General features: G+C 38.8%; 2 protein-coding genes and 1 long non-coding RNA gene across 3 annotated transcripts; 2 read left to right on the forward strand and 1 right to left on the reverse strand.

Moving 5' to 3' along the window:
• Positions 1-23,789: 23,789 nt before the first annotated feature.
• Positions 23,790-28,164, reverse strand: LOC129808473 (uncharacterized). Its single transcript, XM_055858253.1, has 3 exons — positions 27,234-28,164; positions 25,553-27,117; positions 23,790-23,816 (listed from the first exon to the last, which is right to left on the reverse strand). The coding sequence occupies exons 1-3, from the start codon at positions 28,162-28,164 to the stop codon at positions 23,790-23,792; spliced, it is 2,523 nt and encodes an 840-aa protein (XP_055714228.1).
• Positions 28,165-41,300: 13,136 nt separating this feature from the next.
• Positions 41,301-42,325, forward strand: LOC129808629 (uncharacterized). Its single transcript, XR_008752432.1, has 2 exons — positions 41,301-41,530; positions 41,611-42,325. It is a non-coding gene; the product is annotated as an uncharacterized LOC129808629 (long non-coding RNA).
• A 2,094-nt stretch (positions 42,326-44,419) lies between these two features.
• LOC129808474 (protein FAM200C-like) lies at positions 44,420-52,995 on the forward strand. Its single transcript, XM_055858254.1, has 2 exons — positions 44,420-44,893; positions 52,333-52,995. Exons 1-2 carry the CDS (start codon positions 44,420-44,422, stop codon positions 52,993-52,995), a joined length of 1,137 nt encoding a protein of 378 aa, XP_055714229.1.
• The last annotated feature ends 19,094 nt before the right edge of the window (positions 52,996-72,089 follow it).

A 72,089-nucleotide genomic window follows, 5' to 3' on the forward strand; every position in this document is an offset into this window, starting at 1 on the left:
AGGCATATACAGATTCCAAAGTGCCCGTAAATTTTCTCCTTTCCATCCATCTTGCAATCCATGGAGTACGAGGCCACTTTACTGTGGAACACCTCAAGAACACACAGATGGATTAACTTCCGGCAATTTCTAGAGGAAAATCACAGGAAATGTTCCTTCAAAGGCTGGGTTGGATTCCACCAGGAACGACATCTCCAGAAAAACACTATTCCCTTGCATATTTAGAAGATTTTCTTCACAAATTCACTAAATACTATCCCAAGGAACTTCACCAAACGTTTTTCTCACTTTTTCCAGCGATGAAACAACAAATTTTCGTGAAAAACAGTCAGAAGAGCAAAAGACTTGGAAATGATGGCAATCTGTCAAAAAATTTTTGATGGAAAATAAAAAATCCAATGTGGAGGCATGTTTCTTCAAGAATTCCTTCAAAAATATGAATTTTTCTTTGAAAAATTCTTGAAATAATTCTTGATGAAATCAGCTCCAATGTGTAGACACCTTTACAGAAAAAACCGTGAAAGATAACAACTTTCTCTGTAGGGTGATCCTCTATATTTAAAAAAAAAACAATATCTCCAGAAGATTTTTTTCATTTTCTGCCCACACCCCTCCAACCCTTCCAAAACCACGTTTTTCTTTTATTTTTGGACGTGTTTTGGAGGTGGTCCAGATGAACATTTCGTCCACATCAAAATTGCTATCTTGGATTTTGAAGGTCAAAAGTCAAGGTTATGGAGGGCCTATTTTTCAACCGATTTGGTTAAATTAGAATTATTTGGAAAAATCTTGTGATTTCCAACGCGATTGCGTCGTTTGCAATCGGTCATGAACCGCTTAAGTACCCGTGAATTACCTATATTTTTGTAATATTCATTTTTTTTTTGTCCGTAGATTTCGGAGGACCCCACCCCCATAAGTCAACCCAAGGATCATTATTATGATTTTTTCCCTCTAACCCCTCAAAAACCATGTTTTTTGTTTTTCTCGAAAACAGCTCATACGATTTCTTTTAGTTTTGAATATATTTTGAAGGTGGCCCAGGTGAACATTTCATTCAAACATGCTTATGACCTAAAACAATCACCATCTCGAATTTCCGAACAAACTTTAACTGGACTGGAAATCAGTATACCGAATCGATTGAATTTCCGTGAAACACCTATTTTTCCCATATTTTTGTTTGTTGTTTGTCTATATGTTAGGAACTTACGCCAGAACGTTCTTAAATGATCATTTATTTATCAATTTTTGATAATAAAATGCTTTTGTGGTTCTCAGTTTTCCGGTAAGATGATTCATTACTAAAAGGGGTGACAAAACGTCCGAGGCTTTGCGAGCTGCTCGAACTCCCGAGAAAGACCTCTGCCCTATATTATTTTTCAGAAATTTTTTCTGTTGCATATAAAATTATTACCGAATTTAATTTGTTTAATAATTCACCACAAACCATCTTGAAGTTAAAAATTGTTCAAGAAGAGGGTTGTAAAAACATCATCAACATTTTAATTAATTAATCGACCACATCGGATGAAAATGAGGCTTTTGACCTTCAATAATTCAATATGGCGATTTTTCCGGTGATAGGTGTCTAAGGACGAAATGTTCAGCTGGACTACCTCCAAAACATTTCCAAAAATGAACGAAATTGCCAGGGCCAAGTTTTTGCAAAGTTAGAAAAACCTCATTTCTGACCTATTTTTGGGGTATAGGAAACGCATGAAAGAGGAAGTGAAAAACTAATGAGGTTGGATTTGAGATTATGTCATTTGAGGAAAGGTCACCGAAGACCAGAAGTCGATATCTCTTACCGTTTGAATTTTACATGGGTCAAAAACCAGAAAAAGTGCGAAAACAGTATTTCTAAAATTAAGCTATTACCGTTACTTTCCCGATCCATGACCGATTGTGACCGATGCAGTCGGGTTCAGAATTAAAAGAACTTTCAAAAATGTCCAAATTTAACAAAATCCCTTAAAAAGTTAGGCCCTCCAGGGTGGATGACCTTTGACCTTGAATAATTCAAGATGAAGATTTTTCCAGTGATAGGTGTTGAAGGACAAAATGTTCGGTCGGACTACGTATCCAAAAAAGAACGAAGTCGCCAGGGTCAGGTTTGTGCAAATTAAAAAAAAAAACATGTTTTTGGTGGGGTTAGAAGGGCTGGGGGGGGGGTAATTCAGTTAGGTTATTCAGATACAGAATGTTGACTTGTGGGGGCGGAGGTCACTGAAAACCGGAATTCAGTATCTGTTACCGTTTGGCAGCCAGGATGGTGAGAAGTTGAAAAAATAACACGATTCCTAAAACTGTTCTCTCTTGGAGTTCGGGAAGTAAAAATTGATTGAAATTATAAATAGATTGAAAAACAAAACCAATAGAAATACTAAAATAACACTCATTACGAAAAGTTTATAAATCTAATACGACAAAATCCTAAGCGGAAGCTAGAAACATGTTTAAACAAATTAAACATCTATTTTGCAGACCAATCTGGAAAATTTTCAAGATATAAAGAAGCCAATTTTTGAAAACAAAGAGGCATGATATAAAATTTTGGAATGAGAGATTTTTAAAGCTTATCATATGAAGATAGGTTGCAGTAAAGGTAGGTTATCAAACCGTAGAATAACAATGGCAATTATTACAAAAAAGCACAATAGATAAAACTTAAAACAAAAGTCATAGGTTATAAAAAAATTTTGATTAATAATTGAAATGTTTGAAATAAAATAATTTAATTATAATTGTCTCAAAATCCAAGAAGATCACGAATTGCTTAAAAAATATTCCAAATTAACCGATATGGAAAACAAATTTTAAAAATTTTGATATTATTCTTGTATTATCTTTACAAAAAAATCGCTTTGCTTTCAGAGAGGTCAGTTCTAAAATTAAAAAAAAAAACTTACCGATCTCGTTGGTATTTTATCACACTTCCTCACTATTCACATCAAATTCACAAGAAATGCAACTAGAGTTCAAAACTATCAGAAAGTGTGACCTATTATTGCGCAATCTTTCAACATACTTAACTTTTGGAGAAAATTTGCAAGCTCTCAAAAAAAGGAGAGTGCGAAATGTGGAGCCTAGTGAGTCCCAAAAATAAAAATTTTACATTGGTGCATAAAATACGACGGGAGGGAGTAAAATGCATAGAGCCAATTGCCATTTTTCTATGTAGTAGTACACGCAGAATATGCAACGCGACGTATCGCACACACATTCTCTCTCCGCTGAAGTGCAAATTTTCACGAACTCTAAAAAAAATCGAAATGCGTCAAAGAGAATTTTTTTAACATCCCTTTTTATACGGCGGGAAAACAATTTTGAAAATCTAAGATTGTCTTCTCAGAGATACCTCTAATATTGTAAAAAGCTAAGAAATTACGATTTGATCACAATATTCTGTATTTTTATTCATTTAAGACTTTCCTAATACTAAACCAAGTTGAGAAATAAAGATTTGATTAGACAATTCCCAGAGATTTCATCCTCAGAGACTGCTCTAATTCTGGAGGAATCAAAGTAATAAAGATTTGGTCAGATAAATCCGTGAGATTTTTATGATGGAAAAAAGTGTTGAGTTGTGAGAAGATAATTTTTGCTCATGAAATCCAGTATGGTTTCGTTACCTTTTTACGGTGCACTTTTTGGTATCACTTTTTTACGGTACAGCTTTTTACGTTACTTTTTTGCTATGGGCGCCTCAATTAAGGACCTGAGTGAATGTATCTGGAGTGTGTGAATTTCCAGATGCAAGTTGTTTGATTTTTTATTAAGAATTTTAAGATTAAATTGGAATTATATGAATTTTTGAGTTCCTGGATGAAATATTGGTTAAATTTCGGTGAATATCGTATCTTCAGTTCCAGAGTGTATCTAAGGCAGTGAGCAATGTCAAATTTTGCTCTGTGATTTTGTAACCTTTTCGTGGTTTTCTTTTGCGAATTTTTTCATTTTATTTATAAATTATAGTGTATTAGTATTGTGGTACTATCGGGGTGGTTAAATTAGTTTAGTTCATAAGTTTCTTTTGGAAATATTCTTAGTTTTAGTGGTTCTCGTGTGGTATTTCGATTGGGTTTTTTTTTCTTTTCTCTTATCTTTTATCATCGTGTTTGTGTGTATATTAATTAGCTGGAGAGTGCAGTAACGGGAACTCTCTCGATGGGTACTGAGAACGGCGGTACAATGAATGGTGGGGCAGAATCCAATGCGAAAAGAGTGAGGCTTTATCCACCCAATTTCAAGGGGCCTTATACTGTGTATATTAGAGCGCAAGAGGGCAAATCCATTAATCGTCTATCGATATGGAATATTCTTTTTAAAAAATTTAAAACTGCGGTGGAAGTTAAAAAAAATGTTTTCGGATAAAGTGAGGTTGATATTTTCTGATATAAACGAAGCGAATAGTTGTGTGCAGGATAAGGATTTTTCTGCTTTTCGAGTGTATATACAGGCGAACATCGTAGAAGTTGATGGTGTGGTAATTATGGATCTTGATGAAAATGAAAAAAATGCTGGAAATGGGTGTAGGCAAGTTGGAAAAATCGCCTGAAACAAATATAAAAATTCTCGAAGTGTACAGGATGAAAAGGAAAAGTATTCGTGAGTCTGTGGTGTCTACGATGAAGGAGAGTGGGCCGGAAGTGCACGTAAAGAATAAAATTGAGTGGGTCCCAGCTAAAGCGGTTAGGGTCACTTTTCAGGGGTCGATTTTGCCCGATTTTATTAAAGTATATGGTGTTGTTGTTCAGGTTCTTGCGTTTAACCCCAAAGTTATGTATTGCGAAAAATGTTTAAGATATGGGCATACAAAAACGTATTGTAATAATAAGCATGGATGCCAGAAGTGCGGCCTGGTTCATGACCTGAGTGCTGTTTGTGAAGTTTCCGAATATTCTTGCCCGAATTGTAAAAAAAAGTTCTCTACAAAGGATCATAAATGCGAGGCCAGGGAAGTTTTTGTTGATAGCTTAATAAAGAAGGCCCAAACCCGCCATAATTTGTCTTACGCTGGGGTTGTACGAGGGGACCAGGGTGTCAAAAGACAGCGTAAGGATGACAATATCTATGAAATCCTTTCAGGGTTAGATACAGATGTAGACCTTTGCTCGGATAGTGATTTCCCGGAGGTTTCTGAGACGTTAGGAAAGCGCACCAAAAAAAAGGCTAAGTCTGCGTTCGAGAAAGCTAGACTTACTCAGAAGCAATATCACAGAAACAAAATTGCTGATAAAGAGTCAGAAAATGTGGAGAGTCAAAACAAGATATCTGAGAGTGAAGAAGGTGTGTTCGGGGAAAGTGGGACGAATGAGAAATTGCCAGATGTATAGAATTTCCATTCTATAAGACCTCTTAACAATAAGAGACAAAAGACGGTTGGATTTTGAACATGCATGGAGGGAGAGAGAAAGAGGAAAAAAGTGGTGAATGAGATCAGCTGGAAAAAAAGTAGGGGAATAAGCGGGAACGAGTATGGGAATTACGTAAGACTTGATTTTGACAAAGAGACGTGAGGAGAAAAGTGTATAAATTTATTTGTGAATTATAAATTAAATATTAGTTCAAACTACAGAAAAATTTACGTGACGTAGAGTTAAACGTGTTCAGTTCAATCTAAGAGGAGAATATTTGTAAATAAAATAATTGGTGAAGGTGAAAAGTGTGTTTCACTGCCTCAGTGGATTTGGTGAAGGGCATTTGGCGGTCATCGAGGAAACGTCTTCTGGAAAATCCAGCCGCCTACGTTCCGGATCACTGTTGAAGATATTTAATAAAGGAATATATATTTCCAGGTACGTGAATATCACAAACGGTAGAAGGAAGCCCAAGAAACACACAGTCCCTGACAGATTTATAACACCACAATATATTTATAGGTAAACTGGGCAGGAAGAAGAGGGTATTAGATATCACAGAATCCTATCACAGAGAAATTATTGTTTACCACAGGTAATTCTCCACATCAGTGGTCCTACGTTCCGGATCACTGTTGAAGATATTTAATAAAGGAATATATATTTCCAGGTACGTGAATATCACAAACGGTAGAAGGAAGCCCAAGAAACACACAGTCCCTGACAGATTTATAACACCACAATATATTTATAGGTAAACTGGGCAGGAAGAAGAGGGTATTAGATATCACAGAATCCTATCACAAAGAAATTATTGTTTACCACAGGTAATTCTCCACATCAGTGGTCCTTCGAAGGAAAAGAGACCCCAACGAGGAGGCTTCAGTCACACGGCATCAGCCACGAGAACCTCGCAGTTTCGCCTGTTGACATTCGCACTCTGAAGACAATTGCCTTGGAGAAAAATCTTGGATATCTGCAGAAAATCTTTGGCCATTCACTGGGTATCCAGCAGAATTGAAAAGGAACTCCACGAAGAAGAGGACAAAGAAGCAGCTCCAAAGATGGCGAATATCAAGAGTCGAAGCGCATATAAAGGGCAACTTACCAGTGTAAAGACAGCCATATCCCGCTACCATGAAGATGAAAGTCTGTTGAGTAGAGACGGTGCGCGAGCGTACCTTGAGACGAATTTGGAGATTTGTGACAGAATCAGGGTTCGATACAATAGGGTACAGGATGACATCATTAACCAAGCTGAATCAGAAGAAGAGCGCGAAAGGGAAATTGAGGAGCAAAATAATTTCCTATTGGAAATTGATGAAGCGGAAGAGAAACTGACTGAACTGATTGTCAATATCAAAGTCAATGAATCTGCAAAGAAAGATCTTTTCCATTCAACCGTCATTGAAGATGAACGAATTGACAAACTTCTCGATGGCTTCTCAAAACTCGTAGAGCGTATGGATGGTAGTGAGAATTCCAAGTATTCGAAACTCGAACCAGTGAAAATCCCCACATTCAACGGAGAGCATGCGCAGTGGCGTTCATTCAAAGAGATGTTCATCAATCTGGTGGACAGCAACAAGAAACTGTCAAAGACGCAAAAGCTGCACCATCTCAAGACGAAGTTGACAGGAAAGGCCTTTGACGCCATTGATCATCTCGACATGTGTGATGAAAGCTACGACATAGCGTGGGAAACCATCACAAACCGATTTGAGTGCAAGAAAAAGGTCATAAACGGTCACATCGAACGCATCAAGAGCCTACCTACTCTGAAGAATCCTATCGTCGATGATCTCAGGAATATCTACGATGTCTCCACGACGACTATCAACGCAATGGACGCTTTGAAGGTCAACACTCGAGATCCGTGGATCATCTACGAAGTCCTGAGCAAACTCGATCACGAGACACAGACGCTATGGTCGCAGGAGCAGTCAGACGTGCCAACATGGGACGAGTTTAAAGTATTTCTAAATAAACGTTGTAAAGCTTTAGATTTATGTCCATCCACGTACACTAGTAATGTAAACAGTTCAGGTTCAAAAGTTCAAATTCAGAAACAAAAAATTGTAAAGTCCCTTATGATCTCTAAAGAAAATTCAAGTCAAAAGCATGAGTCATGTAGCGTTTGCAAGAAATCCGCACATAAGTTGTGGAAATGCGGTAAATTCAAGTCATTTCCTGCAGCCAAAAGGCTCGAAACTGTTAACAATTTAAATCTTTGCATGAATTGTATATCAGAAAGTAGATCCCAGCATGCTGTAGACAAATGCCCTTATCCTCCTTGCAAGCATTGCAATAAGTCTCATAATTATTGGGTTCACGATGCTCTCTCCAACCCCCCGTCAAAGGTTACTCAAGACAATCCTCAATCAGTTTCCGAGGATCAGAAGAAGCCAGCCGTGCTGAGTAGCTTTCTTCCGTCAAACAAGAGTGCCAATGGTGAGATTCATCGCTCTATTTTGAAGACAGCATGTGTAAGAATTCTGGATTCCCAACAAAATGTCCATGTGTGTCGCGCCCTTTTGGATTTTGGATCCGAGATTTCTGTGATGACAACCGAATTGTGCCAGAGATTGAGATTGAAGTTGCAAAAGTCCCCTTACACTCAAGTTGAAGGATTTCAAGGACAAGTAAGCAGCCTCAAGCATCAAGTGAATGCAATCCTCATTCCTCAGGAAGGAACGCAAATTTCTTTGCAATGTCAGGTTTCACAAAAGATCTCCACCAATTTGCCTACATCTCAGATAAACCCTCGGGATGTAAGGGTTCTTACGGGATTCGTGCTCGCTGACTCAGAGTGTCATGTGTCTAGGCCAATTGACCTACTCATCGGAGCAGCACACGAAGACGAAATTATGCTGGACGAAGTTTACAAAATGGGCCCAGGAATTCCATCACTCAGAAATACCGTCTTCGGTTGGGTAGTTTGCGGAAAATGGCAGCCTAATGGCGCACAATCAGCAGACACTCCCCCCGTTTGCCACACAATATCCCTGAAAACCATTGATGAGACCCTCAGGAAATTCTGGGAACTCGAAGAACTCTCAGAAGAATGTCCACAAACGGTCGAGTATAGGGAAGTGGAAGAATTATATTCAAGTACGACAAAAAGATCGGAAAACGGTCAGTACAATGTTCGTCTACCTTTGAAGGGAAACTTCGGTGAACTCGGATCTAACCGAAAGCGAGCTTCAAGGCAACTGAACTTCCTAGAGAGAAGGCTCTCACAGAATCCTCAACTATACAAGGAGTACTCTAATATCTTTGAAGAGTATCTGAGTTTGGGAATCATAGAGAGAGTGCCTCTGATCGAGCTTCAAGCTAAGTCATATTACATGACGCATCACTGTGTTGTTCGAGAAAACGCGTCATCTACCAAAGTCAGGATCGTTTTCAACTGCGGATCTGTTTCTGAGACCGGCATAAGTCTCAACGATGTTATCAAAGTGGGGCCTGTCGTTCAACCGGAGTTGATAGAGATCTTGTGGAGATTTAGACGATTCCCGATTGCACTATCCTGTGACATTGTCAAAATGTATTTGCAGGTACAACTCAATGAGGATCACAGAGATTTGCAACGTTTTCTTTGGCGAACATCACCAAGTGAACCAATCATGGACTACAGGTTCAAGACCTTGTGTTTTGGCAATGCTGCGTCACCCTATCTTGCCACAAAGACGTTGATCAAACTTGCAGAAGATGAAGGAGAAAATTACTCACGAGCAGCAGAAGTTCTTCGGAACAATTTTTACGTGGATGACTGTCTATTGTCAGTGGAGACCACAAAGGAAGCGATCGAGGTGCAGAAAGATCTCATTAGTCTTCTCGGCAAAGCTCAAATGAAGCTATCCAAGTGGCAATCCAACTCTCCGACAGTACTTCAAACATTGCAAGAAGGCAACACAGAGGCAAAGGAAGTCTCAATCTCTGATGGCTGCGTGAAAGCGCTAGGATTGATGTGGAATCCGTCAAACGACACCTTTTCATTTCAAGTCGATACAATGGTCGAGAATTTAGTTCCAACCAAGAGAAATATCCTGAGAGTGGTGGCAAGGATTTATGATCCGCTAGGACTACTAGCCCCCATCACAATCAACGCGAAATTAATCTTGCAGAATCTTTGGAAGAATGAGATTGACTGGGATACCGAGGTTGAGGGAGATATTTTGCGAGAGTGGAAAAAATTTATTGCCTCACTACAACACATTCCGTCTATGAGAATATCTCGATGGACATCGAAAAACGAAAATGTTTGTGAAGAGCAGCTCCACATGTTCTCGGATGCCTCCAACCTAGCCTACGGAGCCGCAGTGTACCATGTCACCAAGGATGTCTCAGGACGAATTTCAAGTCAAATGTTGACGGCGAAGTCGAAAGTTGCGCCAATCAAAACTAAGACAATCCCGAAGCTAGAACTTTGTGCAGCAACACTTGGGGCCAAACTGTTAGCAAAGGTCGCAAAAAGTCTGAAAATCAGCAAGGTTTATTGTTGGGTAGACGCCAAGGTAGTTCTTGCGCAAATTGCATCCGCTCAAACCATTCAAGACCAAACAATCAACCAGAACATCACCTGGCACTTTCAACCGGCTCGTTCTGCGCACTTCAACGGATTAGTCGAAGCAGCAGTGAAGTCAGCAAAGACTCATCTCAAGAAAGTTATTGGCGAGCAACGACTAAATTATGAGGAATTTTATACAATTCTCACACAGGTCGAAGCCGTGTTGAATAGTAGGCCGATCACCATTCTGTCGGACGATCCCAGAGATCCACACCCATTGACTCCGGGTCATTTTTTGCTTTTGGCACCACCGACTCAGTTGCCAGATGAAAATCTTGCATCCGTGAGGATGAACCACTTGACAAGATGGCAATTGTGTCAGCGGATTGTACAAGATTTTGTGAGAAAGTGGAGGCTATCCTACTTGCACACACTTCAAGAGCGCTCAAAATGGCACACGGAGAAAGAGAACCTGAAGGTGGATGACATAGTGATCTTACACGATGCTTCCATAGGAACCACCAAATGGACAACAGGAAGAGTTGTTGGAGTTCACACTGGAGGAGACGGGAAGGTGAGAGTCATCGACATAAAAACCCCGACAGGAACCTATACCAGGTCAGTGACTAAAGTTGCCAAATTTCTAACATGTGAGAGTCACAATCTCCCCCGGAAGCATGTATAGAATTTCCATTCTATAAGACCTCTTAACAATAAGAGACAAAAGACGGTTGGATTTTGAACATGCATGGAGGGAGAGAGAAAGAGGAAAAAAGTGGTGAATGAGATCAGCTGGAAAAAAAGTAGGGGAATAAGCGGGAACGAGTATGGGAATTACGTAAGACTTGATTTTGACAAAGAGACGTGAGGAGAAAAGTGTATAAATTTATTTGTGAATTATAAATTAAATATTAGTTCAAACTACAGAAAAATTTACGTGACGTAGAGTTAAACGTGTTCAGTTCAATCTAAGAGGAGAATATTTGTAAATAAAATAATTGGTGAAGGTGAAAAGTGTGTTTCACTGCCTCAGTGGATTTGGTGAAGGGCATTTGGCGGTCATCGAGGAAACGTCTTCTGGAAAATCCAGCCGCCTACGTTCCGGATCACTGTTGAAGATATTTAATAAAGGAATATATATTTCCAGGTACGTGAATATCACAAACGGTAGAAGGAAGCCCAAGAAACACACAGTCCCTGACAGATTTATAACACCACAATATATTTATAGGTAAACTGGGCAGGAAGAAGAGGGTATTAGATATCACAGAATCCTATCACAGAGAAATTATTGTTTACCACAGGTAATTCTCCACAGCCAGAAAAGGGTGAAAATGTAGGATATGTCAGTTGGGATTTTTCTTCTTGGCAGTCTATTATTAGGGTGTTCCTTGTAAAAATTGGTGTTACACAAGAAATTTTAAAGCTTATTGAAACATGGATTTTTCCTTTTGTTGAAACTGTTGTAATTCCCAAGGTCGTGCCCATGCTTTCGCAAATTTTGTCTCAAATTTAAGATGGATAATGTCAGAGAATTAAAGATTCTTCAATGGAATTGCAACAGTGTCAGGTCTGAACTGCAAGATTTATTAATTGTGTGCGATCAGCTTAATGTGGATGTAATCGCTTTGCAAGAGACTAAACTTAGTTCCGGTTCTCAACTTAGAATTCAAGGTTATTCGATTCTGCGTAAGGATCGCAGTGGTAGGGGTGGGGCTGTTTTATTAGCGATTAAAAATAGTATCAGGTACGACGTAGTAAGACATATTGTCAGTCACGGGGAGTGTATTGCTGCCGATCTTGATGTTGGAGATAAGAAGATTAGAATCATGTCTGTGTACTCCACAAACGGTAACCGTTTGGATGCGTCCGATTTCGATAGATTAACAGAAGGGGTTGGAGGACGTGAATTGGTTGTATTGGGAGACTTTAACGCTCATAGCACCTTACGGGGAAGTGAATCTTCCAATAGGTTTGGTCAGATGGTAGAATCCTGGGTTGAAAACAATAATTTGGTGGTACTTAACGACGGGAGATATACGAGATTAGCATGTCCCCCTAATTCCCCCAGTGTAATTGATTTATCTATAGTTTCTAATAGATTAGCTGTTGATTGTTCATGGGATTTGTATGATAATACATTAGGGAGTGATCATATTCCCATTATTTTAAATATAAATATAAACAGAAGAAGTGACACTATTGATATTGAGCAGAATGAAGAACTAGTTCAAAACAGTCCTACGAAGATAGACTGGGGGAAATATCAAGGGATGGTGGAAACAGAGCTCGCTTTTGTGAGGAATTCAGAAGATTGTCAAGATAGATATAACACCTTTGTTCAAATTATCTTAAATGCTGCTAGAACTTCAGAAATTAGGTGTAATAGAAATGGTAGAGAGGGTGGCGGTCAAGACAAACCTTGGTTTGACGAAACATGTAGACGTCTGTGGGAGTGTAGGCGGCAGATCCACCGTCAGTTCGTTAGGAGAGGCACTCGTGATAGGTATCTCGCTTATAAAAGGACAGATGCTGTATTGAAGAGAACGATGAGACAAAAAAGGATACAATTTTGGCGCGACAGGTGTTCAGAATTTAGTAACCATACTTCTCTTGGAGAAATGTGGAATCTGACCAGGTCGTTTAGAGGTCTCCCCAGGCAAAGAATTAATTGTTTTAGAGAAGAATGGGCTGAAAATTGCGCCGACCAATTGGCTCCTCTGTTCGTGTCTGGAACAGTCGCTTTTGATATACCTACATCCCATGGCGAAGGAATTGACCCTTTAACGGGAGAATTCTCAATGGACGAATTGAATGAAGGAATAAAATCTCTCAAAAACAGAACTCCAGGATTGGACGGAGTTAGGTCTAGTTTTGTGAAGAAACTTCCAGAGGTCGCTAAATTAGTTTTGCTTGATATTTTTAACATTATTTGGAAAACAGGCAATATTCCAGATGATTGGAATAGAGCGAAAGTTGTACCCATTCCTAAGCCTAATAAAGACAGGAATATCATGAAAAATTATAGACCTATAAGTCTTCTATCCGTTCTCCGAAAACTTTTAGAAAAAATGATTTTAGTGAGACTGATTGCTTGGGCAGATGAGAATAGAGTGATCCCGGAGTCGCAATTTGGTTTTAGTAGAGGAAGGGGTACTCAAAATTGTATAGCCGCCCTTCACTGTAAGATTCAAGTGGCGTTTAGCAGGAAGAATTCCTTGGGTTGTGTTTTTTTCGATATAACCGCAGCATATGATAATGTTCTTATAGATGTTCTGTGTGAGTCTTTAAAGGCTTTGGGTCTTCCTATTGGTTTCACGGCGATACTGTTTGGTCTCCTAAATTATAGGGAAATTTCATTAGTGTCTGGTACTAGGATAATAGCAAGAAGAACCAGTCGTATCGGTCTTCCTCAAGGATCCTCTTTGTCACCGATCTTGTATAATATTGTGACGAACGATATTGAGGTAAGGAAACTTAATTGAGTTTTGTAGCATTAAAAGTGCTAACAGTTTGATCACTCATTAATTGATTATTAAATCAATTAGGCTCTATTTGGTCTAATTGATATTTCTAATATTTACGTCAATTAAGTTTGAATAATTTCTAATATTAAAATCTTAAGAATGCTGCGAATGAGAAAATAAATACAATTTTTACATGTAAATTTATACTTCATGCGCGCAACACTTTTTGTTCGCCCCTAAAGTCTCATAGGCTAAGTGTGTTGGATATACTCGCTTGGGCTATCATTCAGTTGGTCCATGGTGTGATTTCTTCCGCCTGCCAAACGATTCCCAGGTTTTGTGAGTAACTCTGGTATTTTATGCCTCTGGTCCATGGTGGTATCTCGCCTGTCAGAGAGCCTCTCATAGACTCTGTTGCAAGACGGAGTTATTTGGTTTCAGAGTGGTTCACGGTGAGCATCTCGCCTGCCATCTCTCTCCCCCATCTTGGTGGTTCACGGTGAGCATCTCGCCTGCCATCTCTCTCCCCCATCTTGGTGGTTCACGGTGAGCATCTCGCCTGCCATCTCTCTCCCCCATCTTGGTGGTTCACGGTGAGCATCTCGCCTGCCACCTCTCTCCCTCATATTGGTGGTTCACGGTGAGCATCTCGCCTGCCATCTCTCTCCCTCATATTGGTGGTTTACGGCGAGCATCTCGCCTGCCGTCTTATTCTCCCTATCGGAGACAGACCTGTCGCATTGATCGGGTTGTTGGTGTCCCGTTGGAGACTTGGTGGGGCATTTATTCTTCTCCTGTGCTGAAGCCGCGTTAGTGGTAATTGAAATTTAGCGGTGCACAGTGCATTTGCATCTGGCACCGAGAGGAGTTGCTATCGGAACGTATGCGATCACCTAAAGGATCTTGGAAAGCCAGAAGGCAGCAGAGGGGGAGAGGTCGCGCTCAGAGGAAGGGTGAAGAGGAAGCTGTCAGACGGACAACGAGCTTGGACTTAAGTAAGCCTACCGGAAGAGACGGTCCACGGAGCCCTTCCCCCATCAGCATCCCAGTGGTTTCCGGTAATATTCCAGGGAGGGCACCAACGGTAATTGTTGGCAGAAAGCGAGAGAGAGAGAGGAGAGAAGCCGCACAAGCAAGAAGAGAGGTAATTCTCCGCAGCCCCCCAATTACTGCCACTTTTGCACCACCTCGGCGAGTAAGTCAACTGCGAACGCCCTCTCCTGAGCAGGGTGAAGAGGAAGAGTCATATACCCCACCTCTCAAACGTTTACCTTCAGTGGTGGTTAAGGTACAACAATCACCTCTGAGCCCTACTGCGGATTTGAGGGATTCTGGGAATATACCGCGCAGTCCATCCACTGCTACTGGGACCCCAGATAGCCCCTGGGGGTCAACATCTTCGTCGTTGGAGGAGTGTTGGAGGCAGGCCGAGGAGGGCATTGAGGGACTGGGACGTGAGACGGGGGACTCAACAGAGAAGGGAGATCCCTCTCCTTCCAGCACGGGAGCTTCCCCAGCAAGTCCAGTTAGAGGGACATCATCACTTCAGAGAGATTCACCACCAGGATTGTCCCCGTGGTCCCGTGCGATCTATTCTAGTTATCGACTGGCAGGTCGGGTGGCTGGCTACGGTGGCAGACCGCCGAAGTTGTCCTTGTGGCAGGACTTTGCCCTGCCTGTCCAGGGACCGGCCAGGAGGGTCCCAGTTAGGGAGCAATTCGGCAGGGACAGACGCGACGGACTCCACTCGAGAGTCTTGCTCGAGACCTCCCCGGTCCTCCAACGTTCGCCGGGTGGTCCTCCCCGCTTCCCAACTTCCCCTCCGGCTTCCTCAACATCAAACCCGTGGACGCTCGGGGCGGGTCAATCGACAATCTTCGGCGGCCGTTTCGCCTCCCCAACGCGGGCAGACTCCGACAGGCTCCGAACTCTCGGTTCGATTCGCCCGTCGTGTAGTAATTCTAGAGGAACCACTTCGAGGCAACGCGAATAGAGGTTTGGCTGGACGTAGGAGACGCCGAAGAAGGAAGCGGGGGAGGAAAAGATCTCCCTTATTTGTTGTGAGACTTCAGTAGGGCATAATAAAAATAAATCATTAAATAAGAGTTCTCCCAAAGCATTTCTTTTATTTGGGGTCGTTTAGTCCACTTTCGTCAGGGTGTAGAAATAACGTGGGGTCTCCATTGCCACCCACGTAACAATTGGCGCAGCCGGCAGGATCCAGCAGGCACCCAGCGATGGCGAACGAGGACCAGTTTGCGGCCCTGCGGGAAACCCTGTTCAAGCGAATGGATGAGCTGTCTCTTTCCGTGGTAAGCGCCACCGAGGATGAAATCCGACAGCTTAAGGAAATCACACGACAGCAGGCGAGACAAATAGAACTATTACGGAAACAAAATCAGTCGCCAATGTCCGAGGAGGCCGCAGAGGATGGAGCTTATGCGCTTCCTCAATCTGACAGAAATATATCTGGGAGAAAAGGTGGTATGGCTGAAGGCATTCCACACCCCTTAGGGGCTATTCCTAAGACCAAAGCGACTTTTATGGATCCTCGAACCAACCCCTTCGCTGGTGGAGCGAATGTTTGCGTGTCGGAACCTGAGGACCACCTGGAGAGAGGATGGAACACGCACAGGCCATACCAAGGAGTTCCTACGACTACCAATGGGTCTTTTGTGGTCTCCCCGTATGACCCGACGCCGCCTCCCGGATTTCCCCCGCTTAAGAATGCCCGACAGGTCGAGAATTCTCCATTTGTCCCGCCAGGAAAATTTACTACATCTACACCAATCTTGGGTACAGATTTTGGGAATATGGCTACGAATAACCGGGGAGAGCGTCCAGGGGGAGTTCCACTGGGGGTAACCTGGACTCAGTCCGCTCCCCTCCTGACTACTACGAGTACGCACCAGGCGGCCTCTCGGGCATGGACACATTCAGCTCCCCTAATGTCCACTTCTAGTGGAGCGCCTTGGTCATCAGTGCCCTCGAGCACAATTCCTGTCGGAGTTCATACCTCCGTGGGCATTCCATGGGGTCTTGGGGAATCGTGCCCTACTTCCCGAGGAGCAGGGCTGGGCGACTGGCGGGAGTGTTGGGGTCGTTCTGGTGAGTCGCCCACCTTCAGAAATATCCAAGCACCAGTTAAGAGTAAAGCAAAGCTCAAAGTGGATCATTATGATGGATCACAGCCTCTGGAGGAGTATTTACTCCACTTTCAGTGGGTAGCCTCCGCGTCGGGCTGGGATGAAGCAGAGAGAGCAGTTATGTTAGCGGCCTCATTGCGGGGTCCAGCTCTCGGAGTATTATCAACGTTACCACCAGAGGAACAAGTGAGTCTGGAGCATTTGGTGATAGCTTTGAGGAGAAGGTTTGGGAGAGAACACCTAAGGGAGCTCTCCCATGTTGAACTGAAGGCCCGGAGACAGAAACCTCGGGAAGAGTTGCCCGCATTCGCTTGGGACGTTAGAAAATTGGCTCAAAGAGCTTTCCCTGAATGCCCGCTGGTGGCTCAGGATAGAATAGCCGCACGACAGTTTCTCGATGGAATTGCCGATATGGAAGTACAAGACTTGGTGAGAATGGTTCGACCGCCCACACTGGATGCCGCCCTGGTCGCGGCTATGGAGATTGAAGCCAGTCGAAAGGCCACTAGGTCTTGTCGGCCCACTGTGAGGGCCATTGAAATTGAGGACTCGGAGGAAAGTGATCTATGTCCGGAGATGGTTGCTGGAAGAGTCACGCCCTCGCGAAATCCTGCAGAGGATGGTCAGCAAAGAAAGAGGTGGTCGAAGAGGAAATACTGGGTCCGAGGGAGAGAGCGGGATCCCTCTGTGCGTGGGGGTGAGTCTGTTGAGCGACCGGCGGCCGTGGATGTTTCTGAGAAAGAGGACCGCCGGCCTCGACAGGAAAAGACGGTAACTAGCAGAGTAGCTTCTGTTACGCCTGAGGTGGATTCTCCTCCAGTCACCCGAAGAGTGGCTGGGGATGGACCTGGTTTGGCTGTTCCCTTCTATCGATTGGACAGTGTGCACGGAGTGGAGATCGAGTGCCACTTGGATGGTGTACCCTGTGTGGCGGTAGTGGACACGGGTGCTAGCGGTACCATTATTTCACGCCAACTTAATCATCGTCTCGGGGGTGCGAAAGGATTGTTTGCCACAGCTCTCAAACTGAGGGCTATTGACGGGGAACGTCTGCCCGTAATTGGAGAACGGATTGTCCAAATTAGGATGGGCAATTTCAAGACGGAAATGAGAGTTCTGGTGGCAGATATAATGAACGAGTGTCTAATCGGGATGGATTTATTATTCCGAAGCCAAGCTGTCCTGGATATGGGACAAGGGCTCCTCACCTTGAATATGCAAGGAACCATGGATGCCCGAACGGCGATTAGCACTCTACGAACAGTGGAAGACGTAGAAATCCCACCAAGGAGCGAGACTATAGTTGTGGCCAGGGGAGTAGGAGGTCCTCATGAGGGTCTGGTGGATTGTCTCTCGGGTGGCACTGACCTACCCGTGATGGTTGCACGGGCCGTGGTGGTGAAGTCAGAGGAAACAGTACCTGTACGTGTGGCCAATTGGTCCGATCAGCCACTCAGGATGAAGGCTAGAACGGCGGTGGCCCAATACGAGGCAGTTGATGCTGTTCTTGAAACGAACGAAAACAGCGAACCCCTGGTGCCTGACGAGCAGCTCCCAGCACATCTTCAAACACTTTACAGGGAGAGTTGTGAACATTTATCCAGTGATACCGAGAGAAGTAAGGTACAGGAATTGCTCCGGGAGTTTGCGGGAATATTTTCGGAGAGTGCTGAGGACTTCGGACGTACTCAACTAGCTCAACACAGAATTGACACTGGTGATGCGGCTCCTATTAAGTTGCCCGCCAGGAGATTACCCCCAGCTCGAGCACAAGAAGTCGACAAATTGGTGAACGAAATGGAGAGTGGGGGAGTCATTCAGCCATCCGAGAGTCCCTGGTCTTCCCCGGTGGTTCTGGTGAAGAAGAAGAACGGTACTTGGCGTTTCTGTGTGGATTACCGCAAACTCAACAGCGTCACAAAGAAGGACAGTTTTCCCTTGCCACGTATAGACGACACCCTTGACGCTCTGCAAGGGGCGGTATATTTCTCCACGATGGATCTTCAGAGTGGCTATTGGCAAGTGGAGATGGAACCATCGGACAGGGAGAAAACGGCTTTCACTACTGGTCGGGGCTTATATCAGTTCCAAGTGATGCCTTTTGGACTCACCAACGCTCCCGCCACCTTCGAAAGATTAATGGCAGCCGTTTTCAAGGGTCTCCAAGGGGATGCATGTCTCATTTACTTGGATGACGTCATAGTTTACAGTCGAAGTATTGAGGAGGGTGTACACAAGCTGCGGGAGGTGTTTAAGAGATTAAGGGCTGCCAATTTAAAGTTAGCTCCGAAGAAGTGTACCTTTTTTAGAAAGGAAGTGGCATTTCTTGGTCATGTGGTATCGGAGGGTGGAGTGAGGGCGTCTCCGGATAAGCTATCAGCCATAGCAACATGGCCGATTCCCACTACGAAGAGGCAAGTGAGACAATTTCTGGGAATATGCTCTTATTACCGGAAATTCGTGCCTGCTTTTGCGGACAAGGCGCGTCCACTCCATCGTCTCACAGAAAAGCATGCGAGTTTTCGTTGGACCCAGGAATGCCAGAACTCTTTTGAGACCCTGAAAGGATCTTTGGTCACCAGTCCAGTGTTGGCGTATCCGCGCTCAGAGGGTCAATTCATCCTTGACTGCGATGCCAGTGCGGTTGGCGTTGGAGCGGTATTGCACCAGGTCCAGGACGACGACGAGCATGTAATCGCGTATTACAGCCAGGCACTATCTAAAACAGAAAGAAATTACTGTGTTACTCGTCGAGAACTCCTGGCCATCGTAAAAGCTGTTGTACACTTTCACCACTGGCTCTATGGCCGACACTTCGTGGTTCGAAGTGATCATGCCAGCTTGAAATGGATCCTTGGATTAAAGAACCCCGAAGGACAGATGGCTCGGTGGCTGGAGCGGCTGGAGCAATATAATTACTCTATTCAACACCGCCCAGGACGTGTGCATTCTAATGCAGATTGTCTTTCCCGCAGGCCTTGCTATGAGGAGGCTTGTGGCCATTGCCACCGAGTGGATGAGAAGGACACTCTGATGATTGCGGCTGTCACTTTGATTCCCGAGGAAAGACAGGAAGTACAGGGGGAGCAGCTGGAGGACCCGGTCTTGCGAGAAGTGATTCGATGGGTGCAAGAGGGCTCCCGGCCTGTTTGGGAAGAGATATCTCCCTCTACAATCGCCTTGAAGAATTATTGGGGCATCTTCAATTCTCTTTGTTGGGAGAACGAGTGTCTCTGGTACTTGTGGGAGGAGGATGATCCCGGAGTGTCCCGTAAATTGCTGGTACTTCCCTCATCCATGGTTAGTCGTGTATTGGCGGAGATTCACGATGGCCGCAGTGGGGGACATTTTGGTGTTACCAAGACCCTAAACAAGTTAAGGGAGAGATTCTTCTTTCCGGGAAGCCGTGCGGTCGTGGAGCAGTACTGTAGAAACTGCAATATCTGTGAAGCCAAGAAGGGACCTCAACGAAGGACTAGAGGGCGGCTTCATCCTATGGTGTCGGGAGTTCCTTGGGAAAGATTGGCTATGGACATATTGGGTCCCCTCCCGAGGACAGTTCGTGGCCACAAATATGTTCTGGTGGTGATGGACTACTTCACCAAGTGGCCAGAACTAATTCCCCTGGTTGACCAGTCGGCTGCGGAAGTGGCAGACGTTCTGGTTGGTCAGATAGTGTGCCGTTTTGGAGTACCAAGAGAAATCCATTCCGATCAAGGAAGAAATTTTGAGTCCGAATTGGTCTCAGAAATGATGAAAATTCTAGGGATGGAACACACAAGAACAACGCCATTACACCCTCAATCGGATGGAATGGTCGAGAGGGCAAACAGAACTATCTTAGAGTATCTCTCGAAATTTGTAGAAGACAACCAGGGTGATTGGGATGTGTTGCTGCCGCTATTCGGACTGTCCTACAGAAGTGCAATTCACGAGTCTACCGGATTCACACCTGCAATGTTGGCACTGGGGAGGGAGCTTCGTCTCCCAGTAGATATCAAATATGGCAGAGCGGAGGAATCGGAGGAACCTACCCCGTACACAGAGGAACTTCGACGACGGCTAGACATCGTTCATCAGGTCGCAATAAAACAGTTAAAGAAAACAGCAAATAGCATGAAGACGCGATATGACCGAAGTTCTCATCCACGAGGATTCCAAGAGGATGATAAGGTGTGGCTATTTAACCCTAAGAGAAAAAGAGGAAGAAGCCCAAAGTTACAATCCAATTGGGAGGGGCCATACACAATCGTGGAGAGACGCAATGATGTCGTCTTCCGGATCCGAAATGACCATGGTAGATTCAAGGTAGTCCATATCGATCGCCTTTCCCCTTATCGGGGAGTTCTTCCTGATCGGGGCGATCAGGCTTAAACCGGGGAGAGTGTGACGAACGATATTGAGGTAAGGAAACTTAATTGAGTTTTGTAGCATTAAAAGTGCTAACAGTTTGATCACTCATTAATTGATTATTAAATCAATTAGGCTCTATTTGGTCTAATTGATATTTCTAATATTTACGTCAAATAAGTTTGAATAATTTCTAATATTAAAATCTTAAGAATGCTGCGAATGAGAAAATAAATACAATTTTTACATGTAAATTTATACTTCATGCGCGCAACACTTTTTGTTCGCCCCTAAAGTCTCATAGGCTAAGTGTGTTGGATATACTCGCTTGGGCTATCATTCAGTTGGTCCATGGTGTGATTTCTTCCGCCTGCCAAACGATTCCCAGGTTTTGTGAGTAACTCTGGTATTTTATGCCTCTGGTCCATGGTGGTATCTCGCCTGTCAGAGAGCCTCTCATAGACTCTGTTGCAAGACGGAGTTATTTGGTTTCAGAGTGGTTCACGGTGAGCATCTCGCCTGCCATCTCTCTCCCCCATCTTGGTGGTTCACGGTGAGCATCTCGCCTGCCATCTCTCTCCCCCATCTTGGTGGTTCACGGTGAGCATCTCGCCTGCCATCTCTCTCCCCCATCTTGGTGGTTCACGGTGAGCATCTCGCCTGCCACCTCTCTCCCTCATATTGGTGGTTCACGGTGAGCATCTCGCCTGCCATCTCTCTCCCTCATATTGGTGGTTTACGGCGAGCATCTCGCCTGCCGTCTTATTCTCCCTATCGGAGACAGACCTGTCGCATTGATCGGGTTGTTGGTGTCCCGTTGGAGACTTGGTGGGGCATTTATTCTTCTCCTGTGCTGAAGCCGCGTTAGTGGTAATTGAAATTTAGCGGTGCACAGTGCATTTGCATCTGGCACCGAGAGGAGTTGCTATCGGAACGTATGCGATCACCTAAAGGATCTTGGAAAGCCAGAAGGCAGCAGAGGGGGAGAGGTCGCGCTCAGAGGAAGGGTGAAGAGGAAGCTGTCAGACGGACAACGAGCTTGGACTTAAGTAAGCCTACCGGAAGAGACGGTCCACGGAGCCCTTCCCCCATCAGCATCCCAGTGGTTTCCGGTAATATTCCAGGGAGGGCACCAACGGTAATTGTTGGCAGAAAGCGAGAGAGAGAGAGGAGAGAAGCCGCACAAGCAAGAAGAGAGGTAATTCTCCGCAGCCCCCCAATTACTGCCACTTTTGCACCACCTCGGCGAGTAAGTCAACTGCGAACGCCCTCTCCTGAGCAGGGTGAAGAGGAAGAGTCATATACCCCACCTCTCAAACGTTTACCTTCAGTGGTGGTTAAGGTACAACAATCACCTCTGAGCCCTACTGCGGATTTGAGGGATTCTGGGAATATACCGCGCAGTCCATCCACTGCTACTGGGACCCCAGATAGCCCCTGGGGGTCAACATCTTCGTCGTTGGAGGAGTGTTGGAGGCAGGCCGAGGAGGGCATTGAGGGACTGGGACGTGAGACGGGGGACTCAACAGAGAAGGGAGATCCCTCTCCTTCCAGCACGGGAGCTTCCCCAGCAAGTCCAGTTAGAGGGACATCATCACTTCAGAGAGATTCACCACCAGGATTGTCCCCGTGGTCCCGTGCGATCTATTCTAGTTATCGACTGGCAGGTCGGGTGGCTGGCTACGGTGGCAGACCGCCGAAGTTGTCCTTGTGGCAGGACTTTGCCCTGCCTGTCCAGGGACCGGCCAGGAGGGTCCCAGTTAGGGAGCAATTCGGCAGGGACAGACGCGACGGACTCCACTCGAGAGTCTTGCTCGAGACCTCCCCGGTCCTCCAACGTTCGCCGGGTGGTCCTCCCCGCTTCCCAACTTCCCCTCCGGCTTCCTCAACATCAAACCCGTGGACGCTCGGGGCGGGTCAATCGACAATCTTCGGCGGCCGTTTCGCCTCCCCAACGCGGGCAGACTCCGACAGGCTCCGAACTCTCGGTTCGATTCGCCCGTCGTGTAGTAATTCTAGAGGAACCACTTCGAGGCAACGCGAATAGAGGTTTGGCTGGACGTAGGAGACGCCGAAGAAGGAAGCGGGGGAGGAAAAGATCTCCCTTATTTGTTGTGAGACTTCAGTAGGGCATAATAAAAATAAATCATTAAATAAGAGTTCTCCCAAAGCATTTCTTTTATTTGGGGTCGTTTAGTCCACTTTCGTCAGGGTGTAGAAATAACGTGGGGTCTCCATTGCCACCCACGTAACAATATATATGTCAGAGCAGTTGAAACTGCAATTCCTCCAGATTGCTTTGTTCTGCAGTATGCATATGATATTGTAGTCGGTATTGAGAGTCCCTATGACAGTTACATTGAGGATAAACTAAATATTGTCTGTGATAGTCTTGTGCTAATGTTTAGAGATCTAGGCTTAAGAATTTCATCTGAAAGGTCTGAAGTTCTTGTGTTTTCGAGGAGGCATAGGGACCCAGTTGTTAAAGTGTATGTTGAAGGCAATCTTGTTCCGCTAACGAATTCGTTTAGATATTTGGGAGTGTTTTTTGATAGGAAGTGTTTGTGGGGAGGACATTGTCGAGATATTGTCAAAAGATGCGATTTGAGGATAAATTTTTTGAGAGCTATTGTTGGCACATCCTGGGGCGCACATCCTCACTTAATGCTAATCCTTTTCAAAACCACCATAATGCCAGTTTTAGAGTACGGATGTTTTGCATATGGTGGGGCTGCTCAGACTCACATTGTAAAGCTCAAGAGAGTTCAATGGAGGGCGTTAAGAATATGTTTAAGTTTAATGCCTAGTACTCATACGGGTTCGGTAGAGGTGCTTTCAGGTATTCTTCCTTTGGAGTTGAGGTTCGATTACATTGTGGATCGTTTTCTTAATCGTGCGTTACGAGTTCAAACGAATTTGTTGAGGGATTTGATTAGGATGGAAGAGTTGCGTCCTAATAGTAGAGTGGCGGTGGACGCGGCTAGATTGCAGTCTTATGGTTTTGCTCCTCACTCAGAATCTGGCGTTATAAACGAAAAAACTTATGAAAGAGCTATACGCTCTTGGCAGGAAGCCTGGGACGCTGGGGATCTTGGCAGATACTGTCACTCTATATTACCAAAAGTATCCCTAAATTCGTTGTTTAAGGGTGGTAGGCGACTGAGTAGATCCGAGATCGTTTTATCATGTAGAATCGCAAGTAATCACACAAGAGTTAATTCTCATTTATTTAGAATTAATGTTAGTAATTCTCCTCTATGTGAACACTGTTATACATACATGGACACTGACCATGTGATGTTCTGCTGTCCTCAGTATATAGGAAATTGAGAACCATTACTTAGATCTTGCCAGGGTAGGAGAAGTGTGAGGGATTTGCTGGGAGTCGCTTTCGAAAACCACGATAGGAGAGTACCTAGAGCTTTGGCTAAATTCATTAAAGACTGTGATATATCTATTTAAGATTTGCCTGAGGCTTTGTACCATTGGGGCGGTCAACAGGGTATGTTTCGGGGAGCGGTCTCTTGCGCCGCGGCATACCTTCAGTTTCTACTAGGTCGTCCGGGTTGGATTCTCGCATTGGGAGGGTCTCTCGCCTCTCTCTACCTCCAAATGTGATGTGCGAGCATCAAATTTTAGGGCGGGGTTTGCCCTGGCGGGACCAGCTCTCAGATATATGACCGGGTACCGTTTTGATGACACATAGCCTCAGATGAACACATGCATTCTGTTTTGTGCCTTAGTTATTTATTTATTTTATTATTTACCTATTTATTTATTTATTCAATCATTTTTATCAGCATGTGTGTTTGCTAAAGCATATACCGCCTAATGCACAATGACGGAGTCGTCCCGGTCCTAGATAAGCTCAATGAGCTTGGGACCTGGGGGTGGAGGAGGGAAAAAAAATATCGTATCTTGGGCAACTGTCGGTATAGTTGGACTTTTGTGTTTCCGGATGCAGGTTGGGTGACATTTAATCCAGAACCTGAGTCTTTAATGAATATAATTATTTCGCGGTGCAAGGTGAATCAAAGGCTTGTTAATCTATTTTACGCTTAGGATAAGGCATGTACTGTAATGTTATTTCTTTCCCCTCTTCTCCACCCCCCCCCCCCCCCATAGTAGGTCAAGGAGGACAAATCGTCGCTTGGTTCAGCAACTATGCCAACTGCATTTTGACTAGTTTTCAGGAGACCATTTTTTCACTTCAATCAGTTTTCAGTGAAAAGTGAGCGCCGAATGAGATATTTTAAATTACAAATATCGAAAGAATATTTAATAATGTATTAACTATTCCGAGGAAATGGCAAAAAAATGTTTTTTTTTTGCCAAAATAGAGATATTTTTCGCGAGAAAACACAATATGCAATTGTGCTAACTGACATAGTTAATAAAAAGTCTATCTGAGGTGTATGAAGTACCTGTAGATAGAACAATTGTTTATAAATAAGTCAATACCTAATTTGAATAAATTACAGAAAAGTTTACGATTTCTTCAGCTCAATTGACTCCGTAATTAATATTTTTTCTTCTATATTGTATTTATTTCTCAGATACAAATTTTTTAATTACATTTTTTTTTACATCAGTTTTATTAATATTTAATTTTTCAACGTAAAATTTTGCATCTTCGTCTGGCAAAAAATGCAAAATACTCGAAATATCGTTCTTTTTCTCTTTTGAGACTTCGAACAGGAGTTTCATATTTTTTACCGGCATGGAGAACACGTTTGGGGGTGTCGATGAATTCCTTTTTCTTTTGAGAACCACTGCATCGTGCCATTCATTGGATGCGTCCACTGTGAAAGTCAGCTTAAAAGTTGTCAAAGCTTCTGAAGAATATTTTATCTTGCGAACTTTTGAAAACGGTATTTTATCCCAAGAGAACATAGCTGCCTTCAACGAAAACTGAAAGAAGTCATTTTCCTGCATCTCCAATATTTTAAGCTGCACGTTTGGAAAGTTCAGGGTGCGCATAAGATAGATAAGTTTATCTGGACTAGGAATTTCGTGATGTCTAAGACTACGTTCGAGAACACTGTGGACAGCGTCCACATCTTGAATTCTCGAGTGGCCTGGTTCGGAAAACTTCTGTTCAATACTTTGAAGCTTTGTATTGTTATACAGAATCTGTAGCAGTGTTGTGGCTATAATTCTATTTCGATTCTGCGGTACGCATGAGTCACTCCAGAGTATGATTTTCTTAATCTTTGGAAGGTCTTGAAGCACACTCTGGATAATTTTGAAAAGGGCACTTGCTAAATCTTCTCCCGTTCTTCCACTCATAGTTTCATTCCATACTGCACAGTAGGTAACACCATTTAGGTTGCATCGTCCAGTGAGATTGTATACATTAAATTTTCTTTTGTAATAGAAAGTGCTTACAAAGCTTCTGGGTAGTGGAATGGTGTTTTGAAGATCATATGATATCACGGCGGTCTCTGGATCCATCATTCTGTCTTTATCCCTCTCTTCTTTTGCTTGTGCATTATTGCTTAGGTGCTTTTCTGACTCTTCAGATGATAACTTTCCTAACTTCATCAGACTGCATGTAGGACAGAGATCCTTCTTTGGCTTATGGAAAGATAGATTAAAGTTAAACCGAAAGACATTCCTGTAAACAGCTTCGGTGATATTTGAATCCGGGTACTTCTGTTGAAAAAGTCGATACATTGAAGACACGCTGAGATGAGATTCCAAGTATTTTTTCGTAGAGTTTGCTCTACAGTAGTGCGACTCAATGCAAGGGAAACTTTCAATATGTTCCCGTATACGAGCTAAATCCTCTTCCGTGAAATTGGGTCCACGATTGCGTCCTCTTTTAATATTCTCTGGTACACCCTCAGACGTTTGGATATTTTCAAAAAAGTAGTATACCCTTGCACTACTTATATTTAATGTATTAAGAAAAAATTTCTTGCAAACTTGATGTCTTGCGTTGTTCCTCTCAAAGAAATACTGGTATGTATAAGAACGGCGGGTAAAACCTTCGATTTTCCTTTTAATCTTACTTCTCTTCACAAATTGTGATATAAAATGTCGTTTCTCATTATCTGAAAGACTCCAGAATCTTTGAAAAATCGTTTCCCTTTCCGTGTTATTGAATTTCTTGCATGTTCTTTTGCATTTTTCACCACAGAACTCTTTTATTGTCTTTGCTGGCACAATTTTTCCTTCCCTGCTGACATATTCCTTGCCACTTTGTCTGGATTTTTTTCGAATATTTTGTGCCCATAATTCTGTATTGGACCTTTTCTTACGAAGAGTAGCGGAATTATCTAAAAATAAAATTATTAACAGAATAGATCAGGAATGTCTTAAGATAATGTGAAATTTTAAAATATGGGCGAAAACTGCATCTGATTGAATATTATAGAAAAATTGATGAACTTACTTTCGCTTGAAAAATCTTCATCATTTTTTGGAATCGCTGCTCTTGAAAGTTCAGACGGTGTGTCTTCTGGTAACATCACATCATTCTGGTCGGAAGCGGAAGGACCTGTTTCATCGTATTGTGAGGAACGGTGTCTGTAAATCACCACTGCTGACTCCTTAGACAGCGATTCATCTGATGATGTGTCAGGTTGAAGATGTATACGACTTTTTGTTACCACCTGAATTTGTCCAGATGGTCCTGGTTCATCAACGTGAATGTAAATGTGGCCAGATGACCCTGGTTCTTCATCCACATCCGTGTCTTCATCTGCATTAATGTAGATGTTGCCAGATGGCCCTGGTTCTTCATCCACGCCCAGGTCTTCATTCACATTAATGTAAATGTGGCCAGATGACCCTTGTTCTTCATCCACATCCGTGTCTTCATCTGCATTAATGTAGATGTTGCCAGATGGCCCTGGTTCTTCATCCACGCCCAGGTCTTCATTCACATTAATGTAAATGTGGCCAGATGACCCTGGTTCTTCATCCACATCCGTGTCTTCATCTGTATTAATGTAGATCTGTCCGGATGGTTCTGTTTCTTCACCCATGTCCAGGTCTTCATTCACGTAAACCTGATCAGATTGCCCTGGTTCTTCATTCACATTCAGATTTTGATCCACATTTATGGAGATGTGGCCAGATGGCCCTGGTTCTTCATCCATATTCAGATCTTCATCCACCTTCCGGTCTTCGTCTACATTTCGGTCTTTTTCTATATTTTTGGGAATCAGGGTATATTGCTCTGGTTCTTCATCCTTATTTAAGCAGATCTGACCAGATCCTGGTTCGTCTTGAAGAGATTCACCATCACCACAATCAAAATTACCTTCCAAAACATCAATAGAGGCTGTAACAGCCGCCACACGACGCTTCTTGCGTGGCATTTTCAATGTTTTCCTGAGATTTCTGAAATAATATTCATAATAAAGTGTACTATAAATTGAAGAACTATTAAATGAAGCTTATACTTACGTATTTGCAAATTTATTATCACTTTGACACAAAAAGCGGAGAATTTATCGCAGCGAATAATAAACGTTTAGCACTGATGTTTTGATGGCGGCAGTAGAAGCAAACGTCAAACTCAAAGTAGAACAGTTGCTGATAAAAAATATTTTCGCGCCATTTTATATGTACTTTTATGCTAACTTCGGGAAAAACGATAGATAGCACAGTTGCTGATAATTTTTTTCAACTATCACGTAATTAGAACATTTTCATGGAAAAATTAATTATATTTATCAAAACCTACAAAATTTTTGCTTAACAGGGTTAAATAGAGAAAATTCAATAGATTCAGAATATATAAAAAGTAAAAAATCGCTAAAATTGAGTTAGCACAATTGCTGATACAAGCGACGAAATATCTAACAGCTACGGCCCTAGATGTCTTATAATCTATGTCCTGTCTAGAAATCTTATACTTTGTATTAAGTGTGATTCCTTCATAATCACACCTATTGTGATACTCCGATTTTGTAAAAGTGCCCCGATCGAGCTGAAATTCACAGGGTATATGTTTTGAACATCTCTGATGCCAAAAATGATAGTCCGCCATTTTCGGGTACGGCCGGCCGTCCAGCCGGCCGTCCGGCCGTCCGTAGTACGCAATATCTCCGGTTTGGAAAGAGATATCTTCATAATTTTTTTTAAAATATATCTACTTGCGCGTACGATAATTTCTATGTTATTAGTTTTTTGAAAAACCGGTTCTAAACCGGTTTAAAACCGGTTTTTATAGGTTTTCTAGAAACTGGATTATGCAGTTTGAACCATATTATGTTCATGTTGTAGCGCTACTTGAGTAGACCAATTTAAAAAAAAATTTGGAGATTGCTCCATGATTTCTCGAGATATTTCAAGTTAAAGATTGCAATTTTCAGAAATTTTGCTCGTAGCGTCAGGTGAGGAAAAAAGCGGGAGAAGCGGCGTCACACATGGTATTGCGCCATTTCTCCCTCTCTCTCTCCCTCTATATGTATACATATAAGTAGTGTAAATCGAGGTTGAATACAATAAGTGTGTGTAGTAGTGTTAGTGAGGCACTCACACACATAAACCCTACTCTGGCGTCATGGTTCCGAAAAGTTACAATCGGTGACGTATTATGGTGTGTGTATGGAACTAATTCAAACTGACGAGCAGGTTCTTATCATGACGTCATTACCGTGGGGTCCATAACCTTAGATTGACGTTATATTAAATATGTTGTCACCTCTATCCCTCTTGAAACATGAAGCGACATTATTGTTGATGCAATAATTTAATGCTGATGTGTGTGTGTGTGTGTAGATTTTTGAATTGAAATTCCTATGGCTGGTTTTAATGACCGACTATCACCTATTATGTAAAATGTAAAATCTAAATGATTTTCGCGAATGTTCTATCTATTTTAATTTGCATGCTTCTCTTTCTCTGAAGTCATTTTTCTTATAATGTATGCATAAAGATTTTCCGTGTGTTGGTATGAATCCCTGTTGCTTATGTTTGATGATCAATCATGCTTGGCCGGAGATACTAGGAGGGTGGGGGTATACTTGACTGATAGTGCCTAATATGAATACTCCTGACTACTTATCGTAAAAATGTTTGCCTCTAATGAGGGACGTGTAAGTGTGGAAAAGAGTGAGAGAGTTTAAGGTCGAGTTGGGAGAATTTGTCAACGAGTGCAATTTTTATGCGCTGTGGCATTATTCATTCTGCCTGTTGAATTCGAGGAAGATCAGGTGGGAAAAGTGATATTCTTCTGTTGTCCTCACGATCCCTCGAGAGAATTAAAAGCAAAAATGTTATTTCATTTCACATAAATTCTTCTCTTCGCATAATTTTGATGAAAGAATCCGCATGCATATTTTAATGATCGATATGGTTTTATATTAGTCTTTTAAATAGTTTATTGAGTCGAAAAATTAAATTTACTAACACATGTTTAGCTCGATCAGATCTACAATCGATGACGTAAAGTGGTGTTCACCAAACATTTCTCCATATCATGGAGAGATACAATCGACGCCTTCTGGGAGTATGAGATTTGTACTTATACTCATGTTTTCATTCAAGGGATTCCATATGATCACTGACGTCATATTCAGTGCAATATTCCACTGCAATGTTGGCTCTAATTTCTTCACTCTCACCCGTCAAGAAAATATTTCACAGGGAGAAAAAATGTTGGGCTATGAGACATACTCACACCAAACAATTCTACACATCGTGCACACAAACATTTAAATTACCAATTTACCACTATATGGGAAATGAGGAAAAAAAGTCATTCTATAATTTTATTTTATAATGTTGTTGATATAGATTAAAGAGTATAGTGGATTTTACAACTATTAACATTTTGAAGGCTCGGACAAAGAAATTTGGCAACATCTGTCTAGTTCGAGCAAAATTACAATTGATCCTCCAAAGTGGTGTTCTCCAACATTTCTCCAGGTCGAGGAGAGATACAATCGATGACGTGTGGGAGTATGTGGTTTATACTCATACTTACGTTTTCATTCTGATTGTTCCGTATGATCATCGACGTTATAATCAATGCAAAACCCTTCTGCAATATTTGCTCTAATTTCTTCTTCAGGTCTAGACAGCAAAAAATTTCACAGATGAAGTAAAGTGTTGAATGTGGGATTCACTCACAGCAGACAATTCTACTCATCATGCGCGCAAAGATTTGAATTACAATTTTAACACTGAATGGTAAACGATGAAAATGCACCGCACATAGTTTTGTTTCATATGGAGATTAATACCACTTGAAATTATAGTCGAGTCTCCAAGAGCCGAGCTGGCCACCTGTCAAGCTCTTCGTTCTGATATTAGAACCCTAGAATATCGTTTGGATGCGATGACGTTCTGGGGTGTGGATTCAGCTCGTCCTTCAGTGAATCCTACGCCCCGACCTCTGCCTGGCAGGTCTTTCGTCATGGGGGCTGTGGGAGATCTGGGTGGTCCCAGTGGTGCTTCTTCCCCAATTGCTGGCCCGCCTGCGGCCACATCCAGAATTCAGTACAGGGATATCTTTCTTGGCGGAACCCGACGGGACTGTCCTTTCGCGCCGGCGAGCACTAAGGCTACGCCTCGGATTGGAGAGCGATCGACTGCTGGATAGTCGTCGTCGTCTGGTCCGGCACCGTGGACGGCGAATCCATTGGCCTTTGCACCGACACTGGGGCCTGTGGCTGAGGTGGCGGTGGATCCCGAGCCTGCAGGGGATGGGCGTGATCCTAACACATCCGCTGTAACAATCGTGCAGGATGTTGGCCCCTCCAATAGTGAGTCGGTGCCGAACCCTAATCCTTTATCGGTGCCTGTTGGGACACGCAGGACCTCTCGGCGTGATCATCGTGCGGCGAACAGAAGAAGGCCTCTCATTGTTGGCACGTCTAACTCCTGTCCACTTGCGGCGGTGCCCGCTGCTCCGCAGTTGCCGCCGCACAAAGCTCAGATCTTCGTTACTAGACTTGCGCTTGACGTCACTGTTGAACGTATCAGGGAATATCTCTTCTCGCTGGGTGTACCGGCTGAGGTCGTAATTCTGTCGCCACCACGTAGTGTTAGAGTGGCTACCTACACGTCGTTTAAAATTACCATCCCTTGGGCATTGCTTGAGGACGTGCTTAAACCGGATGTTTGGCCCCCTGGAGCGGGGGTAAAGGAGTGGTTTTTTCGGCCCAGAGACGTCCGGGCGAACTGAAAGTCTGTCGTGGCCTCATCCGTATTCTGCACGAACCGTCTCATCATCAGCTATACGGGAGAATTCACTTGTTTCTCCACTCTTGTCAGGGTCCGTTCCCTCATCTTGCTTGCTAAATGACTCAGTTAACGTAGTAAATAATTGCTTAGATAATATTTCCTTTTCTTTTTCTAACTCTACCTCCTCTGATCGTGCCTTTTCAGTCGGGTTACATCGCTCTAAGGCCTTCAGCTTTAGTGCGATCTGCAGCAACCCAAAATATTCTTTTATGATTGGTCATATCAATGCTAGAAGTGTCAGACGTCACATTGATGAAATTCGTGTGCTGGTTCGAGAGACTGATCTTTGTGTTCTATGTGTCTCTGAGTCCTGGCTTGACCCCACTGACTCCGACGAGGCTGTGAGTGTTCCGGACTTCAGTTTCTTCCGGCGGGATAGGGATGGCCGCCGCGGAGGCGGTGTTGGTATATACATCCACCGCAGATTTCGCTCTGCTGTGTTTTGCTGTGATTGTGATGAGTCCCTTGAGTACATTGGGATCAGAGTGGAGCTTCCTGTAGGTCACCTTCTGGTGTTCTGCTGCTACTCTCCACCTCCAATCTCTAGTACTGGCCCTTTGGAGAGGTTTCTTGAATTGATTACCTCGAATGATCATTTTGTCATACTAGGGGATTTCAATGTGAACCTGGTGAGTAATAGCCCTCTAAGCTCTAGGGTTAAGGACGAGCTTTCCTCCCGGTCTCTGGTTTTTTCTGCCACTCAAGCCAATTCGGTTTAATTCCCTTCTGGACCTCATAATCGTTCCGGAGGATGATGTCTCTAAGCTTTTGCACTATGGTCAAAAACCCTGCCCTAACATTTCCGATCATGACTTCATTTTTGCCACTTACAATCACCGCCTTCCTCGTCCACGAAATGAAATTAAGTTTATCTCTGATGTATCTAAGTGCAACCCACTTAGGGCTCAACAGGCTGCTGCCGCCATTTCTTGGGATGATATTTCTCAACTATCTGATGCGTCAGACCGTGTGTGTCTCCTCACTCAGCGGATTAACTCTCTTTTCGATGAAGTTGTACCCAAAAAGCGGGTTCTTACTAGGAATTCGGCTACCCCCTGGTTAACACTTCCAATCCTAAAGAAAATTAGGCGGCGTGATGCCTCTTATAGAAAGTGGAAGCGCAGCGGACTCTCTTCTGATCACTCTGCCTATATTTCACTGCGCAATAATGTGGTCTCTCACATACGTCGTGCCAAGAGAAATTACTATTTTCGTTGCTTGGATCCAAATCTTCCTACTAATGTTCTTTGGCGCAACATTAGGCAGCTTGGTTTACGTCCGTCTTTACGTTCGGTAAATGCCCATGGTCCTTCCGCTGATGAGTTAAACTTATTCTTTAGCTCTGCCCTGCCCCGCTCCAATATTGTTTGCCCACCCTTACCTTCTGAGCCATGGGAGGGATTCTGTTTTTCATGCGTTTCCTCACATGATGTCTCTCGTGCAATTTTGCGGGTTAAATCTGACGCTCAGGGTGATGATGAAGTCTCCCTCGCATTTGTTCGAATAATCTCTCCAGTGATTTTGCCTGTACTCACCGACACTTTAAATTTTATTATAACGTCTTCTTCATTTCCGGCTCTTTGGAAATCAGCCCTGGTGATTCCAATTCCAAAAGTTAATAATCCTATTAATGCGTCCGATTACAGACCCATTAGCTTATTTCCTGTGCTTTCGAAGGTCTTCGAGGCTCTACTCCTGGAGCAAATTACCTTTTATTTAAATTCACAGGGTCTGTTGGTGGAATTTCAATCCGGATTTCGCAATGGGCACAGCACTACAACCGCACTCCTTCGTGTTTAACACGACATTTCTATGTCTCTTGACAACCGCAAGTTTGTTGTTTTGCTTCTTCTTGATTTTTCTAAGGCATTTGATAGCATATCTCATGACCTTCTTTGCCACAAACTTTTCGCACTTTTTAAATTTTCCTCTTCGGCCGTATCCTTGATGAAGTCCTACCTCATTGAGCGAACTCAGAGGGTCCGCGTGGGTAGTAACATATCGGACCCTGCCTGCTTACATTCTGATGTTGCTCAAGGCTCACTCCTAGGCCCTCTTCTATTTTCACTTTTTATAAATGATTTACCATCTGTTCTATTGAATGCCTATTACCACCTTTACGCGGATGATCTGCAAGTCCACATTGATGGCGATCCTTGTGATCCTAATCTCACTTTAACTCAAATGAACATAATTCTCTCTCTAATTGAAGCATGGACTCTCGCAAACGGGCTCTGTTTAAATCCCAAGAAGTCTCAGGGCTTAATTATTTCAAAAAGACCTCTCGCCACTGACTTGATTCCACTCACTGTTCATGGACAGATCATTCCAATTGTTGAGCGTGCTCGCAATTTGGGGTTGATTTTCAACTCTTCCCTCTCTTGGTGTGACCATATTTCTCACATCAACCAAAGAGTTTACTGCACACTAAGGACTCTGCGGCGCTTTCCTGAGGTAACCCCACAGAACACACGCCTTATGCTCGTGAGAGCACTACTACTGCCCATTATCATATATGGAGCAGAACTTTTTTTTTATGCCGACTGTGAAACAATCAGGAGGCTTTCTGTGACGTTCCACAACTGTGTCCGGTACGTTTGTGCTCTACGTGCTCGTGATCACATTTCACGGTATCGAAACATTCTGGTTGGTTGTGATCTGCCTTCCCTCCTCCGTCTGAGAGCTGTGTTATTCCTGTTCCGTCTGATAACTTCTCGGAGACCGGGTTACTTAGCCTCGCTCCTGGCTTTGGGGGCTTCGGCCAGGCAGCGGGGACTCTTGGTTCCGAGAGCTCACTCGAGCCAGCTTTCGCGTACTCTTTTTGTCAGGGGTGTTGTTATTTACAACTCCCTTCCACCGCGCGCTAGGACGTCGCAGGCCGGCATTTCTAGTCCCTTTCAGTCGGGGTAGAGTGTTTTCTTTGTTTTTATTCTCTTTCTCTTTTCTATTTAGATATTCTGTCTTAATCTATTTTCATTTTCTTTCTTTTTCCTGCACTTTTCTTCCTATCTAATCAGACATTGTAAGAGGGACGGACCCTAATTATGTTTGATTTAAAACAAATAAATAAATTCAAATTCAAATTCAAATTTCCCAATTCTCAAAATATTTCTCATTTGTCTATTTTCAGATAATAATGACATACAGCTGTGTGCAAGGGCTAGACTTACAACAGTAATATAACATTTCCCATTTTTATTAGAATAAAAACAGATAATTAAACTTTTTGTCTTTCACTAATCGTCCCACTCTCAATCGTTCATCGTTCCACTATTTACTGTCCTACAGATTGATTTTTCTCTCTACATTGTATGGCTTGAGAATTATGAGAATTGAGAAATAAAGTTAAGTGTAACGAGTAAGTATAATAATATGTTTACTAATAATTAGGGATACATTGCTGTTTGAGCTATTTTTTTTTCTTATGTTTGTACATAATTGTAAAGTAGAAGGTTGATGGGATATGCGATATTTTTACAAGTCCTCAGCTATTTGGTACATAGTGGATATTAACACTTAAAAACTACGAACTTTTAAATTCTCATAGTGAAAAATTATTTTAATTATTTTCTATACTTGCAATAATTTTAAACATATCCATTTTGGGAAAAGAAACTACAATACTCAAACATAATGATTTTCACTAGATTGAAAATTATTATTCATTGGGCAAGTTTTTGAAAACTTAAGAAAAATTTGTTCATCGAATTTATGTAACCTGTAATTGTTAGTTATCATACTTATGGGCCCCGAGCCCCGAGAGGCTTTCCTTATTGAGTTCTAGAAATATCAAAAAAGTCACAATATCTGCAAGTTAGCAGAAAATCGAAAATTCAGGATTTTAAATTGGGATCCTGCAAAAAATATCCTAGATTTGGACATCCTTATAGTTTGTAATCATCCACATACACAAGAATCGGATTTTTATAGATTCTAAATAATCCAGAAGGTTTATAAATGGATCTGCGGGAGATTTTATTTTGCTAAATCGTTTATAATAAACTACAGTGCTGTCTCTCTATATGCACACTCTCTATATGCACAGCTTTTGTGTCGGTTGCATTCAAAATCAATTTGTTTACATTTTGACAAAATAATAAAGAAAATTATTTTCTTGGTAACTAATTTTTCTTGTTTTCAATTTTCTTAATTTTATTTTTTCTGTCTCATATTATGTTTAAAATAACACGGGAGGTTCTAGAACAATAAAAAAATGATAATTTATTAAAAGAAAGAAAAAAACCGTTGGAAATTTCAAAAAAGTTGTGCATATTCAGAGAAAGAACTGTCAAAAAAAGTACCCAAACTGTGCATATAGAGAGACAGCACTGTATCAGGGAATATTGGATATTGATTAGATTTTTTACGTTTGATTAACTAAAATGATTTTCAATTCGAAAGATGGTTTCCTATTTTTTACACTCTACAACATCATGAAATTGCTTTAGCATATGAGAATTCATATACATTTTTCTTTCCCACGATCATGATTTTCCATCTACATACTTCACAATTTTTCTTACACGCGCAAGATTATGAGCTATAAACTTCGAAGGGTAGAGGTGTAATTCAACACCCCTCTTCCTGTTGATTGCAATATTGCTAAATTGAAGATATTTTCATGTGAAAAATATTATAAATGTATATATGGGGCGATTTTATTTTTATCAAATCAGCTCTCATAACCCTCCACTCTAACCATCTCACTCATTTTACTAGATTTTCTTTCCCACGATCACATTTTCGCTGTGTGCATTTCTTAACATTTTTTCTTACACGCGCGAATTTGTGCAGCATGAAGACAATTCAGCACTTTTTTTCCTTATTGATTGTGAAATTCAAGTTAGTTCAAATGACAAAATTTACATATGTATTTGTGAATAGGTTTCATCATGTGTAATCAGAAATTATTTCCATGCACTTGAAAATCTATTTAAGAACATATCCCCATGAAAATCAATCAGAGTTTTCTGGACAGTCAGCCCGAGATAACACCCAAAGATTAAACAATCATGAGTGATAAAGCTAGTGCTATTCTCAATCTTCTTTCCGCATCCAGTGGAATGGATGAAGTGTTGAAATTTCTCCTGGATAATAAAAGTGTGAACGAATTGGTTCATCTTTTAATGGATGATAGTTTCAAGTGTCTAGCGGAAGATGTGGCGATGAAAATTTTGGAGAAATTGAAAAACGGTGGAAAATTAGATGAGTGTGAGAAGCGTGTTTTTCTTAAAAATATTATGAAGATGCCTATCAGTTGTTCTTTAAATAATGTAATTTGTGAAATTGTTTTTCATAAAGACATTGAAAGTGACGACTGTGAACCCATTGCCAAAAAGCGTAAACTTGATCAAGATACAATGGGATCAAGAGTTATTTCCGAAGATATTAATGATCGTAGTGACAATGACAATGATAAAGTGGGAAATAATATAAACATTTCAAAGGAGAAGAATGATGTCGAGATTTTAACTCCATCTAACCAAATTGGGCGGGGTCAAACTGTAGACGCTGATATTATAGAGACCCATCAGGATGTTGATAATACAAGTGAATTTAGTGATGAACAGCACGATCAGGACTTCATTAAGATAATCAACAAGACAAGAAAGTACAGTGAATTCTACAAGATGACACAACTGATAATTAATTTCCACCTGAATAAGCCCAAAAACTCTACAACGGGAGATTGGATGGAAAATGGATTCGAAGAAGCAATTCAGGAGATTAAGAAAGAATCAAAATCTACTAGTGATCGTGTGATTCTTAAGGTAAATATCACCACCGGAATATAAATATTTTATTATTATATGAAAGAGGCTAAAATAATTTTTATTTTTATTCTTTCAGGTTTTCGTGACGGAGGAACCTACAGAAAAAGCTCTATACATTGGAATGAGACCTGTAAATGTCCTAAATGCAGGAATAATTTTGGAATATATGGAAATGGTAAGTTTTATATACTTCGATATTTTTATTGTTTATCAATAATAATAATTATGATGAAGCGTACATTAAAACGCGCTAGCTTCATTATTAAGACATTTATTGTCTAAAATTCCCGTCCAACTCCTCGATTCTGGCAATAGCGCGGCTACTTATGGGTTCTGCTGACCCGAATAAGAATAGCGCTGTACAGAGGGGGACAGAATCGGGAACAATAACATAAAAATAGTAACATAAAATTATATAATAATAATATATATTGTTCCGCAACACTCCTCCCTCCTTAAGGAAGCACGGACTCCGTGTGAATAAGTTTTATTGTTATGGAGGAGGATGCGAACTGCAATTATACAATTCTAATATTATCAAAAATATTATATAATATAGTCTGAATTACAATTCGGTATAATACAATTTGAATTAGATTACAAACTTACAATTATATTTTATATATATTTTTTTTAATTACAATTATATTTTTATAAAATTTTTGTTTAAAATGTGTTTGTTGTTTTTTTTTTTTAGAATTGTTTATTTTTTTTCTTATTCAAATATGGTAAAAGAAAACTTACAATTGTCAGAGATTGCCAAGGGGATTATTTAACATTTGGTTTATTGACTTTTTTTTTCGAGAAATTATTATATTTGAAATTAACTTTTTTTTATGTTTGTTTATCAAATGGTGGTATATAATTTTTGAATATTTTCAGAAATATCTTTTTTTTAATGGGTTAAATATTAAATAATGTATTATTTTTTTTTTATGAAATTACTAATATTCCTGTTTTTATTATTAGATATCACATTCCCTCCCCTCTTAAAGGGTGCGATGCAGAGATGGGATAAAGTCATGATTTTAAATTTTAAAACTTTCAATTCTAAAATTTGTTCGTTGGTTTACTTTGATCTATCGGATATTTGTCCAAAACTTATTGAGGTCGGTATAATGAGGCCATAATATCTATCTCTAATCAATTGATTAATGTGGGGTATAATTATGAGTATAATTTTCTAACTGTATTGGGGGAACGATTTTTTGAATTGTTTTGAATTCGTAGCAGTGGATTCTTTGAAATTCCGGGAACTTCAATAGTGTGAGGCCATTTTTCATGAGGGCAAGCAATTTTTGTTCCATAATGTGATGGTGATGAATTTTGAATTTCTCTTCGTCTTCGTTAAATATGACATTACAATTTTGAGGTAAATTTTGATCCTCAACTTTTGGGAGAATCATGGAATGCGTTCCTTTTCTTCTAATGAAATTTTGAAATATATTTTCCTTGGTTTCTTTTATTCTTTCTCTGGGATCTTCGGAAACAGAAGTATTGTTAACTTCATTTTGCTTATGCATTGGAATATTTTCTTCACATATATTTTTTATATTTTGTGTATTTTCTGGAGTCTTACGATTTTCATTTATTGGGGGATGACTCTGTTGATAATTTGTCCTTAAGGAGTGATATTCTTGGTAAGGGATACACAAAAAGATGTGATCTTTTGGGGTCTCTGTGCTATTCTCAAAATTTGTTTCCGCATTTGCTTTATGGTCACTGATACGATTATAAGCTATGTCAGCATCAACATAAATTTTGCTTGCGTTAACATTATTGTCAATGTTGCGTTCAGCAAGGTCGCTGCATTTTTGTTTTGAATTTTGATCGGTGCTATTGTTGTGTATTAAATTCGCAACATTTGCATTTCTTTCTTTGTTAAATTTGGGGAAATTATGCCCTAATTCCATTTCCATTTTAATATTTTGAGAAGAAATTGCGAATGGAACCATTAAATTCATTGACTTAAGCAATATTTTTCTGTCTTTCACGAAAATTACGGCATCAAGTATGCTTAAAAGGTCATGGCCTAGTATTCCATCGAATGGGAACTGACTATTCGTAAGTACATTTAATTTAGCTGAAAAATCTGTTCTATCTGGGATGAATCGTATAAGGGTGACTACAGTGCCCAGCGTTTGCACCATCCCCTCATCTGCAATGCCTTGGATACGAATGCTATTTTTAGTATACACCGTAGTATAATTGTGAAGGCAGTTACGTTTTATAAAAGAAAACTGTGATCCGGTGTCGACAAGAAATTTTAATTTGTAGGGAGACACAGATGCTGCTAAGTTACTGATATGAGGATCATATTCTGATATAACGGAATAGCTTGAAATTGTGGCTAGATAGTTTCGTTCAGCATCAGTGGTTACTTTTGAATAATTTTTAAGTTTTCTCTGAGGATTTTGTGACTGAGACATTTTAGAGAAATGATCTTCGCAATAGGACGTTTTGGTCTTTAGGCGATTTTCAGTGTAAGTGATTGCAGCATTAAGGTTATCAAAGGATCGTGATAGTACCAAGATCCTAGTTTCTGTGTGACGTATAGAGTTCGCAAAAGTCTCTATAGCCATTCGTGTGTTTGCCTTTTTCAAAGACAAAGGAAGAACTCCTTCAAGATGAGCAGAATATACAGTATTCAAGGTTTGTAAAGCACCTTGTACTCTGAATCCGAATTCTTTGATCGTTTCTTTAGGATGAAGTGACAATTTTTGTAAGGATGTTATCGCATCTTCTAAAGGAATTTCTGGATTAATGACAGATAGGAGCACGTTTTTAAATTCCGCGTATGTGCTGAAGGATTGATCTCTAATTTGAAAATATATGTCTGGACTTAATTTTAGTGTTAATAATCGTATATACTCCCTATCTCTACACCCATTCTCTGCACCGAAATAATCTTCATAGATTCCGTCACATAAAGAAAGGAATTGACTGGCTACTATGGGCTCACCTGTACACTTCGGTAAGATTTCATAAATATTCTGGAACGGGATCAGAGGTGTTGTTGCCATGTTGTTATGTTCTGGTGCGGGTAGTCGAGATTCTGGTGGCTGCATAAGTGTAGATATCTAGGTGATTGTGTCTATGGTGTACCGTGATGCTGATAATGCTGCTTGCTGATATTTGGTGTGTATCGTTGGTCTAGATCAAACAGGGTCAGGCAACGGTCTTTTTTTGAAATGGCGCTGTTTTCATGCGGTGAATGAGGACACTACATCAAGTCATTAATTTGAATGTACTGTTTTTACACTGTTAATTTTTCGGGACAAAGTGACAGCCAAATATGCTGAAAAATGAGTAAATTTCTGATGAAATTTACTTATTTGTACTTAGTTTTAAGTGATTTGATTAAAAAACGTACAAGTAGCGAGAGAAATAGTGAGAATGTAGAAAATAATAATTTTTTCATATTTTATCGGAAGACATTGGATTGTGAGGTTATGTGCCATTGTTTATATTTTGCCGCCCATGGTCAAATATATTATTTTGCTGCAATAATGTGATTTTTTAATGTTTGTTGCGTGAAATATTTAAAAAGAATATTGTCCAAAACTTCTATAATACCAGTTACATTTGTATTGTGTGAAAGTTTGGCTTGTGGTGACTCCGCCGGTCCCGAAAATTATTTCCTGCATCATATTCTGTATTTCCGGAGGACTAGAAGTTTTGGATACACAACTTTCTAGCTAATAAGCATTGTCAGGTAATTATAAGCTCTTTTCTGTATGCAGATATATCCCAAGAAGTTATATTTAAACTGAAAAATTTGTTTTTATTTGCAAGGTCCCATGGAAATCATCAATGATGTCATGCATATCTGCCGGAATATATTTGACTGTGTCTGAAAATTTTAATAGACGAAAAGAAATAATATTATTGATGAGTTGGTTGTGCTTGAATTGCCATGAGACTTCGTTGGACTGGAAATCAAAAGAAAAGGTGGAGATTACATAAAGATATGGTGTGCATTTTTCTGCAAATTCCTGGCAACAAAAAATGGAGATCTTTCCGTGAAAATGGGCTATAGCTACATCTGGTTCAAGAACGACCTGAATTGTAATAAGGTTGTGGGAGAGGAGATTAAGATACATTCAGCGCAAAATGTAATCCTTCTAGTCTTCCGGACAGAACGTGATCATGAGTTAGCAACTATGGAAGAATCTTGACGAAGAGATCGAATTGATGGCCAACTTTCCAGACTGGAAAAACAATTTTTGGACTCTTTAGGATCGAAGAAAATCAGATTTTTATGAATAATTATGCAACAGCCCTTTTCAATTCGTAAGCTAAGATATTTTTGATAAAAATGTAAAATTAACTCGGTGGATGTATCAGTCCGGAAAGTGTTAAGAGTTGTGGGAGGATCCAGGTATGAATTAATTTTTTTTTTTTGGGAATTCTGAAAGAACATCTTTGTGAGATCAATTTAGTGTGGCATATTTGATATAAATCAGCAAAAATATGATAAAAATAAATAGCATTAACTCCCATGCAAATTTTACCACAAGAAAATTTTAATTTTCATGGACTACTTATCATGCTTATCAATTTGCTAAAATTGAGCATTTTGTTTTTTCTTTTCTCTTGTGCATTTGTTCGACCTTGTTGGAAAATTTTCCGAGTATGGATTTATCCGAATTTTTTCAAGAAACGTACTATTTCAAGAAAAATGGGGGGGTGTGGGAGTGCAAACCCTGTGACCACAAAATAAAAATTAGAGGTAAGTATATCTATTTATTATAAAAGAGACAAAAAAGCTCTTGAAAGAAAAAGAGCAAAAGCTTCTCGTCATGGTCAATCTGAATGTCTCATCGACGCGGTGTAGGAATCCTTGTCCTGGTAGTTTTTATTGCACTCTTCCTGCTGCTATTCCTGGATCTCCTCGTCGTACTTGATAAAAATCTCTTGCAGGATATCTTTGTCTTGGCGGGAATTTTATCAAAATCTGATATTCTCCATCATTAGGCTCTTTTTTCCTCACACTACTTCTTTCTCTCAGTCTCCGCAGGAAGTTCCCTTTGATGGTCAGTCTGAAATTCCCATTTAAACGGTGTAGGAATCCTTGTCCTGGTAGTTTTTCTTGCACTCTTCCTGCTGCTATTCCTGGATCTCCTCGTCGTACTTGATAAAAATCTCTTGCAGGATATCTTTGTCTTGGCGGGAATTTTATCAAAATCTGATATTATCCATCATTAGGCTCTTTTTTCCTCCCACTACTTCTTTCTCTCAGTCTCCGCAGCAAGTTTCCTCTGATGGTCAGTCTGAAATTCCCATTTAAACGGTGTAGGAATCCTTGTCCTGGTAGTTTTTCTTGCACTCTTCCTGCTGCTATTCCTGGATCTCCTCGTCGTACTTGATAAAAATCTCTTGCAGGATATCTTTGTCTTGGCGGGAATTTTATCAAAATCTGATATTCTCCATCATTAGGCTCTTTTTTCCTCCCACTACTTCTTTCTCTCAGTCTCCGCAGGAAGTTCCCTCTGATGGTCAGTCTGAAATTCCCATTTAAACGGTGTAGGAATCCTTGTCCTGGTAGTTTTTCTTGCACTCTTCCTGCTGCTATTCCTGGATCTCCTCGTCGTACTTGATAAAAATCTCTTGCAGGATATCTTTGCCTTGGCGTGAATTTTATCAAAATCTGATATTCTCCATCATTAGGCTCTTTTTTCCTCCCACTACTTCTTTCTCTCAGTCTCCGCAGGAAGTTCCCTCTGATGGTCAGTCTGAAATTCCCATTTAAACGGTGTAGGAATCCTTGTCCTGGTAGTTTTTCTTGCACTCTTCCTGCTGCTATTCCTGGATCTCCTCGTCGTACTTGATAAAAATCTCTTGCAGGATATTTTTGTCTTGGCGGGAATTTTATCAAAATCTGATATTCTCCATCATTAGGCTCTTTTTTCCTCCCACTACTTCTTTCTCTCAGTCTCCGCAGGAAGTTCCCTCTGATGGTCAGTCTGAAATTCCCATTTAAACGGTGTAGGAATCCTTGTCCTGGTAGTTTTTCTTGCACTCTTCCTGCTGCTATTCCTGGATCAGCTATTTCAGGTCATCAGACCTATAACTTTGAACTTTAACAAAACGAATGATAAAATTCAAATAACTATTTATACTTAAATTATTTAAATTATTATTATCACTATGTTGTGTGTATTCAGATCAGGACCGCCACAGGCTGAAGAGGGACTGGAGGGAATGCCACGAAGCGACAGCCAATGAGGGAGCATCGTCGGGAACTTCCAGTGGCACAAAAAGGAAGGAGGTTGATCCAGTGGCGTTACTGACCTACCTTTGTGCGGCAGCAAAAATGTCGTTTTCTCACGTTGGAGCATGGATTGGGATATTTGCTGCATTGATGGAGGCTATGGGGGAGCATAAAATGGCTTCATGGATGAAAGCATTACCGGTTTCGCGATACACGGTGGCTCGAAAAGTTGAGGAGGCTGGGCAGCACATAGAAGGAGATTTAATTAAAAAAATCAGTGAGTCCACCCATATCTCCTTGTGTATCGACGAAAGCACTGACCGGACTGACGCCAGCCACCTACTGATGTTTGTCAGGGGGGTCCTCCCAGATTGGTCCGTGTTTGAGCAAATGTTTGACTTAAAACAGCTCATCACGACCACTGGGAGGGATATTTTAACAGCCATTCAGGAGGCATTGACCACTGTCGGAGGTGAGGGGGTGCTGGAGCAAAAATTGGCTGCTATAACAACGGATGGAGCACCCGCCATGACAGGCTCCATCAAGGGCTTCTGGGGCCGCATGGCAAACAATATGCCTCACGTAAAGTTTTACCACTGCATTATACATGAGCAGGTTCTTTGCGTGAAGGCGGCCCTCTCCCTCCATGACACCGTTAATAAGGTTGTTAAAATAATAAACAGGCTAAGAAGTGGCAAATATGCCCAAACACATCGGCAATTACGGGAATTCCTGAAGGACGTCGGAGCACAATTCCCGGACTTGAAGATGTTTACGGAAGTCCGGTGGCTGTCTAAGGGGCAGGCACTTTACCGCTTCTTCAAGTTGCGTCGGGAGGTGCCCCTCTTTATGGAACGAATTCCGGTAAGTCATTACATTAATTTCTTTTATTTTATTATTCATCGAAAATTGAGCCATTTCAATGTTATCATTCATTATTAAATTGAAGTTTATTAAGTTTATTGAAAAAACACGAAATATAGGCTACAATCCTCTTACAATTGCGTGGCAGAGAAAAACAAAAGAAAAAAAAAGAAAAAAAAAGAATGTGAGGAAAAAATGTGTCAATACTAAATTTGAGGAAGAGATGATGAAGAAAGCAAAAATATTAGAGAAACCCAGTCTGGAAATGCCTTTGAATTCCCAAGCGAGAGTCACGAGCCTCACGGAGAAGTGCGTTGTATAAAGCAACTCCTTTAACAAAAAGAGTGCAGTAAAAAACACACAGATTATGCAGTTGATCAATAAAAAAAAGGGGTGGCAAAGCGTCCGAGGCTTTGCCAGCTGCTCGAATTCCCGAGAAAGAGCTTTGCCTTATATTCCTTTTGGCAAATTTTTCTGGTGCATATTAAATTATTGTCGAATTTAATTAGTCTATAAATCACCACAAACCATCTTGAAGTTGAAAATTGTTCAAGAAGAGGGTTTCAAAAAATGATTAACTTTTTAATTAATTAATTGAACAAATCGGGTGAAAATTAGGCCTATGACCTTAAATAATTTAAGATGGCGATTTTTCCGGTGAAAGGTGTCTAAGAACGACTAAATAAAAAACATATCCGAAAATCATTGAAATCGCTAGGACAATTTTTTTGCAATGTCAAAATAACATATTTTTGGAGGGGTTAGAATGCTAGGAGAATGCTGACTTGTGGGGGGGGGTCACCGAAGACCGGAAATCAATATGTCTTACCGTTTAGCAACCAGGACAGGATGGTGAGAATTTGAAAAAATATGGATTGTGAAAACAGCTCTCTCTTGGAGTTCGAGCAGTTAAAATATAAATAAGGAGTTTTCAAGAACATTCTTACCTATATTTTAGGATTGAATTTTATTTTAAAGCTTTTCTTTTAATTATTATTATCCAAATTTCCTGGATTTACTTTCAAGGATAAGGTTTATTAATCAGGTATATTTTTCTAGAAATATGAGTTGAAAAATAATTCAATTTAATTAAGCCAAATTACATTATGTGGAGTCTGTAGGGGAGACCGGGGTACCTATAGCCAGGGGTAGAAGTAGACAGTGGATTTTTCTCGTTTCCCTTAAAATGTACATTGAGCAAAGTATTTTTTAATGAAAGCAGGAACACATCCCCATATTCCCAGAAATATTTATATGTCTGATTCTGTTATCCTACAATTTAGAAGCATTTTTACAAAATGGGTATAAAATTGTAGTTTTGATGTTACAGTTTGTGGCTCAGTATTTGGTTTTCTAAGTTGTTAGTCAAAATCTCATACACAGTAAAAAAAATTTAAAATGATAATAGTTGGTTTGCTTTTTTACCACGATTATTCTTGTAAAGTTACTCAAATTATGTATTTGAACACAACGAGTAATCTGAAAATGTGTAATTTAAATTTCATGTAATCGTAAACTTTGTAATCAATTAAATGATGACATATTGTACTTTTTAAGTAATGTTCTATTGCTAATGCAAAAGTATAGAGAATACTGTAACGGAAGTGGATTTTTAACACCTCACGGTGTCAAATTTCACTTTCTTTTTTCACATTACGTCTTTTTTTCTTCGTACGGCCAAAATAAGCGAATAATTACACAGCTGTGTACATTTTTTTTTACAGATTTCATGTAACATTACACAGTTTTCAGACAAAATGTGTAGAAATTACATGAATGTGAACCAGTACACAGAATGACACGTTTAATGTAAAATTTACAATGAAAATCATGGTAAAGGAGCCAAAAATTTTTTACTGTGTAGTTTTACTTTGTTTCTGGTTTAATAAAGTTAATTAAGAGATATTTTTCACTTGGATAATAATTATCTCCTTTTTTATATAAGATGATAAACACTGAAACAGCCCTCGGGGCAAATGTAGACACTCTTCCGCGGCGGGATAAAAGTATTGATGATTTTTCACTTAAGACATGGATAATTGTTAAATGAAAAAGTACTATTAATATTCCAAGTAATATTGCAATTCGGATGAGCAATTTGTGAAATAGATTTTTTCAGGATGTTTGGATCAATTTCGCCACAATTACAAAAAAGTCATAAAAAAGTAGGCTAAAGCCTTTTTCTTTAGGTTTAAGTGACATATTTAGCATCACTGGGCTTCAGTGTATCAAGTGAAATAATATTTGATATCTCCAGTTTAAAATTTCGTCTGGAAAACTGGTGGAAATTAGTACCCCAAAAGTGGCTATATCTACCCAGGCCGGGGCACGTGTAGCCAATGTGTCATACTTTTTTCATTATCCTCTCTAGGAAAAGTCAAGGATTTTAGAGCTTTGACCTACACTGTTTTATACAGCCAATATCCTAATGCTACTTATGAAACATAAAAATATTAAACAAACCTTATCATTTTTTTCACAAATCGTGCGCGAAAAAAAGCCTCATTTGCTGGCTAAAAGTACCCCGGTCTCCCCTACATAGAGAAAGTTGAAAAGAACTTGTTTTAGAATTTAGGAACCAGGAAGAAATAATACGATAAGAGCGAAGCCTCCAAAATAATGATCACAACGTTGAAAATTATTTAATCTATTGGTAGAAATTATAAAAGGTGATCTTGACTTGTCGTCCCAACATGTAAATCAACAGTGAAATATATTCTTAAGCACTCTCAACGAACGTTTACATTTTAAGTGAAGGAATCATTTTAAGAGATGGCAAAGTGTCCCAGCTTTGCGGAATGCTCGAACTCACGAGATAGAGCTCACCGTTAATTAGTTTTTTTTGCATGATCTTTTGATATTACTAATCTACTAGAGATCAAATTAATTCATAAATCACAAAAGCATTTGAAAATCAAAAAATCGGTACTTAACCGATTCATTACCGATGAAGACTGATACAGCCGGATTATAAATTTCAATACCTTTCCAAAAAGTCCAAATTTAACCAAATCGGATGAAAAATGAGCCTTTCAAAGTGGTTGACCTTTGACCTTCAATGATTCAAAATGGGTCATAGGTACGTTTGGGCGAAATGTTCGCCTAGACTAGCTCTAAAACATATCCGAAAACAATTGAAAAAGCTTGGGCCAATTTTGAGAAAAATAAGAAAAAAAAAACATGGTTTTGGCGAGGATAGGGGGGGGCGTATTTGAAAAACGTCGAGAGATATTGTCTTTTATTGGGGGTCATCGAAGACTGGAAGTCGATATCTCTTACCGTTTAAGCTCCAGAACAGTGACAAGTTGAAATAAAAGACGATTAACTGCTCTCTCTTTGAGTTCGAGCAGTAAAAAGTGGCTTTAAGGTTCACACGGTGTAACCAAAGCACCCTACCCAGAAGAAGTAATAATGCAACAGGCAATAAAGGGTTAATTTGCATACGAAAACATACTGGATTTAGTAGAGAATGGTTTTTGGGATTCCTTTTGACACGTACCGAAAAAGCTTTATGTTTGGGAAAAAATTGTTTAATTTTAATAACTATTAGAGATCTTATAGTGTAATCGGTGCGAGTGTCAGAACATTTGAGGAAACCCCTGCTGAAATGACACCTGCGCAAACCATTAGTTTCAATATGTTTTTCTTTAAACTACATATCCAAAATTAAAAAAAAATAATGAGCAGTAATATGGTAATTTTAGGCAACTAAAAAAAAATAATCATAAAAATACAGATCTAATTTATTCAATTAACATGTAAGACGATTACAGGCAAACTGTTTATTATTTCTTGTGCAAAAATTTTATCTTAATTGGATTTGTTTTAAAATTCTAAGCTTATTTCTGATTCATTAAGCAACACGTATAAACATGGAATGGCTCAATGAAAACTCAATGAACATAAAAGAAAATGAGTGATATTAGCTGTTTTTCTTTTCTAGTACGATCAAAACGTCAAAGAAGATTTATGTGTTGGCACTAAATTCTGGGAGGAGGTGGCATTTCTGTGTGACATCACTAATCACATTAATCAACTCAACCTGCAGCTCCAGGTACATAGCAATATATAATCTACTTTGCGTCTTGCGAAAGAAATGGGCTAGAATCCCTAGCTCTTTCAAGTTAAGAGATCGGGAACTTAAGTTCTGCATTATCTGGAAAATAAAAAATGTCTACAGATTTGCAAATTGCAACTAAAACTAAATGATCAAGGATTTAGAATTAGGGCACTGGCATTCATTGAATGGGATTTGAAATTAAATTCCTGGGTATTTCTGTTTAAGAATTTTCCATTTTTCTGTGTGTAAAAAAAATTATACTTTTGATAGTTTTTTTTTTAAATTTAATTACGGAATAACGGAAAATATTGGCAGTGTCCTGGGCCTTTGGAATGCTCTAATTAACGAGATATATGTATGTAGCTCTCCGCAAAATATCTATTCGCAGACTTTTTGGGTTCATACATTTACAACCGATTAAAATGATTCATAAATAAATAAAACCACCCTCAGTTCAAAATCGAATGAAGTACATGGCACTTCCGCTATTTGCGGTCCATTTAGAAAATTTTTCACTAGATGACTTTCGGCCAAAATGTTTTTGAATTAATCTATGTAATGTTTGACATTTGTGAAAAATCTGAGTAAAATTCACAGAAATTTTAAATATAATAGTGTGGTTTTCTAAGAATTATAGGGTATATTATTGTACTAAGATAATATGTTTTTCATCAATATTATTCAATTTTTTCTCAAAACCACGAATTTTTTTACTGCTCGAATTTAAAGAGAGCAGTTATATAAGCATTTTTTTCAACTTCTCACCGTTCTGGAGCTTGAATGGTAAAAGGTATCAAGTTACGGTCTTCGGTGACCCCCAACAAAAAACAATATTTCCATACGTTTTTTCTTTTTTCCCTCACCACGCTCCATCCCCTCCAAAACCATATTTCATTTTTCAAAAATGGTTCCTACTTTTCCTTTATTTTTGTATGTTTTGGAGGTGGTCATTCAAAAGTAAAAGTTTAACCACTCTAAGGGGCCTATTAGGTGAGATTCCTAACAATCTCACCTACTATAATTCTAAGAAAATCTCATATCCTCCGATCAGCCCCAAACTTTGCCAAAATATCTTTGGGCACTTTCCAATCACGAATATATGGTCGTTGAAAAAAAGCTTTCCCGACCGGTCGCTCTTTGAAACTCAGTAGTTTCAGAACTAAAAAAGATATCGACTTGTGGTTTTCGTAAAATTGCAAATTAATGCATTTACCCCCCCCCCCCACCCCCCGCACCCCTCCTAGCATAATTTTGAATACCCCCATTTTTTGTTTTCTCAATAGCTCCGCGCCTATGGCATCGATCAAGCTGATATTTTAGTATGTTATAGCTTTCGAGCAATATCAAACTTAAGATCCCCTGACCCTCCCTGGCCCAAACTATAAAGGTCAACAAAAATTTCTTAAATTGGCTATAATACCGGCTCTAATTGTCAGAATTAAAAAAATAAGGCCATTTTGGAAAGCTCTCATGAAATGTCACTTCCTCTTCTAACTTCGGAAAGTCATAAAACAACCGCTAGGGGTGCTATTATTAAAAACGAAAAAAAGAACATTTTCTAATTTAAATAACTCAAAAACTCCATTGTGCATAATTCTCTAATTTTAGTATGCTGTAGCCGTTGATTATAACCTATCAAACAAAAAAATACTTAAGTCGATCGATAACCCCTGAGATGGGCTATAAAAGGTCAAAGTTCGAAAATTGACCGGCATATATCTCCGGTTCTAATGTTAATTATGACCTAAAATGTTAATGTTAATGTTAATTTTGACCTAAATTTTGGGTTTTCGGTTTCGTCTCGATGAGCACTTTCAGATAGAAGTTCAAAAAGGCACCACAGGAGGCGCTGTGACAGCACCAAAATTCATCAAAATTCAAATTCATTCTTCTCAAAAATTCCTATGTACAAGTTAATCAAATTTTAGAGTGTTGTAGTCCAGTCTAGGACGTTTCCAAAAAGTGGCGTGAGTGCGCTGTGGTTTACTATAGAATCGGAGACGGAGATATAAGGGGTGAAAGTTCACAAAATTCAAAAAATCATATCTCCCGTTCTATTTGACCGATTTTGATGAGTGAGCGCTTAAACGAAATATCTCACAAAATGCTACAACTTTCTAGAACATTTGAACTTCGTGGGGCCAACACCTGGGGCGACACAGTCGAAAAACCAATTTCAATATCACATAACCTCAATTATCTCGACTGTCGCTGAACCGATTTTGATGATTACTTCGACATAATTGTAGAGGACATTTGTCTCTACATTTCGTCCATACATCATTTTCCACTCAGACTACGCTATCACTCCGATTTTGCCGTTTAAGTGTGAAAAAATTGATTTTTCCCATAATAACGCTTTGAAATTACTCAGATGCCAATTTGACTGCCTCTACTCCACAAAGACACTTAAAATAGGGGTTTAAATGGAAAGTCCCGCAAAATACAACAATTCTTTGATATAGTTGAAGTTCAACAAATGACTACTTGGGGCACTCTGGATGAAAAAACGAGTTAAGAAACAAAAAACCTCGCTTATCTTGGCTTCTGAGTAATCGATGAGATCATGTTCTACGGCAAAATTATAGAGAACATTCTGGTCTACATTTCACCCATATAACACTTTTCTGTCAGTTCATCCAAATCCTTGATATTTTGGTTTAAATACAATAATTTCACGAATTTGATTCAAGATAACTGAATGGCGTCTCCCAACTTCAGCTCTAAATCGAATTTGCATGCACTCCGAGTTAGCTCATGTTAAGAATCTCACCTACATAAGCCGGTTAGGATTATCTGTCCTTTTCTAAAAAAAAACAGCTAAAATATAAAAAAACTAGATGTTTTTCAATGACCGAAAATCAAAAATAAACAAAATCAATGAAACGTCCTTCATCTAACCTTGAAAAGTTTTACAAAGTCTGATTTGTTGTATTTTTTACCTTAGCGGACGATAGAGTCAAAAACAGCACAAATTCTGGCAATAGCAATGAATGAGTATTGTCACTCTATTGAAAATTGAAAGAGACGTATTGCTATTTTATGTCTTCTAATATCAAGATGCTTCTACTTTAAAAAAAAGTGGAAATATAAAAATAATAATAATAAAAATCCATAAATACGGTATTTAAAAAATTCGGAATTTTTAAACTGAAATTATTACATAACAAATATCAGAACCATTTTCCCACTTTACGATTAGGTACAAATTGTACAAACATTAGAAAAATTAGATAGCCAGGACAAATTATTCTGTCTATGAATCACCTACAACTCGTTCGTCCTTAAAAGGTTAAAAATGTATTTAAATGTTCAACGAACTCAAAGCTTTTTTATTCTATTAATTTTGAGTGTAGTGCAAAAATGCATTTTTTTTTAGGGTTTCAACCACGATGTGTTCCATCATATTAAAAGACTTGATCAGTTTACCGAAAAATTGCAAAGTATGAGCCAAGAACTCCTCAACAACAATATCCATCAATTCCCGTGCTGCAAGGAACTAAGTTCTGGTGATTTCACACGCTTTGCTTCAGAAATACAGAATCTCCATGAAGAATTCCAAACAAGGTTTAAAAAATATGATGAGATTAGAAATGTGGCAGCAAAATATCCTGATTTTCCCGAATTGGTTCCGGAAGATAACAGTGAGGATTCTGAGATGTTGAGGAGATATCTCTGCACATTTCCCACAACATATAGATGTGAGCAGGGCTTCTCCATTTTAGGGCAAATTAAAACAAAACACCGCGGAAATCTCTCTCATCGCAGGTTGAAATTCCAATTGCTAATAGCCCTAACTCCTTCCGATGAAAGACTGTATAAAACGAATGGTAACAGTGAGCATAGTGAGGAGGAATTACAGCACGCCGAATCCTTGAGTGGCGAACATCACAATCAAGAAGACGACCAGGAGGAAGTCGAATGGCTCGATCCTGAACTACAATCGTTCATGGATTATCAGGAGGAAGAACCTCCAAATTTGATAGATTGCAGACCACCCAAGAAAAAATCGAAAAAATATCTCCATATGCAAGAAGAATAGATTGAATATTTAGATCCAGAATTATAAATTCAGGAGCTGATGGACACTTTGGAAAATGCCTGAATGAAATATGAAATTTTATCACAAATCCCTGAAGACTGCAGCCATTTGAAATATTTCCCGGATGAAAAAGCCTGCCCACAAAGACTGAAGCCTCCTCCTCACCATGCTCCAAAAAAATCAAACATGAAGCCCGATGATTACTGATTGAGGGATGACATTTGCGTCACAAATCCCCGAAGACTGCAGCCATATGAAATATTTCCCGGATGAAAAAGCCTGCCCACAAAGACTGAAGCCTCCTCCTGACCATGCTCCAAAAACAAAAAAAAAAAAAAAACATGAAGCCCGATGATTACTGATTGAGGGATGACATTTGCGTCACAAATCCCCGAAGACTGCAGCCATATGAAATATTTCCCGGATGAAAAAGCCTGCCCACAGAGACGGAAGCCTCCTCCTCACCATGCTCCAAAAAAATCAAACATGAAGCCCGATGATTACTGATTGAGGGATGACATTTGCGTCACAAATCCCCGAAGACTGCAGCCATATGAAATATTTCCCGGATGAAAAAGCCTGCCCACAAAGACTGAAGCCTCCTCCTCACCATGCTCCAAAAAAATCAAACATGAAGCCCGATGATTACTGATTGAGGGATGACATTTGCGTCACAAATCCCCGAAGACTGCAGCCAAATGAAATATTTCCCGGATGAAAAAGCCTGCCCACAAAGACTGAAGCCTCCTCCTGACCATGCTCAAAAAAAAAAAAAAAAACATGAAGCCCGATGATTACTGATTGAGGGATGACATTTGCATCACAAATCCCCGAAGACTGCAGCGATATGAAATATTTCCCGGATGAAAAAGCCTGCCCACAAAGACTGAAGCCTCCTCCTCACCATGCTCCAAAAAAATCAAACATGAAGCCCGATGATTACTGATTGAAGGATGATAATTGTATCACAAATCCCTGAAGACTGCAGCCATATGACATATTTTCCGGATGAAAAAGCCTGCCCACAAAGACTAAAGCCTCCTGATGCCTAATCCATGTCGCAGAATCACTGCCGCTCACTAAAAATCTAACTGAAGTTATTTACTGATCCTCAAGCTAATTTAATGAAAGAAGGACTTCTGGGCTCAACGGATGAAGATTTATTTTCGGATTGTTCGATGCGAACATATCTGACACAAAGACTGAAGCCTCCTGATGCCTAATCCATGTCGCAGAATCACTGCCGCTCACTAAAAATCTAACTGAAGTTATTTACTAATCCTCAAGCTAATTTAATGAAAGAAGGACTTCTGGGCTCAACGGATGAAGATTTATTTTCGGATTGTTCGATGCGAACATATCTGACACAAAGACTGAAGCCTCCTGATGCCTAATCCATGTCGCAGAATCACTGCCGCTCACTAAAAATCTAACTGAAGTTATTTACTGATCCTCAAGCTAATTTAATGAAAGAAGGACTCCTGGGCTCAACGGATGAATAATTTATTTTCAGATTGTTCGATGCGAACATATCTGTGGTGCTTGAACTCTTTTTAAGACTGATTTGGAACTGGCATCGCTGATTTCTAAGTGTAAGTAAATCTGCTTCTGTTCTATAAATTTCTTAATCTATTTGTTGGAAATTCTATACTAGGAGAAAGCCCAAGTTATGTGATATTATTATTGTCCAAGTGAAAGAAGGACTTCTGGGCCCAACGGATGAAGATTTATTTTCAAATTGTTCGATGCGAACATATCTGACACAAAGACTGAAGCCTCCTGATGCCTAATCCATGTCGCAGAATCACTGCCGCTCACTAAAAATCTAACTGAAGTTATTTACTGATCCTCAAGCTAATTTAATGAAAGAAGGACTTCTGGGCTCAACGGATGAAGATTTATTTTCGGATTGTTCGATGCGAACATATCTGACACAAAGACTGAAGCCTCCTGATGCCTAATCCATGTCGCAGAATCACTGCCGCTCACTAAAAATCTAACTGAAGTTATTTACTGATCCTCAAGCTAATTTAATGAAAGAAGGACTTCTGGGCTCAACGGATGAAGATTTATTTTCGGATTGTTCGATGCGAACATATCTGACACAAAGACTGAAGCCTCCTGATGCCTAATCCATGTCGCAGAATCACTGACGCTCACTAAAAATCTAACTGAAGTTATTTACTGATCCTCAAGCTAATTTAATGAAAGAAGGACTTCTGGGCTCAACGGATGAAGATTTATTTTCGGATTGTTCGATGCGAACATATCTGACACAAAGACTGAAGCCTCCTGATGCCTAATCCATGTCGCAGAATCACTGCCGCTCACTAAAAATCTAACTGAAGTTATTTACTGATCCTCAAGCTAATTTAATGAAAGAAGGACTTCTGGGCTCAACGGATGAATAATTTATTTTCAGATTGTTCGATGCGAACATATCTGTGGTGCTTGAATTCTTTTTAAGACTGATTTGGAACTGGCATCGCTGATTTCTAAGTGTAAGTAAATCTGCTTCTGTTCTATAAATTTCTTAATCTATTTGTTGGAAATTCTATTCTAGGAGAAAGCCCAAGTTATGTGATATTATTATTGTCCAAGTGAAAGAAGGACTTCTGGGCCCAACGGATGAAGATTTATTTTCGGATTGTTCGATGCGAACATATCTGACACAAAGACTGAAGCCTCCTGATGCCTAATCCATGTCGCAGAATCACTGCCGCTCACTAAAAATCTAACTGAAGTTATTTACTGATCCTCAAGCTAATTTAATGAAAGAAGGACTTCTGGGCTCAACGGATGAAGATTTATTTTCGGATTGTTCGATGCGAACATATCTGACACAAAGACTGAAGCCTCCTGATGCCTAATCCATGTCGCAGAATCACTGCCGCTCACTAAAAATCTAACTGAAGTTATTTACTGATCCTCAAGCTAATTTAATGAAAGAAGGACTTCTGGGCTCAACGGATGAAGATTTATTTTCGGATTGTTCGATGCGAACATATCTGACACAAAGACTGAAGCCTCCTGATGCCTAATCCATGTCGCAGAATCACTGCCGCTCACTAAAAATCTAACAGAAGTTATTTACTGATCCTCAAGCTAATTTAATGAAAGAAGGACTTCTGGGCTCAACGGATGAAGATTTATTTTCGGATTGTTCGATGCGAACATATCTGACACAAAGACTGAAGCCTCCTGATGCCTAATCCATGTCGCAGAATCACTGCCGCTCACTAAAAATCTAACTGAAGTTATTTACTGATCCTCAAGCTAATTTAATGAAAGAAGGACTCCTGGGCTCAACGGATGAATAATTTATTTTCAGATTGTTCGATGCGAACATATCTGTGGTGCTTGAACTCTTTTTAAGACTGATTTGGAACTGGCATCGCTGATTTCTAAGTGTAAGTAAATCTGCTTCTGTTCTATAAATTTCTTAATCTATTTGTTGGAAATTCTATACTAGGAGAAAGCCCAAGTTATGTGATATTATTATTGTCCAAGTGAAAGAAGGACTTCTGGGCCCAACGGATGAAGATTTATTTTCAAATTGTTCGATGCGAACATATCTGACACAAAGACTGAAGCCTCCTGATGCCTAATCCATGTCGCAGAATCACTGCCGCTCACTAAAAATCTAACTGAAGTTATTTACTGATCCTCAAGCTAATTTAATGAAAGAAGGACTTCTGGGCTCAACGGATGAAGATTTATTTTCGGATTGTTCGATGCGAACATATCTGACACAAAGACTGAAGCCTCCTGATGCCTAATCCATGTCGCAGAATCACTGACGCTCACTAAAAATCTAACTGAAGTTATTTACTGATCCTCAAGCTAATTTAATGAAAGAAGGACTTCTGGGCTCAACGGATGAAGATTTATTTTCGGATTGTTCGATGCGAACATATCTGACACAAAGACTGAAGCCTCCTGATGCCTAATCCATGTCGCAGAATCACTGACGCTCACTAAAAATCTAACTGAAGTTATTTACTGATCCTCAAGCTAATTTAATGAAAGAAGGACTTCTGGGCTCAACGGATGAAGATTTATTTTCGGATTGTTCGATGCGAACATATCTGACACAAAGACTGAAGCCTCCTGATGCCTAATCCATGTCGCAGAATCACTGCCGCTCACTAAAAATCTAACTGAAGTTATTTACTGATCCTCAAGCTAATTTAATGAAAGAAGGACTTCTGGGCTCAACGGATGAATAATTTATTTTCAGATTGTTCGATGCGAACATATCTGTGGTGCTTGAACTCTTTTTAAGACTGATTTGGAACTGGCATCGCTGATTTCTAAGTGTAAGTAAATCTGCTTCTGTTCTATAAATTTCTTAATCTATTTGTTGGAAATTCTATTCTAGGAGAAAGCCCAAGTTATGTGATATTATTATTGTCCAAGTGAAAGAAGGACTTCTGGGCCCAACGGATGAAGATTTATTTTCGGATTGTTCGATGCGAACATATCTGACACAAAGACTGAAGCCTCCTGATGCCTAATCCATGTCGCAGAATCACTGCCGCTCACTAAAAATCTAACTGAAGTTATTTACTGATCCTCAAGCTAATTTAATGAAAGAAGGACTTCTGGGCTCAACGGATGAAGATTTATTTTCGGATTGTTCGATGCGAACATATCTGACACAAAGACTGAAGCCTCCTGATGCCTAATCCATGTCGCAGAATCACTGCCGCTCACTAAAAATCTAACTGAAGTTATTTACTGATCCTCAAGCTAATTTAATGAAAGAAGGACTTCTGGGCTCAACGGATGAATAATTTATTTTCAGATTGTTCGATGCGAACATATCTGTGGTGCTTGAACTCTTTTTAAGACTGATTTGGAACTGGCATCGCTGATTTCTAAGTGTAAGTAAATCTGCTTCTGTTCTATAAATTTCTTGATCTATTTGTTGGAAATTCTATTCTAGGAGAAAGCCCAAGTTATGTGATATTATTATTGTCCAAGTGAATGAAGGACTTCTGGGCTCAACGGATGAAGATTTATTTTCGGATTGTTCAATGGGAACATATCTGTGATATTACAATACTGATCTACTATGAATTGGAATATTCCTGGGAAACATTCATCGCAAACAAAGAAAATCTGTCTCTAATATTCTATAAATTTCATAATGATAATGTTTAAAAATTGATTTTAGGAAGATGGCCTAACAAGTACTACGTGACACTTGAACCAAAAAGGATGTGATCTTCTTAATTAATTTATTTATTGTTTTTCATATTGACAAGAAAATTGTCCTCAGAGTAAGTATTTCAAAAAAGCAATATTTGAGTAACATTGGAGTTTGAGTGGAGTCTAAAAGATATTTTTCCAGCAGTATTAATTCTCTTGTAAGTTATATCACTTTTTCGAATATTCATTTTTTTTTATTTTAGTATTCTTGATTTTTTTTAGATTATTTGCTGTGACTTAATCTGAAGATTGATAACAATTTCTATAGAATACATCGCAACGTATGGAATACATTTTAGGAATACGAGGAAAACAAATTAAAATGAAAAACCCATCATTCTCATATTTATTCATCATTTTGAACCGCTTATTTCTGCGTTCCAAGAATTGAAAACAATTCTTTTAATAAATTATTTTTTGTTCAAATATTCAAGATCTTCATTAATTGACTGTTATATGTTTATTTAAAAATATTTACGACTTATCACAAATAAAATTGCTTATGAGCTATTTCTATTATGTGTGTTAATGGGTTAGTGGAGATAACATAACAGAGGAAAGCATAATTCTTTCTTTTCCTATGAAAATTTATTTAAAGTAGAAAAAACTCTTTTCATTCGAATAATTTTAATTCACTTCATATTGCTTATTTGGGCAACATTATTAATAAACTAATTTTTTAATGAATAATAGAAATTAAATTATATAATTACTTTTCTTTTAAGCATAATAACTTGAAATATGCTTTTATTAAAAAACTTTTTTGTAGAGGACAATAACTCAATCTGTGGATTAATAGAATTTCATCTCAGATTGTTACTCAGTTTCTCCGGACGCTGAATTGACTTGTTCTGGTTGACCCAGTGGGTGATGGAATCTTGATCTTGAACTGACTTGATCTTGAATGATGCCTTTTTCACTTCAGTTTTTCCAGAACTTTTCAGAAGGCAATGATCTCTTCAAGGAACAGAGTCAGGAACTTTCAGGAACTTTCTTGAATATTAGTCCCTTAAACCAGTAGATTTTCTGTATTTAAAGAGGATCGTGGATTAAAAATTGTAACTGCAGCTACATTCATAAATCTCATCTGACCTGTTTTAGGATGAATAGCAGAGAACTTGTGACGAAATAGTATGAAGTAGTACATTTTCCTCGCAATCAAAACTGAATGTTGTTATGCAGTAACTTCCTGATCCACTTTTCTTGGCTTATTATGACGTGATTGTGCCATGTTCAAGCTGAATATCTCTGTTGGCATCTGGAGCACTGATTACTTTCGCACTAATATTTGTTTCTTCACTTTAACTTCTATCAAAGTAATATTCTTCTAGCATTAAAATAAAAATAACCAAATATGGAAGTGAGGTTATGTCACTCTGGGCGCAATGTCACTCAATTTTTTTCAGTGTACTTCACGAGCGCCGCCAGTGTCACTCGAGAATTCTCCCAAGCTGTTTTCAAAAAAAGACCGTTGCCTGACCGTATTTGGTCTAGATGAACGAAGCTGAAGATAATTCTTCGGAGATGATGAAGTGGACATTATACGAACGCCTGACGTCCAATGCCCAACTAGCAAATTAGCTGCCTTATGGAACCAAATGTTTGAAACGATCTTATACTGATCTTTTATACAACTTGAAATGGAATTATAGAATAGAAATATAAAAGTCTTGTAAGAAGCGTAATAAAATTCTATGAAACACTCTTTTTAGGAAAATATTTCTCAAGAAAATAGGAATAATATGTATTAACTTACATCACGCTCAAAGTATGTGTTAATGAGAACTAAAGTCTTAAGAATTATTTTCCCATAAATCTACTTTTAAGTCATGCTACAAGTTCTGCTTATAGACTTTTTTTTAAGTACAATACTTTTCATCTGAAAATTTTAATTATTTTCTTTTCAAAAATCATAGATGTCGTATTCTATCGATTTGCTCCAATATTTTTTTGAGATTTTGTCAATTGTTTGTAATTATTACTTTTTAATTTGTAAACAAAACCGTAAAACAGAATAATTCCGCTGAAAGTTCTGTATTTTGACTGAAAAATTCTATAAGCACAATGTGAGAGAATACTGAGAAGTCCTATAGCATTCTCATAACGTCCTGCATAGAGTCCTACAGAATGTCAGAAGAGAATTCTTTATACTTCTTGTAGGATTCCTATTAAAATCTTAGAGATCTTTATATGTAAAAGTGGCACACTGATAAGAGGCTCTAATACCTCTTCGCGAATTGCTTCTAAAGAGGCGAAAACACTCTCTAACAAATGTCAATTTTGTTTTGTTTTTACTTCACGTTCTCTGCGCGTCATACGCGGAATTTTCTGTTTACATCCCTTAAAATGAGTGATTTTCTAGTTGAATGGAAAAAATATAAGAGATCTGGTGGATTCTATCGCGACTTAAAGCGAAAAAAACCCAATATTCTTCAAGTTATAGACAACGCCGAAACAAATAATGTACAACAATCGTCATCAAATAATTATGAAGATGAAGTGTTTTTTGAAGAAGCTCACATAAACGATAATGAGAACCAATTCCCTTTTCAAGAAGGTGAGACTCTAATATCTTCTATTTTGCGTGTTGTAGGAATTTATTTGATGTTTGCATTACAGGGAATGATAATTATGAGACAGTCCTATGTGACAACTGTGACAACGATGGATTCCGGAACGATGTTAAAGAATGGTCTATTGATGAAAATATCCCACAGTCTTCATTGAAACGCCTCCTTGATATTTTCCATAAGAGGATACCAAATGTATTTCCGCGTGACCCACGGACACTACTGCAAACACCAATAAGTCAAATTGAAATTAGAACAATTGGAGAGGGAGTGAACACCGAACAATATTGGCACTATGGTCTGGAAAAATCCCTTAAGCTTCAACTCAAAAACTTGAAAAAATCAACTACAATCAGTCTGAACGTCAATATGGATGGCTTACCCCTGCACGAAAGCTCAAGACACGAATTTTGGCCTATCCTGGCATCTATCCACGAGATGTCCGGGGCACCTCCAATGATTATTGGAATTTATTATGGAGTTGGAAAGCCCAACGATGTGAAATGGTTTCTTACACCATTCATTTCAGAATTGCAGAATATATTGGACAAGGGCATAATTATTGATGGTGTTGATGGTGATAGTGTCCACATAAGAGTCCAATTAAGGGCCTTTATTTGTGACTCACCTGCGAGGGCCTATGTAAAAGGTATATGTGTGAAATTTTGATTAAAACCCGAAATTCTATTCTGTGAAAAATCGTTCATAGCTCACCAAATACACCAATTGTTTATTGTGTCAGAAAATATGGTTATCAGAATTTGAATGCAGACATATTCAGTTATTTTGTTTTTCTTTTTTTTTTAAGTGATAAGTAAAAATTTTAATAATTTGAAAATATATTCCGAAATGGTATACTTACGAAATTTATTAAAATTAAATGGATCTGACAAGAAATCTTCATCTGTGAGATTAGTTCACTTTCCTTCTCATTCTTCAGAAATCCGGGAAGTCATGTGAATTTGAATTAGATCTTACTATAGAATTAAAAAAAGATTTCAAATACATTTTTTTAAAATTATATTTTACTTTATTATTTTTATTCTAATTTCCAGGAGTAACCTATTGTAATGGACAACATGGATGTCATAAATGTACTACTGTGGGAGAGTGGTCTTACGAAACAAACTGCAATATATTTCCGCACACTTTTTCTGAGAAGAGAAATGATGCAGACTTCAGATCCAAAAATTACAGTTCTCATATTAAAATGGAGAGTCCTCTTCAAGTGCTGCCAATAAACATGGTAGAAGATTTCGTGACATCTGATGAGCTTCATCTTCTTCATTTAGGAGAAATGAAGAAATTGCTACTTAAATGGAGGGATGGTAAATTTAAGAATAAAGTAGTAAAATGGACCGTGCAGCAAATCTCAAACATTTCTCAAGAAATGGAGAAGTTTAAACTTCCTTCAGAATGTCACAGATCAGTAAGAGGTCTAGATTATCTCTCAGTTTGAAAAGGAGTAGAATTCCGAAATTTTCTTCATTATGTGGGAATAGTAATCTTGAAGGATATTGTTCCCGAATCTGTTTATGAACATTTTCTTCGACTTTTTGGAGCAGTAACAATTTGTTCTTCAGAAAACTATAAAAACTTGCTAGATATAGCCCACCAAATGCTTTGCGATTATGTAGAATTGTATAAAAAAATCTACGGAAAGGACTATATTATAAGTAATGTTCATAATCTTGTTCACATAGTGGATGACGTTATAAGGTTCGGAATCCTTCAGACAATCAGCAGCTATCCATTTGAAAATGAGTTGTATAAAATTAAAAACCTTTTAAGAACCGGTCACAAGCCGTTGCAACAAGTCGCAAAACGTATTATTGAAAAAAGTCAAACTCAAATTTTTAAAGACAACGTTTTGGAAAAAACTCCAATTTTAAAAAAGAGAACTGATGTAAGATCTGATATTAACAATTTATGTGAAGGAGCATATTTAAATGCTGAATTGTACTGTGCAATTAGGATTAATTCTTTCTCACTCAACGCAAACTTTCGTGACAAATGGTTTTTGACAAATAAGAAAGACATTGTGGAATTTAAATACGCTTTAAAATCAGAAAATAATGCTGTTCAAATTTATGGACGTCGTCTGAGGGCTAAAGAAGATTTTTTTATTCGTCCATACCTGTCTTCAAGCTTAAACGTATTCATGGCTCATTCGGATTTCGAAATACCAAAGGTTTTCAGAATTTCTGAAATTAAATGTAAGCTTGTAGCTTTGCCATATGAAAAAGAAAAAATTGTGTTTATTCCACTGATTCATACAATAGAAAAAAGTTTATAATTTTTTTTATAGAGAATTATACATATGTATTTAAATTTCAGTTCATTTGTTCATAGTTCAATTCTTCCAAAATTGTACATTTATGTGTCTAATTTGATCAGAATTAAAAGCTATAAAATATATCTTTGAGACTATCTTGAGTATCTTGTGTGTGATATATTTGGTATTTTGCTAGTAGTTTTTATTATTTTATGTATTTTATGAAGATGTTCATATTTCATTTTTCAGTTAATCAAATTTGTATTGTCCTCCTCACCATTTTCGTCTGTAATTGTGTCAAGCAAATGAATGCTATCCACTTTGAGCTTCTTTGTTTTGGGAGTAGACGCCCTATGGTTAATATTGTCCAGCGACTCTGCTCTTTTCTTAGAGTTTTTTAAAACGCACTTGAAAAACTCCTCCAAATCAACCATATTAAAGCTGGTGTCCGTCTTATGAATTATTTTTAGGAAAACTTTTATGATTTCCTTGAAATCTCGCAAGCTTTTCTTTGATTCATTTGTCCTTGTGCTGCCTGTCCACGAAAAATCTGTGAGGAATCTACGATCCAAAAACTGATCGCACAATTGGTAGCAGCATCTTTTACCGGATCCTATTCTAAGAGAAGTTCCGCATATACTGCTGAATTTTTTGATCTAAATAATAATTATATTAAGATTTCCTATAAAATCATACTTAATTCATGTATAATATTATAACATACCACTTGGTTGGAAAACTGTTCGTTGTTTGATAGGAGATTTTCTAGTTGCATCATTTGCTCATAGTTTTTCAAAGGAAACGCCATTAGCAAACCATTTGCTGCACAGCTTGGAGAATCCTCATTGGCACGGGGCTTACTTTGATACTTACTTTTGAGGCCAATGCCTTTAAAAGCAGCTGTTCGATCTGCGACACTTTTTTGACGAGTTCCTGAAGCTCATTTTTAACACCACGGATTTCGTTTGCATAGTCTGGTTGTGCAGCAACAGAACACTCTATATACCCAACATCATTGCTTTCCAGCATTCCAACATAAGCGTCTTCTCCATTTTTCTTTAGACTGTTAGTCAAATCATTTTCTAGATTTACTGTCATTTCCTGAAGAGGAATTCCTCCATCATTTGATTGAAATATCTATAAAGAAGTTAACACTGTTTTAAATGGTTTTTGAGATTCATTCTTTCAATTTATCTCACCGTTTGGTTTATTTCTTCGGCGTCTTCAGCACTATTCAAATTATATTGACAAAATTGCTGACGTGAAGCTTGTCCTGGAATTTCATCCTCGCCATCCTCTGTTTCCGACTGTAGGACCATTTGCTGAATTTCGTCTTGGCCATCTTCAAAGCTCTTTATTCCGTTTCGTTTCACCTTACAAGTCATGGACAACCAGCCTTTTCCGGGAACCGATGAAGCGTCCTTTATTAACCTATTCATAATTTTTTGGTTGATTTTGGATGGCCAATGTAGAATTCCATTGGCCTCCCAACCACAAGGTACAAGAGATAATACCACTCCACTTTTTTCGACAGTTTGAACGATTTTAAAAAACATCTTCACAGGACAAATTTATTTTAATGAACTCTACAATGGCAAATGTTTGCATGGAGGAATATGGATGTCAAAATTGTGACAAAACAAAACATTTCCCCTCTCCGATAGCCATGAAGTGAGATGCAAAACAAACTTCCCCTTCTTTCTCCTTCTAGCATTCTTATAACATTCTTAAAGGTTTACAAATAAACGCAAAATTCAGTCGAGATAATATTTGAAGGTATTTATTCATATACCGATGAGATATATCTGTTGCTAATGCTAAAATAACTCTTACAGTTTATTTACAGATACTCCACTGAATTTCGCACCACATCAAGCGACGCGACCATCTTTGTATTCTAACTATGGCGACGAGGTAAAAGAAAATACTTCTAATAAAAAAAAAAACATGATAATGATAAATTACATCAAACATAATAAAATTGAATATATAGCAAATTAATTACAAAAAACGATGTTATTTAAAAAACACAATAAATATGAAAGTAAAAAAAATTTTGTAGTTTTTTTTTAATTAATCTTGTTATGTTCTTGTAGCAGGTTCATATACATTAATAACTTAAATTTGGAGTAATGTATGAGGATTCTCTCAGAACATTATAAGGTTATTCTATGAAACTCTCTTATAGAATGCTTCAATTTTTTTAAGCAGCAGAGCTCATAGAGCCACTTAAGCTCCTTAAGGGTGCGCCACTTTTATATATAAAGGTCTTTATGACTAACTTAGGAGTTCTACAAGTCTTTTTTTAGCAATTTGCGATTTGAGATCTTCTTATAAGCCGCAATTCGGGAATTCTACAAGACTATATTAAGAAAAAAATGTTTCTTGGGTGCCATGCATCTTTGTTGTAGGTTGTAGTGAGGGTGGTATGCTCAAATTCAATGGTGACAAGGCAACTGGCTGGTTCATTAGAAATCGGTTGATTTCGTTGGTTTTCTATTTGAATATCTGATTGCTTTGGTTCAACAATCGGCTGATATTTGTAACGGTATGGAGTTGGCGGTAGTGTTCTTTTCAGGAGCGTAGTTTTCCAGAAGGCTGGATTCTCTGCATTTGGTGGTCCAGGCCTCCCTTCGGCTTATGACTTTGGAATTATCAGTTTCGGCATCTGTTGTACCGATGTTTTTCTTGGCGCTGCCTTGGCGATCACGTTGATTTTGATCCTCAAGTTGACGCTGGTTCGTTTGTTGTTTTCACTCATTTTCACTTTTTACTAAACACTTCTGACACCAATGAAGCGTACATTAAAACGCTACCTTCATTATTAAGACATTTATTGTCTAAAATTCCCGTCCAACTCCTCTTTTTTTTATTTACAAAATAAGTCTGAAAGATATTTATAATTATTTAAAATTAATTGACATTTTTTTTAGCTTACTTTAAATCTTAATCCTTTATTTAATTTTTTTTTTGTTTTTGTAATTCCCTCCCCTTTTAAGAGATTTTTATACTGCGGTCTGTATTTAGAATGATTGGATCTTCATACTCTTCGACTAAAGGACATTGAATCCGAGGTATGTATGGGGTGGGATTAAACATTGGGATTGGAGGCGAAATAGTGGGTATTTGCGATGCAATATTAATTGTGGTTTTAGGAATTGCCATTTTACTTCCTTTTGCTTTCTGTCTTTTGATATATATATATATAGACAATTACAATTGAAATTATTCCTATCGCAATTAATCCTGAGCTCTGATGTACGATATAATCATAAAAGAATGATGGTTGGGACTCACGTATTTTGTTAGTTAGATCTTGTGATTCTTCTAGTAGTTGCTGTAAGTGTTTGTTTTCTATATTTGATGTAATTTTTAAGGGTTGAATCATGGTAGTATTAAAATTGTAAGTACAGTTGATAGATTTTAAAGCACCTAATTTTTCTATTTCAATTTCTTGAGTTATTGATGAATGTATGGTGAATTCTGAGAATATGTGTAGGCCATCATCATTGATTCGGCAACCTTTGTTTAAATGAATAAGTCCTTTAGATGGCAATTCTAAATCAATCGTTCCGTTTCCACAATTAAGTTGCACTGTCGTATTTTTCGATAACACAAACAGAAAAGCATCGTCAATAAGGTGTATCCAAATATCGGAATTAAGTTTTGTGGGAATTAGTGAGCATCTGTCTGCGAGATTTCTCATTATTGAAAATTCACATGTTTGGATTCTTGAAGTTCGAAACATTTTAACTGGACAGATAGGGATATTTTCTGTGTCCTTGCAATTCGTTAGTTTATTACTGTCAAGAAGAACATACGAATCTCTCATGATATCTAAAGCGATGAAGGGATACCTAATATCAATGGAATATGGAGTGTTGTTGACATAATGAGTTAAAGGGATAATTCGGAATAAAGTATATCGTGGTTTACGACAAAGTGGAATTTTAATAAATGCGATAATTCTTTCTATGGATCCTATAACCTTTAATTCAGAAATTTTGTAAAGTTCTACGATTGCAATAGGAGGTAGGGCAACTGTATCTGGTAAATGTGGTTTAATCGAATCAATCTCATTTTCGAAACTATTGGGGCCCAAAAGTAGAGGATGTAATTTTCCACCAATCGCTGTATGAACTATGCTCAATATTTGATTAATGTCATGTTGAAGTTTTTCAATTTCTAGGATTACAATTTCTTCTAGATCTTTAAGTAATGCGTAATTATTTTTAAGTGCTTCTTCCTTTTTCCAGGTATTTATGACTTCTATGATATTATTTACTTTTAATTTAGTTGTATTTAAGTCCATTTTGGTTTCATTAATTTCCGCGAGGGTTGAGTTAATGAGATTAGTGTGAAGTTGCATTAACTGTACTGAGCGGTCATCCTTATATTTAATAATGTCTATTTGCTTACTTACTCTTGAACATCCTCCTGAGTTGCCGTGCCGAACAGAAAGCGGGAAGCGTCTCCTACAATGTTAAACCATCCTCTCTTTTGCCGTTTGTTTGTGGTTGGGACAGCTGGTTGAAGAAGGTGTTTTACGATCTTGTAGTCCCTTTCACAAGCTCGGAAGATATACTTAATCTTCTCCACAACGGCAGTGCAATCCCGAATATGACTTGTGCCGTAGGTTTTCTTGGGATAGGCATCTACATCATTTTTACAAAAGGTGTCTATCTCTTCTATGTGTTGTCTAATAGTCTGCACGTTTTCCTGAAGGTTAGGGAATTCTAAAGTTGCTGCTACTGTCCAGTGAGCATCGGTCAAGCAGATCTCGCCCATATCGTAGATGTATGTGTTTTGATTTGCTTCGATAGACCATAATTTATAGTCGCTTCTGTTCAGCGCGGCAACAGGGAGAGTGCAGAGTATCCAAAATAACAAGAAAATTTCTGGAATTTAATGAATACGATAGTAAATAGAGTTGTTACTGAAATTTAATTCTGAGCTTTTCGTTATTCTTTGTACAGCTTTAGCATGTTATTATGGTATGTCTTTTCTTTGTTACCTATTTTAATGGTTGTATTTAACTCTGAAGGAATTTTAGTTAAAATATAAGGTCCTTTTCGCTTTTCTAAAAGCTTAGAACTTTCACCGGCTTTAGGGAGAGACTTGTGGATAAGTAATATCAGTATAATATCAGGATAAGTAAATCCTACTTTGAATTTTACGGGGTTCAAGTTCGAATCATAATACATTTTACTTTTCTCTTTCTTTTCATTTATAAGTTGACTGGCAATTTTCTGGGATGAAACTAGTTTACGTCTTAAATCCGTAACGTAATCATCGAATGTAACTGTGGGTTCTTCTGATTGGTTTGTTAGGGAAGAAATATCGAATTTCTCACCGAATATTAGTTCGTGAGGAGAAAAGTTATGAGTTTGGTGAATCGAAGAATTATAGGCCGCGACCGCTTTTGGGATCCAATTATCCCAGTCCTTACTTCCATTTTGAGTATAAATTCTCAAGTACTCTCCGAGAGTTCTATGAGAACGTTCAACACCACCCGAAGTTTGGGGATGAAAAGGTGATGCTCGCGTTTTTGTGATTTTTAGAAGTTTACAGACTTGCTTAAAAGTGGCTGACATAAAGCAGCCTCCTTGATCACTTACAATCTGAATAGGAGCTCCGAACATGCAAATAAAGCGGTTCACGAATGCTTCAGCGACTGTGGTGGCGGTTTGGTCTTTGATAGGCTCGGCTACGAGATACTTTGTTAATTCGTCGTAGATTGTTAAAATGTACTTGTTTCCTTTCTCCGTTTCGGCTAAAGGTCCAACTATGTCCATGGTTATTCGATAGAACGGGTAGGGAGGTGTAGATGTAAGTTTCATGGGCATATGTGTATTCCGTGAGATCTTGTTCTTTTGACAAGCTTCGCAACGACCAATAAATTTTGCAATTATACGGCGCATGTTTTTGAAAATGTATTTGTCTTTGATTCTTGTATAGGTCGAAGTTATTCCCCTATGTCCGTATAAAGGATTTTCGTGAAATTCTTTTACAATTGTGTTAATTTCTTCAGGGTCACTCAATCTTTGTACTTGACTTAAGTAAATTGAGACACGAATACTTCTATCTTTGAAAATGAAATTAAATATTCTTTTGATCAGCGGATATTCCAAATGCGGGAAATTTATATTTAGTTTATTGATTTTAACATTCTCAATTTTGTGATATACACAATAATCTCTCAGTTTTGAAAAGATTCCGAACAATGAAAGATACGTAATTTCCATTAACTTACAAAGTTTTGCAAAGATGTAATAAGTTTCTCCAACCTGATTAAAATATAAATGGAATGGTTCAACCTTTTCAACTATATGGGAAATAATACATTTTTCAATATTAGGAAAATCTTCAGTTGTGTGATCGCAACATATGATAACGAATTGGTGACCTTTTTCTTTCTTGCCAAGACATTCATTTTGGATTTCTGTAACTATTTGTGGTATATCAATTTCGCGTTGTTTAATGAATATGTCATATTCCTTCTGTAATTCGGCTTTTTTATCATCATCGGGACCCTTCTTTTCTAATGACTTTGCTTGTGCTCGTGTTATGGTGTAGTGCCGTGGTTTTTTAGGAAATTGAAAATTTTTCTCCAAGTACACGTCCACCTCAGGAAATCCTCCAGTCGGATCGGTCCAGCAGATAGTGAATAACAAAAGGTATTGGCACCAATAGTATTTATTTCACTTCTTGAATTACAACCAGTGCTCTCAAGAGAAGTCACTGGAAACTGAACAATTATACTAATTTCGGCAGCCCTTTTATACCAGAATCTCAGCTACAGGAGACACTATTCTCCAATCATTGAACCCTATTTTTCTTACTGCTGTTTGCGTTATTCCCTTTTTTATTTTACTATTGGTTGTGTGCTATTTTTGGCTCTATTTTTTGTACTGCACCTGCACCCACGAGATGTGGACATCTCATAAATTATGATCGTAAATTATCTCTGCGCGATGGCTCCTTATTTTTTTTTGTCATTCTCCAAGTGAGAATTTCTCCATCGAACTCTTTTTAATTTGTCTTTGGTCTTGATCTTCGTCAAATCCCATAAATTATCTTCGCAGAGTGATCCATAGAATATGGATCATTCCAGATCATCTTAAATTCCATCAAATAATTTTACAGAGTGATCCATAAGATTTGGATCACTACATTCCTTTCCCCTTAGAAGAAGGAGGTTCGGGTGTTTCTTTGTTTTTTTTTTTTTGTTTTAGGGAAAAGTGTCTTTTACCTGAGATTACATAATTGTGTTTACAGTTCATATATTTATGGCTGCTGTTACAATCATTTGGTTTACATTTTTTTTTATATAGAGGTGTTAGTTTAATATATTGAAAATGTTGAGTATAAAATTTGGTTAGCATATGATTATGTATTTTTGAAGTATAACGTCTTGAGATTAATGTGTCTCTTTTTATAACTGATTATAAGAGTATGGTTTTCCCTGATACATATATTTTAATAGAAGTATGTGATACTGTTATATGTATCTAAGGAATTTTATGTAGTTACAGCTTTGTAGTTGCAGCAGAGAACTCGTTTCTTTTCAAATTGAAAGACTGTAAATTTTTACCAAAACTTTCGACTGTTGGTGTGAGTCTTCCTCGCTGGCAATTACAGTCATCTTACAATTTGAAATTTTGTCTTTAGTCCGCTAACAATACACTTTGCCACTTTAATATTTATTTGAGACTTTTTCATTAATTTTAAATTATTTCATAACAAATTTTCACTCTTCGTTATAATATTTTTGTATAACTGATATTTGATAATAATATGTGATAATTTGTTTATAATTTGAAATAATATTTGATTATAAAATTTTTGATTATACATTCTTGTGATAAAAAATTTCCTTTATAATTTGTATATATATATATATATATATATAAATATGTCCCGGGGGACCTCCTCCCCCCATAAGAAAAGCATTTGTGCTTTCACATATCTATATATATATACTTACATTTATGTATATATTACTCCTGTATACTAATGTTTTCAACTATCTCCTCTAATTATATTGAGATTTTGTTTTTCTTTTTTCTCTTTTTTGGTCCGAATTTGGGCAGTTTATAGCGCATCCAAGATTAATCCAGATTATATAGAAACAAAATTAAGCGAATACGTCGGATGATTAAGCGATTCTTATTTAAAATTATTGAATTTTGAATTTGCGTACCAACGAGCTTTCATTATATTATTAAGCTGCTTATTACTTTTCTAAGTAGCATTTCTATTGTAATTCTTTTCGAAAATTGTTTTGAAAACTGTTCCCTAGAGATGCTGATTAGTATGTTTACAGTTATTTAACCCTCACGCATCTTTTGGGATTCTGGGTGCCACTGAGTAATAGTGGGAAAATATAGATGTTCTGGGAAAAACATTTTTTCTAATTATTTATAAATAATCAAATCAAATTCTTGTGGATGATTACAAAAGGATGCTTAAATTTAAGACCTTTTTTTCTGCTAGAATCCGATTAAATTCTGGGCTAAAATAATCTTGATAAAATGATGAAATGGGCATGCAGCATATAACTGCGATCGAGAAGAGTTTAAGCAGCATATAACTGCGAAGAGTTTAAGGAGGATTTAGTGAATTTTATTTCATTCAAGTGTTGGAGAATAATAATAATAATAATATATAATGCTGGCACAATTTTCCATGAAGGATCTAGGCCTTGCCACAAGGAGATTTATAGATACGTTTTTTTTTATACGGGATGCGACTGTCAATCTCATGCCCCATGGAATCAAGTGCAGTATAGCTTACTGGATGCAATTCGAACATTTAATGCCAAGAAAATTCCTGGTGACCTAGGGGACTCGAACCCGGAACACTTGCATCATATAGCGAGTGCTCTACCACTTGACCCATTGAGTGTCCATTGAAGGTGTGGGAGAATATATGAATTTAAATGCTATGTTTCAGTTAATATTTTTCGTAGTCAGGGAGTTCAGGGGTAGGTTTTGTTTCTTTTTTGTTTAGCAGAAACATTTTCTAAGAATACA

Source organism: Phlebotomus papatasi, chromosome 4 (assembly GCF_024763615.1).
Source record: "Phlebotomus papatasi isolate M1 chromosome 4, Ppap_2.1, whole genome shotgun sequence".
Taxonomy (NCBI): domain Eukaryota; kingdom Metazoa; phylum Arthropoda; class Insecta; order Diptera; family Psychodidae; genus Phlebotomus; species Phlebotomus papatasi.

Coding starts and splice junctions, on each gene's coding strand:
- LOC129808473 (XM_055858253.1), bottom strand. CDS start 28,164: ATGCCACGCAAGAAGCGTCGTGTGGCGGCTGTTACAGCCTCTATTGAT. Junction 27,118..27,233: donor TGAAGATTTTTCAAGCGAAA/GTAAGTTCATCA, acceptor TTTTATTTTTAG/ATAATTCCGCTACTCTTCGT. Junction 23,817..25,552: donor CAAACGTGTTCTCCATGCCG/GTAAAAAATATG, acceptor ACTGCAATCTAG/CCGCGTCCACCGCCACTCTA.
- LOC129808474 (XM_055858254.1), top strand. CDS start 44,420: ATGTTTGACTTAAAACAGCTCATCACGACCACTGGGAGGGATATTTTA. Junction 44,894..52,332: donor TCTTTATGGAACGAATTCCG/GTAAGTCATTAC, acceptor ATTTTTTTTTAG/GGTTTCAACCACGATGTGTT.